This window comes from Mesocricetus auratus, unplaced genomic scaffold, assembly GCF_017639785.1.
Source record: "Mesocricetus auratus isolate SY011 unplaced genomic scaffold, BCM_Maur_2.0 Super-Scaffold_100024, whole genome shotgun sequence".
NCBI lineage: Eukaryota > Metazoa > Chordata > Mammalia > Rodentia > Cricetidae > Mesocricetus > Mesocricetus auratus.
The window spans coordinates 5,623,734-5,695,822 of NW_024429205.1; the positions used below are offsets into that span (position 1 = coordinate 5,623,734).

General features: G+C 49.3%; 4 long non-coding RNA genes across 4 annotated transcripts; 2 read left to right on the forward strand and 2 right to left on the reverse strand.

Moving 5' to 3' along the window:
* Positions 1-19,193: 19,193 nt before the first annotated feature.
* Positions 19,194-22,906, reverse strand: LOC110343094. The gene is made up of 2 exons (XR_005870881.1): positions 22,043-22,906; positions 19,194-21,566 (listed from the first exon to the last, which is right to left on the reverse strand). It is a non-coding gene; the product is annotated as an uncharacterized LOC110343094 (long non-coding RNA).
* A 4,183-nt stretch (positions 22,907-27,089) lies between these two features.
* Positions 27,090-28,687, forward strand: LOC110343089. The gene is made up of 2 exons (XR_002385290.2): positions 27,090-27,517; positions 28,551-28,687. It is a non-coding gene; the product is annotated as an uncharacterized LOC110343089 (long non-coding RNA).
* Positions 28,688-29,329: 642 nt separating this feature from the next.
* Positions 29,330-45,043, reverse strand: LOC110343090. Its single transcript, XR_002385291.2, has 2 exons — positions 44,910-45,043; positions 29,330-32,800 (listed from the first exon to the last, which is right to left on the reverse strand). It is a non-coding gene; the product is annotated as an uncharacterized LOC110343090 (long non-coding RNA).
* A 21,079-nt stretch (positions 45,044-66,122) lies between these two features.
* On the forward strand, positions 66,123-68,847 carry LOC121133841. Its single transcript, XR_005870851.1, has 2 exons — positions 66,123-66,774; positions 67,564-68,847. It is a non-coding gene; the product is annotated as an uncharacterized LOC121133841 (long non-coding RNA).
* The last annotated feature ends 3,242 nt before the right edge of the window (positions 68,848-72,089 follow it).

The following is a 72,089-nucleotide window of genomic DNA, read 5'->3' on the forward strand; positions in this document are numbered from 1 at the left end:
TATCTGTGGATTTTAGCCACCAAGATGGGTGATTTATCAAGACAGCAATGGGAACTAAACACATCTTTTTTTTTTTAAAGACAAGATCTCATGTAGCCCAGGCTGTCTTCAAATTTTCTAAGTAGTGGAGGATGACCACGACCACCTCATCGGCCAGCTTCTCTACTACCTCCCAGTCGCTATAATCACCACCAAGTTTTTGTGGTGCTTAACATTGACACTATGACAATGGTTCTCAACCTGTGGGCCACAACCCCTTTGGGAGTCGAAAGACTCTTTCACAGGGGTCCCCTAAGACCATTGGAAAACATAGACACTTACATTATGATTCATAACAGTATCAAAATTACAGTTATGAGTTAGCAATGAAAATAATTATATGATTGGGGGTCACCACAACATCAGGAACTTACTAAAGAGTCTAAGTGTTAGGAAGGTTGAGAAGCCCTGCTGACCAAGCCCCATGCAGCTGTAACAGGCTATAGGTACCTGCTCTCATGAGCAACAACACACATGCAGCCGCTTTCACCATTGGATCAATGACATTGACACCAAAACAGACTGCTTCCTCAGGCAACGAAAGACTGTGGTTCTTATGGGGGAGTCAATCAAGTTAGAATAAAATCCCAGTCTAATGGGAGAGAGTTAGGGAAACTTTCCCACCATGCCTCAGTGCTATAGCAGCAGAGGTCATCTACACCTGTTTTCACTCATGTTCTTTTAACTGTCTGTTCTTTAGGCGTTGGGCTTTTTTTTTTTTTTTGTCTTGTTTTTGTTTTTTGAGTTTGCAACAGAGCCCCAAACGTGCATCCAACATCACACACTAAGGTGTGAGCCTACCATCCCTTCTATGGGTCAAACCCTATGGGTAGGCTTGGCTAGGCTTGGTCATTACTTTCCAAGGATGGAAATCAAGCTTGTCTGTTTCTTAGAATGGGAAAACTTAATTAAATGAATGTGCTCAAAGGGAAATCTGCAGGAGGCACAGGGAAAAGAAGCAAAAGCTTCAGACATTCTCTGGTCATTGTAAACTGTAAGGCCAGACAGTTACTCCCAGGGAGGCCCTTCTTAATAACACTTCTGTTGTTGTTGTTGTCATTTTAAAATTTAGCCCTAAAGTACTGTTTACAAACATCAATCCCGACCCTAGGAACCTGGAGGACCTACAATGTGACATCTAGACACAGAACCAAGGTTGAAGAAAAAGCGAAGGATAAGACCCAGCCCCCACAGTGGCGAGGCCAAAGTGAGTGGAAACAGGAGTTCCAGATCCAGTGAGCACTTTTAAAAGGGGCCAGCCAGACCGTCTTCCAAACTTGCATGTCAGCTGCCTAATTAACTATGGAAGTGCCACTGTTCAGGAACAAAAGAGCGGGAGTGTAGATGTGGAAATTGAAGATTGTGAGTGTGAAAGTTTCAGGCAAACAAAAGATTAATTACTATATGCATCGACTTCTGCATAGAAACAGCTCCCAGGCCTGCCTGCTTCTCTCAGATTTCCTGCAGAAGGGCTAAGCTAAAAGCTTGAGTTTTCCATAGTGAAGTATTTTTTTAAGTGAAGAAACATATGCAGTTGGTAATATTTCATACCCATGATGCATCACCAGGTGGCATGCTGGAAACTACCTCGACACAGGAACATGTATCAGAATATAAATTCATGTTTGGTTCATTGACACTCTACTTGTTCAACTGCACACTTTAAAATACTGACTAGTGTCCTTAAAAATTGATGTAAATGGGCGTGTCATGCGTGACACAAGGATATTTTAATGATGGCCCACATACCCCATGGTGGGCCCATGAGATTAGACAATCTATGACCTCATAGGGCAGCAGTTCTCAACCTTCCTAATGCTCCTACCCTTTAATACAGTTCCTCATGTGTGGTGACCCCCAACCATAAAATTATTTTCACTGTTAATTCATAACTGTAATTTTGCTAGTATTATGAATCATGTTTTCGATGGTCTTGGGCGACCCCTGTGCAAGGGTTGTTCAAACCCCCAAAGGGGTCATGACCCACCAGTTGAGAACCACTGTCATAGGGTCTTAGTTTACAAGAGTGTACTCTTTGATGCTTTCAAAGCAAAACAGTTATCTTGGATGCACATCTCAGAACAAGCACCCGGGTCCTTGAAGAACGACCATCTTCCACATCTGCAGGGAGACCCCTGAAGAAACCTAGAGGTACAGAGAGGCTGAGTGACAGGGCACACTAGGAAGTCCCAGCCTCTGCAAGGCAACTCCACACTAAACAGACCAAATAGCCCCTTCCCAATCGTGCTTCCCAAACTAAAGCCTGCTGGGGGTGGGGATCAACAAATACTGAGGAAAAGAAAATAAGGAAGGGAGGGAAGGAGGGAGAAAATAAAGGAAAAGAGGAATTTGGAAAGAAAGAAGGGATGAGGAGAAAGTGAAAGAGGGTAAGGGAAGAAGAGAGGGAGGGAGGGAGGGAAGGAGGGAGGGAGGAAAGGAGGGAGGGAGGAAGGGAGAGGGTAGTATGGATGGTATGGGATGAGACAGAGTATAGGATATTTTGTTAGGATGTGAAAACATTGCCCAACAGCCCAGTGGTTAGTAATGTGGCTTTATTCCTTAATTTGTTGTGAGAAATAAAGGATTATATGATTTATAAAGCATCTTGCGGGGGAGGATATCAATTTCTAAGAACCAGGGGCACTATACCACTTAGCAGATATGAGACTTCAAAGCCCACCCCCACAGTGACACACTTCCTCCAACAAAGCCACACCTCCTAATAGTGCCCCTCCCTATGAGCCTATGGGGACCAATTACATTCAGATGACCACACCTTCTCCTTGGAGGACACCTAGAAATTGCCATCTTGGTGGGACTGAAGGCAGGGCAATGCCAACAGAGGATCCGGAGCTGGTGTCGGTGCTGGAAACCCTCATCAGGTTGCAGAGGGCAGCTGCTAGCTCTCCCCGGTGGAGGAACAAACAGCCCAAACACAGAGAAGGAAACATACACACCAGTGAGAACAGGACCGGGAACACCAGCTAGGTGCTAGAAAGAGGTCACTCTAAGGACAGGGGAATTGCGAGGTTGCTGAGTGGGGCCATCTACTAGGCAAAGATAAGGAAAGACCAAGGGTTCCTGACCACCAAGTTAGGGTGAACAAATGTCGATTCCGGGCCTCCTACAAGGAGAGACACAGAGCAAGCTCCGAGGCCTGGCTGAGAAGAAGATGGAGCGGCACCCAGAACAGATGGGGCCTCCGAGGGCACTGGGTCAAGGGGCAACGATTGTAGGGTTGAAACAGGGAGACTAGATCAATACAGCCTCCTCTTCCGTGACACTGGGTCTTTAATTCTGACAAGGAACGGGGCAGTCGTGAAAGCAATGATGCCCAGCGGTAAGGTGGGAAACCAGGACTCCATCCAGATAACGGAAGAAGAGGGAAACACCTGGGCTCACAGCACTTCAGAGCAAATGTTCACTGTAGGTGGAAACCGCAGGCCAGAAAGCCAAGTGTGTTCTTTGTGTATGGGGATGCAGTGACTATGTGTGTGGAAGCCAGAGCTGGACCTCAGGTATCTCCCTTGATCACTCCACCTTATTTTTTGAGTTCAAGTTTCTCACTGAACCTGGAGCTCCCTCCCTTGGTTAGACCAGCCTGCCATCAAACTCCAGGGATTTCTAGCTGTCTTAGCTTGCCAGATGAAGGTTTCAAACACATCGAGACTGTAAAGCAAGACTATTTCTAGAGGAAGTGATGATAACCCCTGCAAGAATCTAAAGCAAAGGTGCTTGTCTTTTTGATGCTGTGGAAGGGACGTCTTATTTTTCTTTTCTTTTCTTTTTTTTTTTTTTGGTACCCTTCCTTGTTGCTCTTCCTTTAATGCATATTATTTTTTAAAACATCTTTTAAATCAGCATCAATTTTTCTGTTAGGGAAGAAACAGCTGAAGGATGGTGTTTATGGGAAATGTTCTAGAAGCCTATTAACAGATGTCAGTAACAAAGCACAGCTCTGGAAATAATGAACGCTTAAATTCTGAAATGCCTCGAAGTTTTCTCAATTTGCAAATCTCTCTTGAAAGTGTTCCTCCAAGTCCGACTTCTCAGACGCACTACTAACTTCAAATTATAAAAACCTTACCTGTAATTGGAGGCAGCTGCAACCTTTTTGACAAGGACTAATTGCCGATAATGATTTAAGTGCTGCGAATTCGCATGCCACAATTGTTTTAAATAGGGAACCCTCTTCGCGGCTTTCTCCGAAAAGAACTGCTAATCTTCGCTGCTGACTTATCAAATCCTTCAGTCAGCTGTTTGCCATCATTTTTCACGAGCCGATAACGAGTTTATTAGAGTCATAATGTGCAGGTGGGAGAAGAAAGGTCTCATTTGATGGCACTGGAATCTCATCTAACATTTTTCCACGGGAAAAGTTGGCACAGGCCCTGGGCTGGGCTGAGCTGAGGAAGACAACAGAGGGAGGCATGCTTTTTTGAGGGTGGCTTTTCTCTCCCCACAAGGGATACGGAAGTGAACATTCATTTAACATGACTAACTCTGAGTTATACAGCACAGACAGCCCCGAGTTGTTCTTTCTGCCTGCTACCTGTGTGTCAGGACCTCGGGAGCTGAGGACTGACTCGGGGCTGGCTGAGGCTTCAAGAGTGGAACCACCCTTCCTGACCTGCCTCCTCATACCCACCCACTCCCTACCCCGCCCCTCCACACCCTCAGCATACCTGGCTTTGATCCATGCTTCTACACGGTCTCACCTCCATTTATCTACACCCAGGGACACTGCTGTCCCAGCTTCTGGTTGCCAGAAGAGTGGTTTGATACCGTAAAGTTAGTGGGGTCCTCGACGTTACGATTCTGCCGCTGAGGATTTGATCCAGCAAAAAATAAATACAGACCACATGCAAGCCTGGACTCTAAACTGAGAACGTTCTGGGCTCGGCCACGGGTTGCAGCAGAATCCCTGGACATCTGGGTTCACTGCAGGGACAATGGCGTTCAAGGGTGTGATTCCCCAGCCATTTGCTTAAGTGATGTCAGTCTCAGACTCTGCATTTGAAAATGGGAATTCCAGGACGTACCTACCTCATCTGTTCAGCTGGGATTTCAGGACCTCCGCTCTAAACCACCTGGCCCGGTGCCCAGCAATCCGTAAATACTTGATAAATGATACATAGCAATAATAGTAATAACAATAATGACCACAGTCATTACTCTAAACCATAAAATTCAGGGTGAAGAGGGAGATGGACTTTATGGGGGGGGAAGAAACCATAACCTGTGGGAATTAAATGAGAAACAAAACAGAAGCCATCCCTGTTCTGTCTGGGCACTGCGTGCACCAGAGAAGTTTAGTTACTGAAGTTCAGCAGTAATGATGATTATTCCAAATGGCAAAAGGATGACTGTTTTCTTTCCCTTCTTTTTATAAAGATTTCTAAAACACAATGGGTATTCCTGAAAACCAGACTGCTCTGTTAGATTACGCCACTTCGCACAGCTCTCAAAACATGGAATATCTACCCTAACATTGTCATTCCACCAATAAAGAACAAATACCAAACCCTCCAAAAGGAGAGCTGTCCCCCAGTTCTAAACCCTACGCCCCATGCTTTTGCACTCCTCCACAGCTTGCAGAAAACCAGCATCAGAAATCAAGTTCCCTGAGTCTCACGGTGCAATTGTACCCAGGCATCTCCTAGAATAAGACCTACCCTGGCTCTCACCTACTCCAGATGCACAGCACAGTTCCTTGAGGATAGAAAGAACTCGACAAACGTTAGCCATCTATATAGCAGAAAAATTGGCATCTGCTCTCATGAGAGCTAGGGCAGTCATGAGGACGGTAGAGTCTCAGAGAATAATCCAACACAGTCTGCGAGAATAATCCAACACAGTCTGCGAGAATAATCCAACACAGTCTGCGAGAATAATCCAACACAGTCTGCGAGGCAGAACTGAATATGATTTGGGAAAGAGACTGTATCATTTTTGGCAAAGTCAAGAGTCTGAGTGACACGGCGTGAGAATTGAGGAAGAGGTAAGTGGCAATGATACCCATTCCTGACTTGTCCGTCAGTGCAAGAGGCCAGCTATGAGGACACAGTTAAAGATAAATGACTGAGAACTTTCAGTGGCTTAATGGGTCTCTCTTACCAGATGACACTTGCCTTTCTGTCACTGGGGCCTCCACCTGTGCCTCTCAGCTCTGGAGGAGCTGCAGACAACCCAGGTTGGCCATCAGGCAGGGTTCTCAGTCAGGGAGTGCCTCTAGGCCTCCATAAATCACCTTCCCTGACAGCGCACTTCCTCACCCACCCACATTTCACATTTAGCTAGGGAGACTGCAAAAGCTAACCCTACACTTCACCCCCAACCACACAACCCCCCCCAGCCTCACTCCCCCTCCAGCCCACGGCTGATGGGCTCTGAAGAGCGTTTTTACAATAGATTTCTTTAAAAATCCAATCACATCCTTTCCATCTGCTCTTCTATACCTCTCACAACTTAAGAGAGGCTCAAAGAAAAAAAAATACTATTGCTGATTTCCCAAGACTCAATTCTTCTCCACCAGCCTTGATCATAAGCGCTTAAGACGTGACACTTTGTACCGTGGGAGCCCATTATGTCCCTGGGAGATTCGATGTCTGTTTTGATAGGAGCAATTTATCACCCCGGTGAAATCATACTGCCGAACTGAAGGCAGGGCCAGGATTTATGAATCTCTGTTCACAGAGAATGAATTTAATTCCCAGAGTGGAAACGGTATTAAAAGATTTGGCCTGCCACACCTGTGGCATCTGACACGGTTTCGGGGTGAGTGGTACACCCACCTCCACACTACCTGCTGTAAAATCCATTGCCGTCCTGAGCACAGAAGGAACTCCAGCAGGGCGTGACATCCAACCTAGTAGGGTACAAAACACTGTGTTTCCTTAGTAATGAACAACAATAAGCCGGTCTAGAAGAACATTCTCTCCGGCCCACCCCTGTGTGTGTGTGTGTGTGTGTGTGAGCAGGTGTGTGAATGAGTGTGTGTGTGTTTGTGTGTGTGTGAGCATGTGTGTTTGTGTGTGTGTGTGAGAATGTGTGTGAATGAGTGTGTGTGTGTGAGTGTGTGTGCAGGTACACATACAGGAGTGCAATCAGAGACCCACATCAGATGTATTTTCTCAGACACCATCCACCTTACTTTGTAAGATTCTCTCTCTCTCTCTCTCTCTCTCTCTCTCTCTCTCTCTCTCTCCCTCCCTCCCTCCCTCCCTCTCTCTGGGATCTAGGGCTTGCCAACTAGGCTAGGCTAAACTGGCAAGCCCCCAATCCTTGGATTTAATCCCACCTGTGGACCATGACCCCTTTAGGACCATCTGAAAACACAGATTTTTACATTAAGATTCATAACAGTAGCAAAATGACAGGTATAAAATAGCAACAAAATAACATTATGGCGGGGGGGGGGGGGGCAGGTCAGCACAGCATGAAGAACCATGCCAAAGGGTGGCAGGAGCAGGAGGCTCAGAAGCACTGCATCACACACAAACCCCCATCGCCTGCGGTTCCATTGTTTCATTTGGTTGCTGGGGACCAAACCCAGATCCTCACCCTTACCTAGCAAACACTTCGCAGTGACCCACCTCCTCAGGTCACAGTTTTCACTCTGTTCTTAATGTGCATGAGTTTTAAAATTACTATTGACTGCTTTCTTTAAAAAAAAACATTTTTATAAAATACTGAGCTAAGTTCTTGTTACACAGGGTCTGGGGAAGAGGGAGGTTGAATTCCTTCTTGCAGTTCAGTATCCAATCCTCATGTTTCCCACCAAGGCAAGATGCCACAGATAAACACCGGAGTCTCCTGTAGACTCACTGGAACCATTGATGGGGGGTTCTTCCCCGAGGGAGACGCTGTTTGAGGCAATCTGAGCATCGGGAAGTTTTTAAGTCTCCCAGATGATTTTAATATCCAGCCGTGGCTTGGGAACCACTGCTCTATGATATCAGACACCTTTCTTGCAATCTGGCATCATTTTAAGTGAACCAACCCTGACTGCCCGGGCTATACCTCGGGCCTCTTTTCTTAGGTGGAGAATGCCTTCCACTTTCATAGACAAGAGGGGCGCCCCATAAAGAATTCCCTTTATTGTCTTCAGTTTGTGTGCAAGGCAACAATTCTAGATACGGGCAGTCGTTTCTTATTTCTTCATTCAGTGGCTGATGGAAGAAGAGGCAGACTCCCACGGCTAAGCACTGAGCTGAACTCAAGAAAGCTAGTAACAGAGAGGGAGGACTGATGACCAAAGGGATTAAGACTGGGCTGGTTTAACCCCCAGAAACAGCTGACCTGACAAGGGTTAGCTCTTGAATCCCAGGCTGATGCCTGGGAATCCAGCATGGGACTGATCAAGAACCCCTGAATGTGGGTATCAGTGAGGAGGCCTAGGTAATCTATTGGGCCTCGGGTAGTAGATCAGTATTTATCCCAAGTATACAAATGTACTTTGGACTCCCATCCAACTACCTGAGGTGCACTCTCACCCTGAACTCTTGGGGGAGGGTCTAGGCCCTGCCCTGGATGAAATGACAGACTGTGGACACCCCCATGGAGGGCCTCACCCTCCCTGGGGAAATGAGGGGATACTGGGGGGTTGGGGGGAAGGCACGGGAGGAGGGGAGGGAAACGGAGAGGGACCTGGAACTGACTTGTGAAGCAACCTTGTTTCTAATTTAAATTTAAATTTAAAAATAAATAATAAAAAAGAAAAAAAGATGATATTTTAATGATACATGGATTTTATCACGATAGAAGCATAATAATAAAAAATACTGTTGTATGGGTTCGTGTGTGTGTGTGTGTGTGTGTGTGTGTGTGTGTGTGTGTGTGTGTGTCAGGGGCGCCTGTGCAATGCTTAATGGTTAACATGTGGCCATCTGAGGCCAACTCTATGAAGTTGGTTTTTTTCTTCCCACTTTGCCGTTGGTTCCAGGCCTAGAACTCAGGTCCCCAGGCTGGCATGGCAAACACTTTGCCTGTGGAGCTGTATTGCCTGCTCCTATTACCAGTTCTCTTGCTCCGTGGATTATTTGGGACCACTCACTGGCCATCTTCCCTGTGCCGCTGACGTCACCTGCTGTTTCACGTTAGTCACTGAGCCAGATAGTGGCCACTCATTTCCTGCTGTGTGACTTCCACTGCTGCGACACAGACACCGGAAATTAGGACCGCTTCCCTGACACCAGGCAGGTTTCCATGGGAACCCATCTTGACTCTCCACACAAGGAGACAGAGCCCTGGGCACCCTCAGGTCTCTCTCCCTACTCTCTGGGTGACAGAGAACTTCAGGACTAGCTATGCTCCAGGCTCGAAGCCAAGACTCTCCATTGTTCTGCCCTTCATACTTCCCCAGGTCGTCCTCAACCTCACAGCTGTAAAATGTGGCAGGTCAAACATCATTCAACCTTACCAAGACCAAGAAAATCCCTCAGGGAGCTCATTACGTGCCTCCTTTTACTGTGGTATGTTCCATTGTCACCCTCAGCCCCAGACTGACTCAGACACAAATGCAAGTCCCAGAGGGAAATCTTGGCAAGCATAGAACACTGGCCACAAATGTCTGACAAGATGGGGGCAGTCATGTAACACCAGGACTTAGGAGGTAGAGACAGAATCAGGAGTTCAAGGTCATTCTTAAAGGTCTTTGAGACTGGGTTTCAAAAACACTGAATAGTAACAAGGACAGGAGCAGAGAATATGTCAGTGTTTTCTTCAACTCTTGAGCTGGAGCAGAATGACCTCTCTGAAAGGTTCAGGCATTACGCTGGCCTGCCCTGTTACCTGGCAGGATGCACTCAGGCAGCACTCTGGCCAGCCCAGAGTTCTGTGAGAACCATGCAGTGCAAAGGACCCCTTTAAAGGACTGACCCCTGCCCGCTTACGGTCTCTTTTACTCTTGTCTTACTCTCATATCTCTTCCTCTCTTACTCTCATCTTTCTAACTCATCTTCTCTCTCTGTCAAGCCTGTCTCCCCCCCTTTCGGTCTCGCTATAATAAACTATGGTTAATATACAATCCATGGCTTGTGCTCCATCCATCGCCCCGGTCCTTACTCTGTATTTAACAACACTCTCCCCTCACAGTAGGCTCTTATCGCCATGGGACAACAGCATCTGTTCCAACAGGTTGCTATGATGATGGAGGACAAGAAGAGGAAGCCCTTCCAAGGGACCCGGTCTAATTGTCATGGCATAAATAGCAACTACTCTTTGGATGACTCTCCTTTGTATCACTGTCAAATGCCCCCCGCAAAGATTTGCAAGACACCCCCTGACCTCCTGAGGCTGCCAGCCCTCACGCTTGCACACTGTCAGAGAGGAGGCAAGAGTCAAGAATGTGATGGCCACATGGGTTCTACGGAGAGGGAGGGGCTAAGAAAGGCTGGCATTTATAAATGTGTCTAGGAAATACAAGTGGTTGCTAACAAAGCCATCTGGTGAGAGTTTGAATGACTCAGCAGGTGCGGCTTCCATCTCTCAACAAATGCCCCCAGACCACTTCATCTCCCCTGGACCTAGTCTGCAGCACAGTTGCAGTGAGTTATAGCTGGAGACAGAGCGCGCTACGCGAACCAGGGCTCTGCGTGGCACTCCCTGTCCAGTCACGACACGGAGTCAGCGTGCAACCTCAAGCCCACTCCCTAGAGCTCTCCGTTCAGAAGACCGGTCAGGGGGCTTCGTGGGAAGGAATTCCAGAAAGGATCTGATACTTTTGACCGCAGGAAGTGTTCCAAGGGCGAGCAGGTGCAGCTTCGTGGGGCTGCTCACGCATTTCCTGCTGGCTGCATCCCAGCCTGACTTGCCAGCCAGCACCCAGGACGGTCAGAGCATTCCACAACCTTTGTGCAGCCCTGGCTTCAGCTCTATGTTCTAGAGGTTTCCCTTTGAGTCATGCCTCTTTTAGATACTCAGACCGAGCAAACAGACATGAGTTTTCTTCTTATTTTTCAATATTCCTGGGTGTTCAGGAGTAGTTCAAAAGAATAATCTGAAATTGCATTTTATATAAAGTTGAAGCAAGAAATAAACTCCAACCCATGCCTTCAATAGAGCTTATGCCAGAGTAAAGCTTGACGGTAGTCCTGTGCCAAGCCAGTCTCCCCCAGACCTCAGTCTCACCATGCCGCACTGTCTGAAAGCAGCTGGTCATTCTGGTGTGAATCTAGCTAAGGAATTGGGAAACGTGGAGCCCACATTAGCCAATGACTTCCCTTTGGGTTAGCAGGAAAGTAAATTAATTATATTCTCCTTCCCTCGGCCTCTTCTCACTGTCCCTCCCCCTCTTTCTCAGTCTTCCCATCTCAAAAACAAAACAAAACAAACGAAATGGAAAAAAAAACTCTTAGCCACACACACATCAATAACTGGAGTAGGATCGATGGGTCAACCAAATGCCCCAACCTTAAGATGAGAAGCCAGGAGCCCCCAGTTCCACACCGACTGCTACCAGACTCTGTTCTGAAGAGATGTACTGATTCATTTCTCCCTTGAGCGGATTCTGTGTGGCTGATTCTCCTATTCACCCCACTTGGCAAAGGAGGGAAACTCAAGGCACAAGAAGAATTCAATCACAGGACATTGCGGTCCCTGAGGTTTGTGATTCAGTCTTTGCCTCGTTCAATACTGCACCGTGCCAGGCACATGCAACAAGTTCAAGTGGTGCTCCCTCTTGAGATGACCAAGGATTGCAATATGTCTTTATCCAGAGCCATTGGGGCTATGACAAAGGAATCAGAGCACTTCCTTTATGGAAACCACAGGAATTAATGGCTCTTATGCCCCCCCCCAGGGACATTCCCAGTGAAGGGCCCCCTGGAGCCCAGTGTCATCTTTTAAGAATTCCAGGATGAAGCAAGCCTGCTGAGTCCAACAGCAGGGTTGCAGCAGGGGTGCATCTCCAGGCCAGTGCCTAAGGGGGAAAGGCCACTGGCTAAAGTCTGGACATACCTTGCTGCAAGCCAGTGAGAGGGAACCACACACCCCACCCCCACCCACACCCCCCACACCCCACCCACACCCACGTGCCTCATTCATACCAAACTGGACAAACAGCACATCCCCAGTCACCACCTCCTGTCTGAAAACACACCAAGAGGGGTTACCAAGACAGAAAATGAGAAATCCTTTCAAGGTCTGCCCATTAACAGCAGTCAAGATTTCATAAGGTTGATGGGAAAAATCCACCCTCTCCACCCATCCTCAGTTTAACACTTGCACTTATACCCACTCCTAACAGAGACAACGGGACACACTCAATTCTAGCAGTCACTGCAAGGAACAGCGCTCAGGCTGCTGACGGTTAGCTGGGGCTTGACTTCCTGGCTTCTAAACGAGACAGACCCTCTGATTCATGAACACGGTGATGTCAGGAGGCGTTCAGGGCTTGGATATCTGCATCCCACATCACTGGATCTCTCTGGAGAAGCATATGGTCTTTTGTGGTTTGGGGCAGAGCTGAGTAACCCAAGGGCGTCTAAAAGTGTGCCTTCCTAGAGCTCAGTGCACCTGCTGTCAGGACAAAGAACCGCGATTCAAAGATTTCTGAGCAGGAAATGTCGAAGAATGAGGTATCTTGAAGGTAACCAAGAGAATGAAAGCGAAGCGAAGCGCCGGCGCCGGCGTGCTGCCAGGGGCTCGGGGCCCTCACTCCTCCAACCCGCCCAGCCCCAAGCCCTTCAAAGGTTCGCGGAGGCCTGAGCAGGGACCGGCAAGTGGGTGGCGTCCTCTTGACTCTGCCTTTCACAGGCAACCCACCATCCACAGGACACCCAGAAGGAACAGAGAGTGCTGAGGGGGCGGGTGGGTGGGGAACACAGTTGTGAGAAGCAGGCCCCTGAGACAGCGGCTCAAATAGCTAAACTTCAACCTAGAAGTCCAAACTCCGGCCCAGTTCCCTTGCTCGCTTGGGAGATCTGGCTGGGAAACGGGTATTGCACAAGTTGCCTGCCAGGGCCAAAGAGGGCATGAGGGAGCTCGAAACTCCTACGTGCTTAGACGCATTGTGGACACTGTCCAGCAGTACTGAAGACGGTGCCCAGGCAAGGACACCTGTTACCCCGCGATGTATTCTCCAGGTGCTGCCTGCAGCAGTGTGACCCACTGTGTGATTGTGCCGTTCGGCACTGAGGGCCTCCGATCCGTCCAGAGCTTAAAGCCAGCATTAACGAAACCCTAGAATGTGGGCTCTGAATTAACAGGACTCTTAGAGCCGGTCACCTGTGTCAACAGCTCTTGGCGCAGTGCTGGCGTCGTGGGGGAGTGGAAGGGTCCACCCAGCTCTTGTCCAGGCGCAGCCCTGGCACACCCTTCAGGAGTGGAAACCGCTCCTGGGGAGGTGGCCAAAGCTCAGTGATAGAGGGAAGGGAGTAGGGAAATGGGGTTAAGGGGCCTTGGTGAGGCATGCAAGGCTGTCTTCTGGCTGCACCCACGCCTCTGGTGACAGCAGCACCTGCCTTGCAGCTGGGCGCCCTCCCCTCCCCCGCCCTTCCCCTAGATACCCTGCGTCCTGCCAGCCGCGCCTGGCTCCCGCCTACACCCATCTGTGCAGCGGTGGGACCTAGGACAGGACCTGCTCCTGCCGGATGCGGAGGTGGGGACTGGTGGGTTGGGGGATGTGGGGGCAGGGCAAGCAGGGAGAGGCTAAACACACAGCACAATCCTACGCAGCCACCAAACATTCTGCAGACAAGGAAGAGAGTATACAGGAGTATACCTACCTTATAGGTATGCGAGGAAGTCGGTGGTTCTTTTATTTTTAGAGTATGTTTGTTTGTTTAATTAGCTTGCAAGTAACAGGCTCTCTGGTGGCTTTTGCAAACATGCTTTTTGGCAGTTGATTCCCATCCCTCTCCCTCCCATTTCCCTGTCCCTCGCTCCAGTGACCCCAAGATTGTCGTTCCTACCACTTTCTTTAAAGTTCCCCGCCCCTTCCATCTCAAGGATCCCTTTCCAGTTTCCTGGCCTTTCTCCGCTTTTACTCCCACCTAGATACACTGTAACAATGAGAAAGAAGATCCAAGATTCCCACGAAAGAGAGAACACCAGGTATCTGCCATTCTGTGCCTTGCTTGCTTGAGTTCAATCCTTTCAGAAAGCAAGAGAATGCATTGAGAAATGAGCAAGGTCACCTGGGTGTATCTCAATGTAGTAAGTGACTGAAAAGCTGTCCTGTGTGCACCCATAGCTCAGGTTTGAGCAGTCTCTGCAGACTGCCAGAAAGTGAAATAAAGGTTGCAAAGCTGAGTGGAGAGCCTGCCCACAAAACTGCTGGCTCCTACGCTGGAGGTGTGTATAAACAAGAACCTGCTATTGCATTCTTCAGAGGTTAGCTAAGAGATGCAGGTGCAGCCTACGTGGTACTTATCTTCTTGGCTTTTCCACACTAGAAATATTTATTCTTTAGTGCCTACTGTGTTGCCTACTCTATGTAGGAGCCTATTGAGTTTCCAGCCCTTTCTGATGGTTGTTTTAAGTTAGCTTTTTATTTGTTTGTTTGTTTATTCTTCCTTATTACCTCCTTGATCTAAAGCAGCAGTTTGAAAGTCCACTGAAGTCTGTGAACCATCCCAACTCACCCTATCTCACTGTCTGCCCTTGGAACAGGTCAAATCAACTTTCCAGGTGTTTAATAGCATTGAATAATAAGTTTGTAATCACCATAAAAGTTTAGTGCCGTGGTCCAAGGCAGGGAAAAATCCTTGTGTTTGCTGGCACTTTCTGCAATGTTTCTTTGAACTCTCAGGGATCCTGCCCCTCTGACAGCACATCTGTCACATTGTTTTTTGTTTTGTTTTTTTTTTTTGGTGTATTTACCTAAAACTCTTAATTTCCAACTGAGGGCATGAATTGCATTTTAAAAGTGCTGTGTGAGCGTTTGGAAGGACACACAGGGCAAACTTTCTCCCTTCTCTGCTTTTGCATTTATTCCTCCACGTGGGAAGGGCAGCTACTCTAGTGGGGTCACATTGCAGGTTAAGTAGCCATTGACTTGCCTGCCTGCATCTCTGGCCTCCCAGGGTCTTTTTGAGTGCATGGAGTATTTCATACTAAAATAAGGCTTATTACCTTACTCGTGCCATGACAGCACACACCCTGGTGTGGGGGGGCAGGACGTGGGTCTACGGGACTCCTGTGCTTTCAGGTGCCTAGCACAGGGACGGCAAAAAGCCAGCCCCAGCTTTACACCTACACCAGCTCTTCTGCTTGGCTGCAGGCCTGCCTGCAACCAGCGTGGCCTCCGTAAGCTGGCGTTAACGGAGCACCGGCTGAAATAATGTCAAGATTCAAACCCAAGCCTCCAGGCATGAGACGTTTGTTATGAAATCCCACCCACCTCAGCCCTGAGCCCACGTTGCAAAACACACCAACAGAGCCAGACAGCACTTTGAGGCGTGGGCCATCAGCTATGCCGTGCCTACAGATTGACTTCACAAAAGCCACAGTGCATCCAAGACATTTCTCTAGCTCTCCTAATGGCATGTGCCCCTTCTCTGTTAGAAACATCACTACCTGCTCCTCTGGGTCACCTGGTACTCCTGGGTGCAGATGTCTTGCCACACCTGCAGGTACTTGGGCGTCTGGAACACCAGATTCACCTGTGAGTCCCACGGCACTTCGAAATAAGGAGCTGTGACTTTGGGCCACTTCTCAACTTCATCTGGCCCTTATTTTGATGAAATGTTGTCAACCTTTAGTCACTTGGGCTCTGTCTGTCCACAGTGCACCGCTCATGTTTGGAGTAACCATTCCTCTGACCACAGGCACGTACAGGTTCTACTCTGACTGTCCCTATAGTTCCTCAGTGTGGAGGGCCTAAACTGGGAGGTTGGCTTAAGTTTCTGGTTTTCTCATGTCACACACCTTTGCATATCCTAGAAAAGTTCCTCAGGCCTCTGATAAACAGAAAGGCACCTCCCAGAGGGCACTGACCCAGAGTCCGCTGACTAACACAAGGGATCAGGAATAGCCAGGCCTTAACAGTTTTCCTGGCCCAGACTGAGTAAGAAGTACTCATTCCAGGGTCTGGAAGTATCAGCTGTGTGAATGAAAACCTAAGCAGAAAGAATCAACAGGGATATTGTCAATTATCTCCTTTCCTGACTGTCCTTTATTTTTTGTCTGTGTTCCTAGGCTAACTACTGTGGAACCTTTAAACTTTGTGAGTTAATTTTTTTTAAAGTCACAGGAATTCTACTGTCTTAGTCATGGTTTCTGTTGCTGTGATGAGACGCCATGACCAAAATGCAAGTTGAGGAGGAAAGGGTTTGTGTGACTCACACTTCCACATGGCTGTTCATCACTGAAGGCAGTCAGGACCGGAACTCAAACAGGGCAGGAACCCAAAGGCAGGAGCTGATGCAGAGACCATACATGGGTGCTGCTTACTGACTTGCTCCCCGTGGCTTGATCAACCTGCTTTCTTATAGAGCCCAGGACCAACAGCCCAGGGGTGACACCACCCACCATGGGCTGGAACCTCTTCCATCAATCACTAATTAAGAAAATGCCCTACAGCCAGACCTTATGGAGGCATCTTCTCAACTGAGGCTCCCTTCTTTGCAATGACTCTAGTTTGTGTCAAGTTGACGTAAGACTAGCCAGTACATCCATCTTTAATTTTTGTCAAGGAAAGCTGAACAGCTGTCATTGTCATCTCATCAAAGGATGACAGGCACTGCAGGGGCAGGACACTTGTTTGAGGGAAAAAAATTACCTGTTTATGAATTTTCTTCTTCCAGTGGGACCCCTGAGAACTTTTACAAGAATGGACACTGGCTTGGGCAGCGCCCACAGGGACGTAGTCCATTCGGTCACATGCGCTGCTGCGACCTTGCTGCCCACCCTCCGCTGTTCCACACGCCATTCCCTGGCTGTCGTCCATTTCTTCTCTGGCTGACTCCTCTCCTTGAAGCCCAGAAAAAAGTCCCTCATCCAATAACCTAGACCTGCTCCTGCCTGAGGTTTCCTGCCACACAGGTGGACCCAGCCCTCGCTGTTGAGAAGCCACCAAACCCACCCATGTCTTTCTCAACAGTAGATCCTCATTGCTTCCCTCCATAGTGTCGCCCCCAGCAGAAGGCCAGTGAGCAGTTGTGTTATTGACCTGCAGAACCTTTTCCATTAAATACACACATACACACACACACAGGCACGCACGCACGCACGCACGCACGCACGCATGTGTGCCTGCATACACACGCAAAGAAGAAAAAGAAAAACAAAACCTCCAACCTAATTGTTTTCCAAAGAGGATTTCTGGTAACCACCGTTACCAGTTTTGGACTCTTGGTAAATATCTAGTCCCTTTTGGCAGCCAAGGAGCTTGCCTACCATGACATCGCAGGCCCCGACACGGTGCCACAGAGAAGCTCTTAAACAAGACTCAGGCAGCTCGGGACTGACATCCCCTGGCCTAATGTGCCCTTGCCTTCCTCCAATTCCTGCCCATCCTATAAGACTTCCATCAGGTGCCACCTTCTCCAAAGAGCCCTCGTCACCTCTCCAAGTCATCTTCAATTTCTTCTTCTTTGGATTCCTCACTCCTAGACCTCCAAATTAGCATTTAGTTATAAGCCTTTCTTGACTGTTCCCATGGTTGCATGTGGGTTATTCTGGTCTCCCTAAGTTGATGGTAGTGGCCAGGGACAACTCCTTCATGTCTTTCTCTTTCCTGGGTCCTGCCCAAGGGGACCAGGTGCAGTGCTAGGCACGTGGAGGAGCACTAAGTCCCCACCAGCTGGTGGCTTTAGCTCCTTCTACCACTGTTGGTCTCTCTGGCAGGTCCTTTGTGAGCAGAGAGAGGAAGCTTCGGCCGAGTGCGACATTGTCCCTAGCTGGCAGGGGTTTACTCTACCCTCCTTACAGCAGTGTGGCAGGGAGTCCCACCTTCCCACAGGATGCTTGTTGGGAAGCTCAAGGAGAGGAAAAGTAGGCAAAGCTGTGTTGTAATGTGTTATACCATCTTCCTAAATATATTGGACAGGGTGTAAGCCACAGCCCTGAAGAGAAACCCAGTGCCTAAGGGCGCAGAAGGAAAAGGAAATGCTTTCTCAAAGAGGCCCTACACAGTGTCCTCAGAGGCAGTCTAAAGAGTAGATTCAGTCATGCTGGATGGATTCCTCCCAACAGCAGGACACTAGCGCTGGTGTCCTCCATAACTCAAGGTGTCATACAGGTCATGGGCATCACCAGGGACATTTACACCACCAGCTGCTTCCAGCAGGTAATGTGGACCCACCGGGACTCTGTTTTTGAAGCTTTCTGAGATAGTCTCCATGCACTCTGGATCAGTGAGTGAGTTCTAGATGGTGCTAGCTTTACGCCAGGCATCATGTCTTATGATATTCAGAGCCTTCCATTCTCTGTCAAGGAATGACCCTTGTCCTTGTGACTCACCTACCATCTGGTCCATAGTGGAACAAAGGCAGTGGTTCATTCGTGCCGTCCCCTAACCAGAAGAGCTGGTCTAAGGGTGGCCAGGACAGGTTCAATCACCCTAGAAAGTTGATTTTGTCTTTTTCAAGGTGAAAATGAAAGAGGATGTTGGGGCACTGACTGCTTTGTGCCGCCCTACAGAGGAACCATGGAGACTAAACCCACTGGGCACTATTTTCACACTTTCCACACTGAGACACACATCTGTTAAACTGATATCCTTGATCTGCTGCCTGCATCTCAGCCACTGAGGTAGACTGGCCAGTGTCTGTCACCCTAGTTAAACTAGGAGCAAGTGACGAGCCTGAAGATTGACTGCATGCTTCAGCCTGGGCCTCCAGATATGCCATGATGTCAGTGGGCCCGCCACATCTCACAACAGACATGCAGCAAAGCTACAAGCCACACACACACACACACACACACACACACACACACACATACACACACACACATACACACACACATACACACACATACACACACACATACACACACACATACACACATACACACACACATACACACACATACACACACATACACACACATACACACACACACACATACACACACATACACACACACACATACACACACACACATACACACACACACACACACATCCTTTCCACACATCTATCCCATCCCTCCTTTCCATTAACACTCACCTACCCCTTGCCCACAAGAAAAGTATTGCAGCAGCAAGATTCAAACAGAATGTTTTTTCTTTCCAGCACTTGCAACTAAGGACTGCCATGCCCACTCAGCCTGGTGGGAAACCCAGTCTTGTCCACTTCAGTACAGGTTTCTGGGTCTCTAAGGCAGGGAAAGTTGATGGAGTTATACTGTCTTTCAGGTGAATCCGGCTTCAGCTCCCACAGTTGCACTAAAGAGGTTCCCAGTGCACATGGAGTCAAGAAGCATCTCAGTTGAGTAGGTGACCCTGTTAATGTCCACCCTGGAGCAGAGAATGTAGGTTTACACTATAGTCTGAAATATTGGACAGCGGCCGAAGATAGCAGAATAGCTTTAGATCCTGCAAACAGAGTCCACTGAGTGCTTCAAGATTTCCCATTGAACCTCAATCAGTCCTTCACTTTGTGGTCCATGAAGCCCGTGTACGTGACAGGTCCGTGTTTGGGTATAGCCATTGCCACCATCCACCTCTTCTCAAACTGAAACTCTGCCCCAGCTAAACACTAACTCCGCATTCCTCCCAACCCCTGCCCGTGAAGAAGCAAGCTTTCTTTACCAAGCATTGTGCTTGAAAGATCTGTCCACAGGAACACCAACCACATATAGGACATTTTAACTGCTGCATAGTAATCTACTTAGTGATGTAACAATTTGTTTATCCTTCATCCTAGCACTGGATGGCTTCAAATTTTCCTCAGTAAGAAGAGCAGTGCAGCAGTGTTTTTGTGCATAATTTCACCACAGGTGTGAGAAATTCCCTAGGGTTTGTCCCTGGAAGGAGACGCTGATACAGAGGTGTGCCATTCTCTGCCATCTGCCAGATATTGCCAAATTGTCCTCAAAGAGTCTGTAGGGAGTTTTTTTCTTCACACATCACCCATGACATATGACAGATCTTATTGCTTCACTGCCATCTCCAGGCATTAGGAGACTTGGGTTTTTGCAATATGATACGTGTGAGATACGATCTCATTATTGCTTTGCTGTGTATCTATCTCCCTGGGGTGAGCATGTTCTTCCATCTTGACTGGTCTTTCTGGTTTTCCTCTCCACGAATTGCACTAGAAGTAGATTCATGCAACGTTTCTTCTTGTGATGGCGTGTCTTCAAGGTTCACCCATGCTGGAGCATGGGCCAGAATGCCCCTTTGCCAGAAGGCTGACTCATAAACTGTTGAATCCATGTCCCATTTTGCCTGCTCATTCATCTGGGCTGTTTTCAGTGTTTGGTTCTTGTGAATAACACTGCTGTGAGCACTGAAATTAAAAAAAAATCTACCCAAGCCCCTGCTTTCTGTACTTTAGGTGTGTTCCCAGAGAAATCGCATCACAGACTGAATGTCATTGACATTCTTAATGCTTGGCCTTCACTTTTTGTATTTGTTATACATACATACACACATACATACATACATACATACACGTGTGTATGTGTGTGTTTATGTTTAAAAATTGCAATGCTAGCAAAGTTCAGTAACTTGGTATATCTTGCTTAGATTACTTCCCTCACCCAGTGTTAGAAGACACTCTCCTGTGTCTTTCCTTTATTTCTTCATCTAAATTGATGCTGTGTGTGCTGTAAGGTGGGGATCTGATTTAATTATTTTTTCTGATATGACAAACAGATAACTAGAGAAAAAAATCCCTGTATTTTCCAGTGGCTCACAATTGTACGTCTAAGGTCAACTACCCTAATGGGTTATATCCAGGCACCCAAGTCTATAGTCAATCCATTTTGAAACTCTTGGCCCAGTGTTGAGTTGTCTTCACTCAACTCATGACACATGACAGTTTTTTCATAAGTTTTATTCTTCATAGGACAAATTCCATGCCGCACTTTTCCTTTCAAAGTATCTAGTTTGTACTTGACCCTTTAGTCCTGCATGCAAATTCAAGTTCCATGATGTCAGGGCCTTCCCACTACCTCCTTTGTTTTATGGTTGCATGACCACACAGAAACAAGTTCCAGGCCTAGACTGCTCAGTATAGTACCCCTTTTATCAACTTCAGAGACCCGAGTCTTTCCCCGGTAGCTTCTGTCGCCTTCCCCTGAATGTCCAGGCATCAGCTCATCTATTCTTTTGGTGAACATGAGTCAAGGCCAGTGGGTCCCTTGGCTCTGGTTGTTGGTATATTTCCTTCTCCTAGGACAGAACTTTGTGGCCTGAAACATATGCCTGAGCAATTAAGATCACCGGATGCTCTTGCAGAGGACCGGGAGTCAGTTTCCAGCACTCACATGCCGACTCACAATCATCTGTGACTCCATCCAGATACCCCCTTCTGGCTAGGGAGCATATGGGTGAGGGCCATGCTGACTCCAGCTAACCAACCCAAAGGAGAGCAAAGCGCAGGAGCCAGACAGACCATCAATTTAACGGGTTCCTGCCAAGACAAAATACAATGGCCAAGTCCATTTCCAATGGCCAAATATCCTCTCTATGAAGGCAAACTGTGGACTAACCAGAGAGCTGAGTTATGGTTGGCTTTTGCTGGGTGACTTCAGAGTGAGAACAGAGAGACTTGTGTTTGAGCTAAATGTGTCCTGACACCAGGTGGCCTTGAGCTGCTAACAGAGCTTTGTGGACAGCCGGAGGGGACCAGGTCAGGAAACTCCTTTTCAGTGTTCACCTGTGAGTGCCTTCCTGCTACTTCCAAGACCGTCTCCTCCCATGCCCCTTCTGCAACCTCAAACAGCTGTAATTGACACATGTTTAGAAGACAGCTGTGTGCTTTAGGTTCTCCAATGTAAATTATAACTCTTTATACAAGCAAGTTCCAATTTAGGGGGCACACGAAGGCCAATTTGAGAGGTTCAGCAGCAAGGGTACAGAGGCCTACAGAGGATAAAGGACTCTTACCTGAGGCCTCCTAGTTAGTGGTTGCCTGGATTCATTGCAAGGATGGTGGTCGTCTGAGAAGGGGAGTCATCAAGAGCCAGTTGGCTGAGTTTGGCCTGTAACCACATGTCACTGAGGTAAAGACCCCTGAAAGTGAGATACTGACTCCTGCTCTTATAATGTCCATAGTAACCAACCTTAGTCTGTCACAGCATGTCTGGGGACAGGGAGGGCAGGGATATACCACAGGACATAGACCACCTCATCTCTTTCTGATGCTGGAGTTACTGTCTCCCTCCAGGGCCTGCTTTCTGCATTCTAGCCCTACTTCCTCTGAGTCTCTGCCTCCTGCCAACCCCAAGAAGCGCCTCCTCATAGTCCTCACAGTCTCCATTTCTGTTCCTGTTGCTGTGACAAAACACCCTAACAAAAGCAACTGAAGGGAGAAAGGGTTTATTCTGGCTTGCCTCTCAGAGGTACAGAGCAGTCACATGGCAGGGGCTTGAAGCAACTGGTCACTCAGCACACACAGCCAGGAAGCAGAGAAATGAATGCACGCTACCACCCTGCCTCCATTCACAGACTCCAGCATGCCACAGGGAATGGTGCCACCCATGGTAGGTGTGTCTTCTCACTTCCGTCATCTTAACCAAGATATCCCCCTACAGTCACACACAGGTCTCCCAGGTGATTCTTGAATCTATCAAGTTGACAACACTGACCACCACAGTTATTGTAGACACTTACTTCTGGTCCATCCCCAGAGGCAGAGATCCAACCTACCTATGTGTCCTGAACCAGAGCTTCTGTGCTATCAAAGTCTCCATGCCTGGCCACTAGATAAAGGTGTCCTGCCTTCCAGGGCCTGGGAGCACAAGGGAAAATATGTGTAATACACTTAGCACATAAACATTGAGTCCCACAGGGCAGATATATCCCTATGAACTGTGTCCTTGATTAAACATCAAGACACCAACTCTACTGTGCACTGAACTACTGAACAGACACAGCCTTGAAGCTATTGGGTAACTTCACTCTGATCCCATTTCCCTATTGTAAAGAGGGGTATATGACCTCTGAACCCCCTTTTATTTTGATAGCCTATGGTTTCTCTGCAAGGACATTTTTAAGTACTGCTGGAGATTAGGATAATATCATTAATAAACTTAGTAGAAACAGGGAAAACCTTATTCCGGTGAGATATAAGCTCTCTTAAAGTTGCTATGATATTGGACAATGCTTCTAAGTAAGTCCTTGAAAGTCAGCCCTCTGAGGTTTCAACATTCCATTTTAATCGTCAACTTGATTAGAGGCCATTGATGGGACATGTTACAAGTTACATTTCACCTGAGGGGTGGTCTCTGTGAAGATGCCCTGAGAGTTGTCTGAGAATCTCCATATACAGATGTCCAGTCTCAAGGCTCTAACACCTTCCCCGGGAACCCCTCACCAGAAGGAAAATGGCCTCTGCGTTGGCCCCAGACCTTCGCTTTGCTGGTGGTCTGCCTACCTTTGCCAACAAAGCCACTTCCTTGTCCCGGGATTCCACTTCTTCTCCCTTTCTGACTTTCATTTCTCAGACCTTGCTTTGAGCCACATCCTTTGTGTTAGCAACAGTTCCCACTTCCTGTGGGCCCAGCACCTCCACAGTACTTCCTCTGCACACAGCGCTATCTGCAGTTTTGACGAGTCTTGGGGAGCTTTCCATACACTGCTGTGCAGCCTGACTGGGAAACTAGCAATGTCAGTGGGTTCTCTATAAAACAGTGTGCTGGGGACAGAGGGCCTGTCCTGACCCCAGGGCCAGTGTGAGATGGTACACAGATCCTCCCTCAAACATAAAAAGAAGACTCCTCAAGTGGGGGGTGGGGGACACTAAAACTGCCACCTGACACTATTTTTCCCATTTCCCCAGGATATAGGGGCATGGGTCACTGTTTGAATCTCAGCTTCTTGTCTTCAGTCTTTGACCTCTGTCAGCCTCCATTCAATCGTCAAACGAGAGCCTTCTCTATTACAAGGTGGGTCATAGATTCTGTGGCCAGACAAGCAAAGTGCTACCGAGACACAGAGAGAGACAGCTACTTCCTGGGTGAGGAAGGAAATACCAAAGCTGAACCCACCCCGTTCCCAGGAGCTCAGGGGGTCCTGGAGCAGTGGATGGGAAGAGCTAAGAGCAGCTGTATAGCAACAGTAGTGATGTCAGTGGAGTATCTGCTTTGTGGGAGCGCCGCGAGGCGCAGTGATCTTCATCCTGGGAGTGTGGGCAATGTCACTCCCCATTTTGTCAGACTTAAAGAATGAGACAGCTCTCAGACCTCAGCAGAGAGGTTACTTCGTGCAGTAGACAAGAGTTAATGTAGGAACTCAGAAGTAGACAAACCGCAGGGAGTAAATGTCCGTGGGGAGCACAGATCCATTTATTGAATCCCCCCTCTGTCTCTGTCTCTGTCTCTGTCTCTCACTCACACACACACTCACTCATTCATATTCACACACTAGGGTAAAAGAGGGAGCAGAAACATCCTAGGAGCCAGAGGTCAGGAAGGACCACCTGGCTTCTGGTCATGACGGACTGCTGCAGTCGAGAAACCACAGCAGCTGTGGCTGCCTGCACGAGACCCGTACAAGACCCAGCCAGCTGGCGGTCCCGCACGGGTCACAGGTGTGAGACATTGACGGTCCCGCACGGGTCACAGGTGTGAGACATTGACGGTCCCGCACGGGTCACAGGTGTGAGACATTGACGGTCCCGCACGGGTCACAGGTGTGAGACATTCTACACTGCTCGTGAGCCCCTGCCGATAGCTGAGGAACTACTGGCAGTTGGTGGCTGCTAGTAGAGGGAGTCGGTGTTTTTTTAAGGGCGTGACCTCTGCTAAACCAAACTCACTCTAGTAGAATACGTCCATGAGTATATGGGAGCACAAACTGGAAACTCTCAAGGTGGGGCGGGGTGGGGTGTGGGCGTGAAGTTGGAACATGTATAAAATTCTTAAAGAATTGATAAAAATTAATGCCTTTCTTTTCTTTTCTTTTTTTTTTTGAAAAGACTGAGGCTGAGGTGTAAATGTTCTTTCCATTCCCACTCCGGGAGAGCCAGGGCTGTCTGGCTCATTGCCATTCTACAGCTGTCTCCCAACAGTGTCTGTCCTTTGTGACTCTGTAAGAAAGAGCCTGCTTTTCAAGACTCCTTTGCCGAGGCCATGGGTATTGCCAAGAGGCCCTGGCTTTGCCTCCTTCTGTCATGAGACAATTCTTAGAAGTAGGACTGGCTCTAAACCTGTCAGTGGACCTTCCCTTTGGAGCAAAGGGATCTAAGCTCAGTCAGCAGTGACCATGGTGGCCATCATCCCTCCCTCAGGACTGTGGATGCTGCTCCCAAACGCACTGAAGTAACCAGGCCTGCTTTTCCATATTCAGAATCGACAGCATTCAGAAAAGCAACCCAAGTGCCCGCTTTGTCCTACACAAGACATTCCGCAGCGCCAGGGCCTCACAGTCCAGGCCAGCTCTTCCCCAAACCCCAGGTTCAGTTGGCTAATCACACGGACTTGGCCCTTGGCAGTGCCCAGGTGGCCAACACCTGAGCTTCCTGACCAGGTGTTTCTAGGTGAAACGGGCCTGGCTGGTCCCTTTAAGGAAGTGGCTATGTAGCAAGAGACAAAAGCTCCAGAGAATTGGGACAAGGAGTGGACATGGCCAGCCCCAAGGAACCATGGGAGCTGCTGCGGAAACAAAACTGGGTGCCCACCCGGGAGGGGCGGGGTCCTTCGGTGTGCCTCTGGGCACGTGCTATGGCAGAAGGGCAGAGATGATTGACACCCTGACAGCTGTAAGCTCCATGACCTTGAACTGCGGGTCTCCCTTCTGGGAATGAGAGTAATAATGCTGCCCTCCTAAAGGCCCCATAACTCGGGAGATGGACTAGGCAAAGCTTTTCATGATTGTACCGGATGCTTCTCTCGGTGCAGCTTAAGGAAGGAAAGGTTTCCTCTGGCTCCTGGTGTGCAGCAGAGAAAGCCCTGCAACAGGCGCTTGGGCCACAGGGCATCTGCAGTTGGGAAATGCAGCTGGGGCTCCTCTCCGACTCGTCTTTTATTCAGTCTGGGACCTCAGCCTGTGGGATGACGGTACCAGCCACAGGTTGGGTGGATCTTCTCACCTCTATTCATCTGCAAACTCTCTCATGATAGAGGTTTGCCCCCACGGTTATTTAAGACTATCAAGTGGATAATCAATACTGATCATCACAGCAGTGTATAATGGGGAGCCGCTGTGATCGCCATCATGGCAAGGTCCACTAACAGGAGGGAGTGGCTAGAAATTCTGAGGGCAGGGTTCTCAGGGCAAGTCGGTGGTTGGGCCTCACAGACTGAATATGGCAAGAGGCACCTTCCCCTTCCTGAGCACCCACAAAATCACCCTTGGGTTCCGTGGGCCCCTGAAGAATTTCGAGAGAACCAGAAGCACGAATTCGGCGCATTTCCTAAGAGAAGTCACAACGCTTAGCTTCCCTTTTGTTTTCAGGGCCCAAGTAGCCACCAAGAAAGACCAGGGCCAGCCGGGTTCCAGGCTGTGTACACCAGGTGCCAAGAAATCGGTAAAAGGCAGATGACAGGCTCAGGGTTTCTCACCTCCCACCCCTCCCAGAAGGTTTCCTCAGATGATTGACAATCTCCATGGCAACCTGGAAGTCCTGATCACCTGAATCCCCCTCCACACACTAACCAGTCTAGGATAGTCCCCTCCGCACTCAGCCGCCAGAAGTCCCTGAGCAAAGGTGATTTTGCAATGGCTTGCAGGGCTGCGAGGCGAGAACTTTGTTCCTGAAACCAGGTGCTGAGATGACAAATACTTACTTCCCCTTAACGGTTGGGGTTTTATCAAGCAGGGAATCAGGTCTGATGAACGCTAGAAAAATCAGCCGGATTGAAGCAGGGGCATTAACAGGCCAGAAAAGCAGGCCATGGCCTGTGGGTAGTTTCCAGAGCACCGTGAGCCAAAATGGCCACTACCCTCAGCCAGTCTATAAGAGCTTCACCTGAGAACACAGCAACTTCTCATCCTGGCTTAAAGGAGAGAGAGAGGGAGGGGGAGGGAGAGAGAATGAGAACTACCTGAGCCTCAGCAGGGTCCAGCTGTCACCTGCTAGCTGTTAGGCCATGTGAAGAGCTTTTTCCCACACTCTCAGTGGTCATTCCAAGTGCGTTTAGGCAGGAAAAGCAATGCAGGACGTCATCAACGCTGTCTGGAGCGAGGAGTTGAGGTCGGGGATCACCAGGCTTTCCCGACCCCGCCAAACAAAGAACAATGGCAGGGACTAGAAGTAAAGGACAAAGACACAAGCCCGTCTCACTTAACTTCAGGGGCGGGTTCTTCAGGTTGGCCAGCATCGTTTGCCAACCCCTCACCTAAGCTTCTCCCCAGGGGAAGGGCAGACATCTTTGAAGAACCCATAAGTCATCTTTTGAAGTCGGCCTGACCTTTCACAAGGTGAGAGACCCAGCCTTATCTTCGGGAGGGAGGAGAATGGTGGGACACGGGGCTGGAAATACACCACCAGGACCAACAAACTAAATGAGTAGCTTCCCCAGGAGCCTGGTCTGCTCTACATTCATCTACCTAGGATTGGCTAAATAAACTCTTCCCTCCCTGGCCCTGTGGGAGCTTGCGGGAATTAACACTGTGACTCTGGTCTGCACTCCGGGGGCGCAGTTACAGAGGAAGATGGACACCAGCAGAGAGATGATTGTAACTTGGACTATCTCCCCAGCAGAGGTGGAACAAGGAGAAGGGGAGCTACTCTTTCAGGTTCAAGGCCAAGGCCATGGGGATTTTACCACAGTGAAAAGGGGGAGAAATAGGGTTAGGGAGGGAGATGTCGAAAGTACAGCGGTGAGAATTCTAGCTTCTCACATCCCTGGGCCGCATCAAAATGCCTGCCACTGAAGTCATGGTCCATGGGTAAAGGGTTTACTTGTCCACACGTGAGGCCTGAGTCAGAGACCCCAGAGCCCACTTAGAGCTGGAATGGAAGCATACGCCTGTCATTATATGCTTCTATGGTGAGGTGGAAGGAGAATCCCTAGCAGCTGTCAGGGACTCACACACACAACATGCGTCACATTCACATCACACATACCACACCACACACATGCATACACACTACACACATGCACATACCACACACACAAGTATAGACATCTCACACCACACACATGCAAACATACTACATAAATACACATCCCACACATACACCACACACAAACACACATATATCTCACAACACACACACACAGATTAGAATATCTGCTGTCCAATAATATAGGCACACCACACACACACATCATACATGCACATGTAGATATGTATGTATGTATATATATGATATATGTATATATCAACACACACAGATTAGAATGCCTGTTATCCAATAATATAGACCCAAAGGTGAAGCCCAGGAGAAGGAACACTCGTCCATCATGAGAATTTTTAAGAAAAATAATTAAGGCCATTACCTTTGCAGGCTATTTCATTTCGACTCTCTCTGCTTTTGGCCTGAACCAACATGCCTCTATCTAGGACCATTTCTGCTGCTGATTAAAATCGATGACTACTTTGAAAAAAATAAATAACCAAAGTACGCACTTCCTTCAAGATCTTCAGATAGATTTCCGTGTTGTAATCAATTAAGGAGTATTTACCGAGTTCCTCCCAGGTGCCATATCCTGCCTGACATCTGTAAATAAATCAGTAGGACTGCAACTAAGGAAGAGATGATGGGTAACATCGATGTCCGCATTTCCTTCCCATTTCTGTCAGTTTGGAGCCCAGGAAATAAGTTCCTTGGGAAGAGGCTAACCAGGCACACTTATCTGGGGCATTATTTTCTGTGCAACAAGGCTGACTGCAGGAGAAATCAGTGCAACATCGTGTGATAAAAAGCAGCAAATTATTCCAATAGGGACTAGGTTTTCTCCATTTCCAACAAATAGGGGTACATTTCTGAGCTAGGGTGTGAATTCCACATACAAAGTTTCCCCAGTCATGACAGATTTGGGAGGACAGGTTGGTGCATGGAACCAATAAGAACTGGACGATCTGCCCCCAACCACTCAGGCTCAGCACCCAACAGGACATGCCCTGGGACTCTGTGTTCCTGAACTACTGAGCCTTCCGGGAACGAGTACCAGCTTCCCAGGGTGGCCTGTCTCCCATCTGGCCTTAGCTATGTATGTACTTTTCCTTTAAGGGGACAAAGGGGTAAGTATGCCAAGACTACTAGTATATTGAATGGTTGAGAAATGTTTGCCATTGAAAGCTGTTTCACTTCCTGCCCGATGCCTCAAAGCATCTCTCTAATTAAGTTAGCCTGTGCTGTTGTTAATGCCACTGTGTGGCTGCCTCACTCTGCCCAATTTTCATTTTCAGAACTGGGTTATGATAATGCAACACTTGGTTTCTATTGCTTGCAATTATATTTTAAGGCAGTCTAACTAGGGGGAAGAGTCGGCGACAGAGCGAGTAGTTCGGAATGAGGGGGCCAGCCCCTGGGGACAGAGCCAGCAGACAGCAACAATCTTTCTCCATGCTCAGCAGAGGCCTGGCTTTCATGGGCTGACCTTGGTCTGTGGGAAACTGAGCCATTAGACTTTCCGTGGACCCACCCCAAGGACAAGGTGGCCTCATTTGACATGTGACTGTGTTCACTAAACCCTAGGGTCAGCATATGACTTTCCTGTGACAGACAAAACAAAACAAAACAAACGCAACAACAAAAACCACCACCCAGGACAGATAGCTTTGCATTCTCCAAACACTGTCAAAATCCTGTCCCTGGGAGCTGCTGGGGACTGAAAGATCCTGTTACTACTAAAATATGAGTCCTCCTCATCGCTCACAAGGATCTAGCTTAAAATACAGACAGCTGCTGTGTCTTCCATGCTCGGTGTGTGCCAGGTACATGATATACAATGTACACCTGCTCATTTAATCTTCCCATGACATCCTGAGAGATTGTGGACACCAAGGGGCTAGGGGACTTGACCTGGGTCAGCTGCTAACACAGCTATACCTGAGTGGTATGTGACTATAAGCCTGAGTCCCAGCATGCCACTCCAGGGCTTTCTGGTCTGCTGCTGCCATTTTGTTTAAGAAAACCCCTTGCCAGCAGTGTGGATGCATTCGTTCATTCCGTGAATAGCTCGTGAAGGGTCTCTCACGTTGTAGGCCTTGGAGACAAGAGGTGAAGTATGTAGTCTCCTCCAGAGCAGATTAGGCACCTCCAGGACAGCGTGATCTGATTTTATTTGCATGGGAAGGATTCCAGGTTCTTATCCCCTCTCCTTGAACTCCCAGGAAAGAGTCAAAATCCTACCTGCCTGTTACAAATCACCGCCTCATCCCAAACTATTTGCAAATTGTGGCGTGCAGCATTTACCTACATGATGACCTCTGCTCTGCTCCCTTGCTCCTTGCTGGAAGAATCCCTTTTGGACCAGAGCAGTCATGGACTAAGCCCCAAGTGCCAGGAGTAAAAAAAAAACAAATCACCCAACTTTAACCAAAAAAACAAAGACCCAGGGTGAGTGAATAGAAAACTTTGTTTTCTGAACCGAAAAAGATCAAGTGGGTCTCAGAACGTCTCCCCATTCTCCCCCATGCCCTTAATCTTGCTTTTGACAGCAAGGACTGTAGTAGTCATGGGCAGTCCATGAGACTACCCAGGCCAGCAGTGAAGTGGAGCCCCAGACAGAAAGGCTTCTGGTAGACGACATTATGTCCTCCTTTTCTCACTCCCCCAGTGGCCACGCCCCACGCCACCTGTTTTCCTACAGCATCCTCCTTCCTCCGTGGCTCCCTGAGGTCAGCCGCCACATCACAGGCCTGAGCGCACGTGGGCACTCTGCATGACTGAAGGTCTCACAGAACGGAATCCATTCCAAGTGCTCAGAGTGACAATTTCACAGGGGAAGGAGAGCCCGCAGACTGCAGGTTTGATGTGGCTTTGACAAAAGGCAGCTCCCAACCCGTTGAGCAAATCAGGCTCGATTTGTGGCCTGCTTTCCTTGACGGCATCTCCTAAAAGCACAGCTTAACGACTCCATGAACAGTTGTGCTTTTATTGGATAAGCGTAGTAAAAGTGCACAAAATAACTCTCTGCTGAAATGGAGAATTCTTTGGCAGCACCTGAACCAAGCTCATTTGTGCATTTTAAAACAATTTGCACTTGGCCTTGCGCTGTGCTGGTCTCGCCCACATTGCCCCGATGGTGCCAGTGCAAGATTACTCTGCAATGGCACACACACTCCTTGCCAGGGCAGCCCCATCACCCATATGCCCTCCTCCCTGGCCAAGTCACCTAATGGCAACGGTGGTGGTCTCTAGAAAGGGGCACTGAAAGCTTCCAAGTACTTGGGGCGCAAGAGCAAGAACCAGGGGGAAGGGAAGATGTGGACCACACCAACCTCCACTAGCTGTCACCTGATTGTCATGTTTTGATGGTGACGATGACGCTTGATGAAGCTGGAGAGATACTGCTGGTGGTGATGAGGATGGTTGTCACGACCATGCTGATAGTGTCGTTCCCTTCAAGGTCATCTGTCTCTTACTGGGGGCAGGGAGATTATCTTTTGCAATTGTTTACTGCCTTTCCTGCTGATAAAGTGCACCTCGGGTGAGGTCTATGGAATCTACTGAAAGTAGATTCAGGCCCTAGAAGATGGCTCAGTGGGTAAAGGGCTTGCTGTACCAATATGAGAACCTGCGTTTGGATCCCCAGAACCCACATGAAGCCAGGCATGATAACAGTCATCTACAACCCTAGCACTTCTACGGTGAGATGGGGGATGGAATCAGGGAGATGGTGGAAGCTGGTGAGCGTGGTGTACACAGCAACAAACAATAACAGACCTGTCTCACGTGAAGTAGAAGGCCAGGACCAATCTTCACTGGAGGTTGTCCTCTGACCTCCACACGTGCACTGTGGTAGACACTCACACATCACACGCCACAGACAGAAAAGAAAGAGAATCCAGAAAACACCGAAACTGTCCACCAGGCTCTTCTGCATTTGCTGTGAAGAGAGAAGAGCAGAAGCAGCCCTGTCCACACAGAACCAAGAGACTCCTATAAACCTCTCCTGGTACAGGGCCAGCAGGTTGTAAAATAGAACTCATAAATTCATCCAAAGCTTTCAGAAGAGCATGCTAAAACCCATCATGGATCCTTTATCAGAAGAGAGACCACACACACACACACACACACACACACACACACACACACACACACACACACACACGAGGAATGCATGCCCACACCAACTCCAGGCTGGTGGCTGTGTGGGTATAGTACTAAGCTCTTACCCCTCCTCTCATTTAGGATTCTATGAGTGGAATTATCCACAAATTTATAGAAGAGGCAAGGCCGTAGTAGGTAAAGAGACTGTGTAATGGCACTGGGATGCCAGCTTAGACTTGGCTAAATCCACAATGTAGTCTTCTCTGTCCAGGGAAGGAGGCAGAGGTTAAAATGTGGCCACATCTTCCTTCTGGCCCCAGATGTCAGGGAGTGGTGGCTTTGGGGCCCACCTCTGCCCTTTGTCAAAGTCAGCATCACCAGGGTGAGGGGCCCAGCTCCAGAGGTTTCTGTGAAGGCGATCTGGAATGACACGTGTCATTCTCAGTGGCTGAGTCATTTCTGTTAGTTGAATCATTTTGAAATATTTTCTAGGTCAGACATGATCATTATAGAAAATTCGAGGAAAGCAGAGCACTCTGGGAAAGGAAAAGGAGATCAGTTTCAATCATCTCTTAGCTAGGAAGAACAGTTTTTCATGTCTTGGTGTATTCTTAGACACACACAAACACATGCACACATATGCACACATACATACACAAACACATCCATACACACACATACACAAACACATGCATATAAACATATACAAGCATATGCACACACATACACAAACAAATGCTCACATACACACACCCAAACACATGCATGTATTAATGAAGGAGATTCATCCTAAGAAATGCACTTTACACAATTTTGTCTTTGTGTAAACTCCCCAGAGTATACTTACACCAACACTGCAGGCCTCAGCTGCATGGCACAGCCCATTTCTCCTAGACTGTACACCCATGCAGCGTGGTGCCACACGGGATGCTCTAGGCAGCTGTAGTACAATGTTAAGTATTCATGTATGCAGCCAAGTTTGTGATGACACATGCATTGCTAAGCATCGGGCTGAACTACAGAGAATATGACCATGCTACTGGCTGATAGGAATTTTCTAGCTCCACATTTACCCTATGGCCCAGTGGTCACTAGCAAAAACTTTATGTGAGTCTCTCCCCCCCCCTCTCTCCCTCTCCATCTTCCCCATCTCTTCTTTTCATAAATGCATATATATGCCATGTCTACACACATATTTGTTTTTACATGTTACATTAGATTTAATAGTTTAATCTAAAATTATAACATTAACATTGGCCCTTATTTTTTCCTGCTCTTTAAACTGATTTAACTTTTTTGTTTTTGTGCACATGCATACACATGCATGCAGGTGTGCATAGAGGTCAGAGGTCAATGTTAGGTGTCTTTCTCAATCATTTTCTACATTATTTTTCGAGACAGGGTCTATCACTGAATTTATGCTCACTGATTGGCTAGATTGGCTGCCCATCAAGCTCTAGCTATCTGTCTGCTCTGCCCCCAACCCTCATCCCCAGCTCTAGAGTTATAGACATGCACCACCATGCTCAGCTTATGCATTTGTGCTGGGGAATTCAAATGCATGTCTTCAAGCTCACATACCAAGTCTATATTTACCAGGTGAGTGATCTCCCAAGTCACTAACTGAGTTTTAATGACTTTAAAAGATTTTACATATGTAAATAGCAGAATTTATTGGTGATGCCTCTATTTTAGATATATAACATGTTCATGCCCCATACATTTAAGAATGAAAATCAGTGCTTGCAGACCTGCCCTGTTCTTGACACAAATATCTGGGAGTTAAAGTTCTGGGATAGGAACATTTTTTAAGTCCATGATCAACATTGTCAACTTGCTCTTTGGGAAGACATTACTAAGTCACACTGTCTTTGTCCCTTGTTGGCTTGGATGGAAAGTACTGTAGAGTTCACATAGGCAACAGGGGATTTTGACTAGATCTGAGATCCAGATGGCCACTCCCTCCCAAAGGGAGTCAATATTTGGAATGAAGATGCGGGGGTGGGGGGCTATTTAGTACATGGGGCCAGGAGGACAGAGGGGTGACCAGTGGTGTCTTTGATGGTTAACTGGAGAAAAACAGGCGCAGGCTTGCTCAATAGAGTCAGAGGCTCTGGGCAGCAGACCTGCTTCATCACTGGAGTACCCTGACAAGGCCATCATCCTACCACTGTGAGAAGCCAAGCCACTCTGTCCCATTACAATAGGAAGTATGGGAAGCCCACAGGTGATGTCTGTCACATAAGTGATGGTGGACAAGGGCAGCTTGTTCCTTTGTAGATAGCAGCCTTTAGCAAGGAGGCAGATGATGGCTTGATTCAGGGGGTACTCCAGGCTGGAGGCAAGTGGGAGCCCCAGGGTGGGGGCTATACTATCCCTTAGGTGGCGGCTCAGACCCGAGAGTTTTGAACTATGGACAACAGGATCTGTTTTCCTAGGTTTCCCCAAAGGTTTTAAGCATCTCATTATGTTTCTATAGGTGGATCTGACATCCATCCAACCTTACATGCAACTGGCAGCCATGTGGACAGTGCTTCCTTTCCGTTGTTACTCATGGGCCTCGGTAGGGGACAGAAGATGGGACTGCAAAGGCATCAGCTGTCATAGCTCACTCACTCCTCATCCACAGACTCTCTGGAGTCTGCAGGCATCTGAGGGCTGAGCATGCCATCACTTAAAGCTACAAGAGCCTGTGAGCCACAGAGTACACCAAACACCAAGGGCACGGGGATATTAGCTCCCAGAGGCTGAGAAAGGGGCCTCGGTTTACACTTCCTAAACATGTCATTTAAGAAAGATTTGGCCTCCTTGCCTGAAGTTAGCTAATGAAAATGTGTATTGAGTTTTTAAGTGAATTGGAAATATATAAATCTACTTTTCCCCCTAAAAGAGATTACATCTCATCAACACTTAGATTCATGATGGTCAGAAATGAGAACATGAGACATTTCCATAAAGCGCAAGACTGAAAGAGTGGGTTAGAGGTCGCAGAGATGGCTCAGTAGATAAAGCACTTTCCACACAAGCACCAAGATCTGAGTTCGAGTCCCCAGGACCCCACAAAAGATGGCTACCACGGCACAACTGTAATTCCAGCAGTCCCAGGGAGAGACAGGAGGCAGAGTCAGGAGAGTCCCCGGAAGCTCATAGGTCAGCTAGCACGTGCAACAAGAAAAACAATGAAGAGACCCTGTCTCAAATAAGATGGAAGGGGAGGGACTGAATCCTAAGGCTGCCCTCTGACCTCAGCATGGGTCACAAGACATGATGGGGCATTGCTCTTTAAAGGGAGTGAAGAAGAAGTTCAAATAACCCTGGTGAATTCATCATTGCCTGGCTGAGTCTTCCTCTTTAAACTCCTATACAGTCACCTCCCAGCAAGCATCGATAACGCACCAAACACTTGGCACGCTGTCTTAGAGTGTGCAACTTCTGTGATGTGGGTAACATTGTTTTTCCCATGCAGATGGCTTTTTTTTATTGTGGTAAAAACGTTTGATATGAGATTGTCTGTGCTAACAAACATGTAAGAAATTACTGTTGACCATAGGTTCAATGTCTGTAGTTTATCCACCCTGCTTCCGGGGAAACTTTTGCTCCCTTCTCTCAACACTGCCTGGTAAACAGCTACCAGTCCACTCTTGGAGTCCATAATGTGGCTATTTTTCCAGATGCTGCAAGTTCATGAAATCATGCAGTGTTTGTTTTCTGTGACTGGCTTATTTTACTTAGTATAATGTCCTCAAGACATACCAGTGCTATTAAATCTGTTGTAGAATTTCCTCCTTCTTGAGGGCTGAGTAACAGATTCACTGTTTGCAGATGCCCTGTCTCCTTTGTGCATCTGTCTGTCAATTGATATTTATTTGAGCCCTTTCTGAATCTTTCCTATTGTGGTCATTATGATTACACCCATTTAACAGATAAGTTGACTGAGAGTCAAGAGAAGTCAAGAAACCCTCAAATTCAAGCAACCTCCTCAGACCAGGTCTTAACTAGCTCTCAACCTCACCTCCACCTTATGTCCCTCAGCATTTGCAGCTGTGTGTGGGCCACGCCAGAATTCCTTTTCCCTCTGTGTCACATGCAGCCTGCAGATCTTGTCACACGCAGCCTGCAGGCAGTAAATGCAGAGGGAGGCAAGCCAGGCTAAGCCATCCTACTCCAAAGGCCTGCTTCTACTATTCCACACTGTCCTCCTCCAATTAAAACTCACAAAGTGTGGCTATCTAAAATTCTGGTTCCTGTAGGATGGGCTGTCGCCTGGCGTCTTTTGTACCTATGGGTCAGTATCCTCAGGCCCTCTGCCTTTCTGGGACTGAAGGTGCTCTGGAGGTTGCTGGGTCCCAGGGATGCCCTGGCAGAGAGAGCAGAGCAGTGAGAGAGAAAACACAGCCAATTAGAAAGGTTTTTGACTGACAGGAGTCCCAGGAGGGAAATCTGGGCCATCCCTGTGGAGCAGAGATGGAGATAACCTGGGAAAGATTCACTCAGAAGGAGGTGTAATTGCAGAGTTCAGAACAGACAGGAGAAAAGAAGAAGACACCGGTGGCTGGGCTGGGCGTCTTTGCATCTCTGTGGGCTGGGTGGGCTGAGGTAGTGTGAGTCACCTTGATGCCCCACAGCAGTTCCTCCTGCCAGGGATGCTGAGATGGGAGCACTTGAGATGGGGAGCACTTGAAATGGGAGCACTTGCACCAATCCAGATGTAGCAACCAGCTGCCAACCTCATGGGAACCCAGTTCAATGATACTCGGGGAGTCCAATTTTCACCTCAGCTCTAAAACTCAAAACAAGGACTTGGGTGAGGAACCCTTTGGGACTTCACCTTTTATCTACTTGGGAAATACACCCAGTAAGGTTGGAGGGGTCTGAATAAAAACTAGGTAGTAACGAGGTGGCCTTTGCTGTCTCCTTCCTTAGGAAGATTAGCAGGAAGTCCCCTTTACCCAGACCACTTCCCAGCATCAGAAAGCAGAACATCCTGTCCCCACCGCTCTGCAAGGTCAAATCAATCAGTGGCATCTCTGTCCCCTTTATTCATCAGAGGCCAGCATGACTCCCCTCATCAGCATTCTGCCGGCTGGGCGTCGAGGCTACAGGAATTGAGAAGTAGGTCACCCCACAGGCTGGGAAGGCTGCTGTGTGGTTTCAGCTAACTAGGTTGCTGGAAAGCCCCCCTGCCCACAGTTATCCCCTGAGTCACCACATCACGGTGAGGCAGCAGACTGCTTCTGTCTGCAGCTCGCTTTGGTAAAGAAAGCTGTGCTGTGTGGAGTTCAGAGAAGGGCTGGACGTTGCCTCTGAAACCAAGTCCAGCAGCATTTCCCCCATTCACTGCCGACCTTCAAGCACCTTCCAGAAGTCAGGCCTGGTGGGTGAGCAGCTGGGAGCACAGCTGAGGACGACTCAGCCCCTGTCCTAGATTCCTAGTGCTCTCACCAAGACAAGCACGTGAGCCCTGGGAGCTGGAAGCAGAGGTAGCTCAAAGGCCTGGGAGGCTACAGGTGGCACAGGTGGAGATGTACAGAGAGGTGAGGCTGGGCCAGATGACATCAGGGCAAGAGTCACCCGTGTCCCGCCACCCAACTGTTTAGCTCCCCACATGGAGTCAGAGCAAGGGAAAAGGACAACACAATATTGATCTTCTTCAGGTCCATGTGTTTTGCTACTAAGGTGGCATTTTACTCCGAAGATGCTAGAGACGGTCTGGGTTTTTCGGATGGAAACCTATGATCAGGTATCTATTTCAGAAAGATGCCTCTGGGGCTGGGGAATCAATCAGGAAAGTACTTGCAAGACCTGAATTCAATCTTCAGAACCCAAATCAAACAAAAACATACTTTAACTGTTCACATTCATAATCCCCAGCCTGGTAGACAGAGACTGGCAGATCCCTGGGGCTTACTGGTCAACCAGGCTAGCCTACTTGAAGAGTTCCATGGCAGTGAGAGAACCCTCTTTCAAGAAGAGCAGAGGACAGCACCTGAGGAGTGGTGTTCAAGTTGTTTCATTGTTGGGAACAAACATCTATAAACACACACACACACACACACACACACACACACACACACACACACTCACCCAGTAGGTGACAGTAGGGAGAAGCAGAACTTGTGATGAGTTGAGAGTGACTCCCTCTGTCCTTATGTAATACCTGCTGTGTGTCCCTGGGCACGTTACCTGCATCATCTTGCCTAATCTCCACAGTTCCCTGATATGGGTCCTGGGCTTCTCCACATTTTGAAAAAAGCAAAAAACAAAAAACCGAGACCCAAAAGGCATCAGAGCACTGAGCTTGGAAATGTTGTTTGAGGGTACCCCCAGAATCTCTTGTTCACCCCAGCATGGAACACCCAGCTTCGAGTGTGAACACCCAGCTTCGAGTGTGAACACCCAGCTTCGAGTGTGAACACCCAGCTTCGAGTGTGAACACCCAGCTTCAAGATTTGGGTGGGTGGCATGGCTAGGCACAGACAAGGGGTTGTCAGAAAGAAAACAGACAATACCCAGAGAACATCCAGATCATCGATACTCTGTACATTTTTCTGTGATATGTTCTAGAATGTTCCATATTTCTGTATTGTCTAAGACAATGCCTAAATGTACTTACTATTGCTGTGGGTACTTGAAATACGACTACTGGGAATTTAACTTTTATTGCATGCTCACTAACTCAAACTCGAGCCAGTTCATGCAGGGCTAGATGTGGCAGGGAATGCTGATAATCCCAACAGGAGGCTCCCTGGCCAACCAGTCTAGGGCCAAATTGACATACTCCAAGCCGTGTGGGAGATCCTGCCTTGAGAAAAACAAAAGCAGCAAAGTGGATGGCACTTGAGAGGACATTTGAGGTTGATCTTTGACCTTTACACAAAACCCACACTCGCATGCATGGGCACATGTGTGCATTTATGTGTCCACACAGTCACACCACACACACACACACACACACACACACACACACAGACTCCTAAATGGTTTTCACAAGTTCCTATGGAATCCTAAAAGAGTGAGTGGTCCCATTGTTGTTCCTAATGGGGAGTAACTCAAGCTGTGGACTAGAAGCATCCAGAGGCTTCCATTTGCTAGTTCCCTTCAACTGTGTCACCTGCCAGGGGTGAGCACATCTGTAATCACCTTCAAGGCTCGTGGCATGCCACATGTCATCTGCCAAGCCCAGCCCCTTCTAGTCCATTCTGCTTCTCAGCTGTGAATTGAGTCTTTTCATAAAAACCAAAGGAAGTCAAAAGAAAGTTTCCAAAAACAGAGAGAGAGAGAGAGAGAGAGAGAGAGAGAGAGAGAGAGAGAGAGAGACTGGGGCTCACAGATAAATGGTATCATTGCCCCGAACTCATTGTTTCAAACACACAATTTTATTTGGAGAGGGGAGAAAAAAGTGTAATTATGTCAGAGTGGATTGCTAAATTCTTTGACTTCAAACCCAATACTTTCTGCAAGATTTCACCTGTGAAATCTGCAGCCCTTAATTACTGCCTTGCATGTTAAAAAAGAGATGCCTTCTTTCTGAATGGCTAATAACTTTATTAGCAGAGGTAATTATAGATCTGAAGGCGGTGGCCAAAAACACAGAAGCATGCGGATGGCAACATTCTGGGTTTTGAACCTTGGACACGGTGCACAAGGGGGCACTTCATCCTCCACACTCTGAATTTGTTGGGTTTTCTTATCTCCCCTGACACCACTTCTTTTTACCCGGTAGGGAGAGAAAACATTTAGAAATCGGTCCATTCCTGGATGAATTTCTTCCCTTCCCAGAAAGTGGGGGAAGAAAAAAAAAACAATCGTCTCCTGTAATTGGACAGTTTGATTGGAGGCAGGTGGTGCTGAGCTACGGCGAGCAGAACCACAAAGCCAGTTTTGGCTTCTAGCGCTCATCCCAGCTCTGAGTTTCAGCAGCACAACATGGAAACTGGCTCCCCAAACGCCAACAATAAATTTAGTCCCTGTTTCTCTAACAAGCACTTTATCAGTGAGGACGATTTTCGGCAAACTGGACAGCGCACAGACACAGAGCTGGCCGGGGATGCCCTACCCCCACCCCTAGCCTTAATTTCTCAGGGCTTATTCTTCCTGCCACAAAACTGGATGCAGTCGCTCACTATCATCTGAAAACGTGGTGATATTCTTCTTTTTCCGGGTAAACTGGCCTCTGTGCTGCTCATGTTGCATTATCCTGAGCTAATATTTGCTTGCAATATTTTTGAGTAACAAGCCAAGCCTGCGTGGCATTGCAGATTACAAACGTCAGTCCTGAGAAGGAGCCAGAATGAGCAGCCAAGGGAGTAAGTAGAAGCTGCAGCCTACTTTTCTACTGCCTTCAGGCAAAGTCCTTGAGATCTTGACTTCTTTTCTCAAGGGCCAGCTCGTTCATCTTAGCCATGCCCTACAGATCAGCCAACAACAGTATTCACCTTTTGTGCAAATAAAATGGTGGAGGGCCTGAGCCCCAGAGGTTAATTGCTTTGACCAACATCACACAGTAAGCCAGCAGAGAAGACACAGAGGCAGGCACTAACTCCCCAGACCCTGACTCAAACTGTGTGTCTGTTAGCTTCCTCTCTCTAGAGCAAATGTATCATTTGAAAATGCCATTTATAAAGATCTTAGAAGTAAAGGAGAATGGGCCTGTAGTTCAGTTTGTAGGATGCTTGCCCAACGTACATGAGGCCTGGGCCTTGAGACCCAGCACCGCAGAAAACAGGCACACGGCCACAGCTAGCCCCAGCACTCAGGTGGAGGCAGGGGAGTCACAGTCTGAGGTAATCCTCAGCCTCAGCTGCATAGTGAGTTGGAGGACTGTGTGGGAAGACAGAATGAAGAGCTCAATTGAACTGTTGACCTTCGTACACTGTGTCAACTCAGTCACTTCATGTATCTCTCCAAAGACACGTACAACTTTCCAGACCCCCTTCCAGGAAGGAACTGAAGCCCAGATAAGGATGGGTCAATGGCAGAGGGACCACACCCTGGTGGGACTGCTTAACTCTCCCCTTACCGTCTATTTGAGCTTTGTCCTCATCTAAGGACCTCCAAGATGAACTTGGGGAAGCATCAGTCACTGGTCTCTTTGTCCCTCTTCCCAAATGGCCAAACAAATAAATCTCCTTTTTCTACTACTGCTGCTGCTACTACTACTAATAATAATAATAGTAATAATAATAATGATAAATATCAGTTACTTCCGGGTTTGGCATGTTTTCTTATTCGTTTCTGTCCATGCTTGGACTCTTCTGGATTAGTTTTGAGCTTTCAGTTCATTTGCAGAACTTGACAATAACCTTCTCTGACCTCAAATGGATTCAGGTAGAGACAATCCCCTCAGCTGCATCTTCTAACAGTTGGATATCTGTATCAAATTATTCTGTGAAAACAAGTTGGAGAGTTTGCTCAGAGCCTCTGGATTGCTACACTCTTGGTTTGCCCTTCGGGAGCCTGAGGCTCACAAACTTGACCTTGCTCATGGGAGTCTCAGAGCCTAAGGTTCTGGAGAAGACACTGGGTTCCCTGAGTGGCCAGGGCACTTCTCCAAATCTTACTGGCAGACAATCTTCCCTGAAAGCTAGCTAGCTGTTGCAAGGCGCCAAGGGTGAGGTTCCCTCAGCCCCTTAGACGAAGAACTCTTCTGTCCTATGAACAGCTTCATGTGGCTTGCTACCCGTGACTGATGGTGACAGGCAAGCAAGGAGAGAAGAGGGGACTAGCCGCACTAGGGACATTGTCTCAGAAGGACTGCTCACTGATTAAACCTGTCTGGAGGCAGACTGCATTTGTACAAGGAGTGCTGGCTGGGAGATAACTCAGAAATCCTGGCAATACTACAGAAACAATATTTTTGCAGAGGTGACACCACCTCAAACAATGTCCCCAGTGTGCAGGCTACAAGCGGCCCTCTATTCACAGCCAGGAAGGGTGACTGTCCTTTCCACCTGTTCTAAGCAAAGAGGCTCAGGGGAGGGGGCCGGGAAATGGGGTAGGGAGTGGGCACGTTAGGGACACAGCAATGGGAAAGCCATTTCAGGGCTCTCCTTGTATAAGAAAGCCACCCCTGTCAACCTGCACCAAAGCTGGCTTCCCAAGGTAGAGACAGACCGAAGCGATGGCATCTCAAAGGGCAGACAGATAATCTGCTGTGTGTGTTTCTCCAAGTCTGTGTGGGAGCGGCGTAGTACACAGCACGCTGCAGTTCCTCGTCCTGTGTCCCACAGCCCTAGCACCTCACAGACAGGTGTGAGGGCACTGCACTGTGTGACACAGCCTCCTCCCTCTTTGGCCTGGGCGCTTTCTCTGGAGAATTGCCACCTGTCCCTGACCATTACAGCAACCTCCTTCTTCCTAGAATTATCTATCATTCCTTCCCAAAGCTGTATCATTTCCCAGAAGAAGAAGAAAAAAAAGATCCCCAGGACCTGCCAACCCAATCCACAGTGTTGTCTAAGCTGGGTGGCCCAGCTGGGGTGACACAGAAGTGTCCCACAGTCTCCTGATGTGCAAACCCCAGGTGGGTAGAGAACCGGAAAGTGGCCCAGGCTGTATCATGGGGGCCTCTGCTGACGCTGAAGGCCAGGAGACATGGTCGGGGGACAGTGGCACCTGTTCATCTATCCACTGCATTTGTTTGCTGAGCCAGCATAAGCGAAGGCCATGAACCGGGGTGACTTGCACAACAGACATAAACTCTCTGATGGTTCCGGAGGCCAGAGCCCATAATCAAGGTGTGCTGTGAGTTCCCTCTAGGGACACCTTGGGACCCTCATTCACCTTATCATAAGGTTAGCCTGACTTCTTCTTCTTCGACACGGAACCACGAGCCACATTTTGACAAATTGTATGATGTCCCTTCTCTTTCCACATAGATAACATGTATTCTGGAATATTTGTTATTATTTCAGAAGACTCCAGGTCTTCCTTTACCAGCAGTGTGACAAGTTGGTTAAAATCCTGACACAGTTCTCCTGCCCCTAACCATCATTCACAGCCAGGGCCTGTCACATGGTTAGCACCCAGTGTCCTGTAGCTACTGATAGTCTCCATGCACACACATTTTTACAAAGCATCAGACGTAGGTCTTAAAGCTCAGGAGAAGCTAAAACCAGCTGTGTCCCCACGGCAGACAGTGGGGACTCCAACCATGCACTCCTTTTCATTATTCCTGGTGGCGGAATCCTCGCATCAGACCACACACTAACTTGGGAAAGCAATGTCCCTGTCACGTGTCAGGGAAAAAGGACGCATTTGAGCAACAAGGCAGAAATGCCTTCTAGAAATTACAACATGCTGACTTCCTCAGCACAGCCACAAGAAGCCTGGATGTCCTTGAGGTCTGGGAGCTGGGAGAGAGGTTACCCTGAGCCTTGGTGATCCTGACAGCTTCAGCCTCAAGGAGCACAGCCTGGTGCTGCAGGACCTGCCCTTGGGCGAGGCAGCATCCTGCTTCCCTGAGGCATCCTCTCCTCCCCTTGCCTGAGAGCCTACCTGCCTCCACACAGTAGCCTCAGGAGCCAGATCCTGCCTCCTCCACAGTCAGTCCTGTGTGAAGGCCCTGACTCAGAAGGGCAGCCATACTCTTGTCTCTCACCTCAGGTCCCCGTTAGGACATCGGAATGTCTCCTCTCACCCTTCAGCAACCTCCACCCATCACACAACTGCACTGCTGCGGTACCATCTTCATTTAGTGTGGCCTTAGGTGTGCATACCCTAAGACCTGAGAGCACACAGAATACAGATTCTCAGCGAGAAACAGAAGCTGGGGAAACTAACCAAACTGTCAAGGCAGGGAAGGGAAGGAGGGAAGGGAGTGGACAAGAACAAAAGCTTCCTGGGGGTATAGCAGCCCTAACCACTGGGCTCTCGATGCCTCACCACCCACACCTAGCCCAGCCCTTAGGATTCTTTGTTTTCCTCTGTGGTGACCGGTCAGGATGGTTTGGACTTCAGTATGTCTAACCAGAGACTTGCTTGAGGGGTCAAGCTGGCCTCAGCTGCTCAAGTGCCGGCAGGACAGGCATGCACACCCATGCGCAGTTCCTGAGTTCTCTTTGGCTCTCTCGTTTGGCAGCGTGTGGGAAGCCTTGCAGGCAGGCTGGAGCACAGACTTGGAATGGAGTCCTTGGAACCACAGCTCTAGAGAGGCAGAGGCTCTAGGGTGGAGGAGATGGGTAGACCAGCCTGTGCAAGCGAGACTGGGGCTACATGTCTGAGTCCCAGGTCTACCGATGTCTGTGGGTGCTGTGTACTTGTGCTCCTGAGAGTTACACATCCATCCCAGGTATCACACACCTGTGTTCTAGGTATGTACACCTGTGTCCCTGGGAGACACGTTCCCAAATCTCACACACCTGTCCCGGATACTGCACACCTGTGTCCCTGAGTGCTGCACACCTGCATTCCTGAGTCCCACCCATCTGTACCACATATCACACATATGTGTCCCTGGGTTCCTGTAGTACTGGGGGCTTGGTGTTTGCCTGACAGCCATTCCCTTGATAAGTGAATACATATACATTCTCCTTGAAACCCATTACAAACCCCACTCATTCGATTCTTACCGTAATTCTGTGCGACATAGCCATCATACCCATTTTCATCTGAGGAAAGAGGGACCGTGGAAGTTATGTCACTTACCGATCACCTGGAAGGAGGAGGCAAAGCCAGTACCAGGCCAGGCCTTAGTTCCAGACCACATGTTCTGATGTGGGATAATGCTCTTGTTCACTGTAAAGATTTGTCACTCGTATTGGCAGGGCAACCAGATGAGGAGGATTCTGGGAAGAGGAAAGACAGAGACACAGTCATCAGCCAGACACAGAGAAAGCAAGACGAAAATGCCTTACTGAGAAAAGGTACCAAGCCACATGGCTAAACACAGATGAAAATTATGGGTTAATTTAAGATGTAAGAAGCCTGAGCCATCAGACAAACAATTTATAATTAATATAATCCTCTGTGTGTTTATTTGGGACTGAACGGCTGCAGGACAGGGTGGGACAGAAACTTCCATCTATAATGCCCTGCCTGCCTGAGCGCCACTTACTCTCCTAGTGGAAGAAGTCGCCACATGTCTGGAAGAAATGTTTGTAGCCATCCTTCACGGAAGCATTTGAAGTGACTATATCCCACCCTTTGACCCACTAAGTACCTTCTGGGAAGCCACCCAAGGGAAACATCCCAGAATATGAGAAAAACCATTATGTGCAAAGATGTCCATTGCTTTATTATTTATTGAGCACACGCTACATCCCCAAATCCTGGGAGACATATAAATCTCCACACACAGGCAGACAGTGCGGCACATAAGAATATTAAGCTATGTGTTCACTCAAGGGACGCTAGACAAAGAGGGTGAGAACATGGAGCTGGGTGTCAGAGCTCTACACGAGGACAGGGGACACAACGCCTGGGTGTTCTGTCTCCTTCTTACCAGTCCCCCTAGAGTGCAGCTGCATGGGAACCATACAGGGTTATCAGGAAGAAAGCAGAAAATGAGAACAACCGAGGTTTTGTCTGCTGAACCCACAATCAATGGCTAATTACAACACTCGAGAAGGCTGATGGGTAGGGGAAACAGAACAAGAAGGAACGCATTAGTGAGTACCAGAAGCCAGTTTCTGGAGAACTTAGAGGTAACTGTTTTTCTCCTGGTGCCTTGCCTTTTGCATTTTGAGTTTTTCAGTGGTGAGCATCGCAGGGTTGGGTTGGTTTAGTTTGTTAGTAAAACATAGACTTCAGTTTTTGGAGACGGTTTTCCTCTATGGCTTCCCTTCAGTTCCATGCATGCAGGGTTCTGGGGGATATTTGATGACAGACTGTGGGAGTCTCTTGAAGTCTCTATCATACAGCCCAGGGCCTGAAGGCCATAGAACCAAGTAAGTGTCCCTATAACAGAGACAGTGTGGCCATATAAAAGGACCCCTCTTAGTTCCAGGACAGATGTGATTGTGGACCCCAGCTCTACTCCTTTCTGGCTGTGTGACCCTGGGGCACACTAGTCCCTAAGTCCCATACACATGTCATAGACAGTATGGGAAGGTGACAAAACTTCACAACTGCTGTAAGTAACATAGGTTCAATAACTAGTGGCACGCAATGACCTTCAGCAATTGGGTATCCTGTAAGAGAACTCTGCATGCTTGACGGGTGATAGTATGCGGCTTAAGAGCTTATCGAGAGACATCATATGGACGGCAGCATCTCTCCAGAGACAGACCCAGAAGAGTGCTTCACTGACAAGACCTGGGGATGGGAGAGCCTGGCTGATGTTCTCAGCTCTGGGAACAAGCGCCACGCCAGACAAGGCTGATATTCCCGGGGGAGGGGGGGGGGGGGACGGGACACAGCCATGCTCCAGCCTTGCTTCCAGGTTGCTTACTTCACAGGGTGGCCAAAAAGAAAGCCAAGAGTAAACGATGCATGTGACAAGGACATTAACAGACGGCTGAGGTAAGTGCGTAACACACACACACACACACACACACACACACACACACAGTGACTGTTGCTGCCATGAATAGTGCCTCCGGGCAATGACAGAAAAGGCCCAAACTCACTGCTGCCGTAGCAAGGGAGGAGTCCATCAGAATCTGAAGAGAGTCTGGCCCTTGTATACCTCCCAAGTGAGACTGATCTCCTGGACAAATATCTAAAGGTGGGGGGTCTAGCCTGAGCTCCACCTGGGGGGAGAGGCCTTGTTCTTGTCTGGCCCCATGTCCCCGTCCTAGATCACCCTCATGACCCTGCCATCAAGTGTGGGGATGGGGACGACGCCCACTCCCACTCCATCTCGCCAGCTTCCCTCCTTGCCTTGTCACGAAGCTTCATGACCTTTTGTCCCGCCGTATTTACCTGCTCATCAGACAGAACCTGCCAGAATAAGGAGGCCCCGGGACAGAAAAGCCACCACCACCCTCAGAAGGCGTTTGAGAGGAGAGTGCAGCTGTGAGGACGAGAAGGACCAGGGTGTGTCTCCCCAGTGGACAAAAGTCAATTCCAAGATCCAGGATGGCCCCGCAGCCGACTGTGAGTTATGGGGAGTTCGCATGACCTCATCAGCCACCAGCAGGGGCTGTGCTCACCGGCGTTTCACATGGTGGAAGCCCCGTGATAGAATGATCACATTTCTGGTAGTCTGCTGGGACTGCCCTAAGGAAGACCTACACCAGAGGGTTTTGCAACTACAACTCCAAGTCCAAAAGCAAGCTTCCTCCTGGAGCCTCTCTGCCTGGCTGTCTCCCTTCTCTCATGGACTTACACTACCTTTCTGTGTGCCTCTATCCTAATCTCCTCATAGTAGGACGACAGTCAGACCCAATGAGGGACACCCCAGAGACTCATTTGGACAGCATTTCTTTAAGGCTTGTACATCTAAACACAGTCACGTTCTGGGGTTAAAACTCCAGGCTATGGTTTGAAGTAGAGGGCACAACTCAGGTCCCTTAGATGAACAAGGGAGATCAAAGGTCAGGGACCTTTCCTGGGATTTAGATAACTTGGTGTCAGAGGCAATGGTAGAGCACTGAGCTGCTGACCCACAGCCTCTGCCTGTCCTGTGATCCTGGAAACCACACACAGCTCTAGGCAACATGTGAGTGCAATCCACCCTGGGGAAAGTGAAGCTGGCTGCCGTGCAGGAGAGCACTGTGTTTAAAGATGAGAAGTTCATGGGCGTGACACGTGGCCATCTCTGTGGCTGCTGGCAGCTCATCCTACGCTCCAGAAGCCTGGATCTTCACATCTGTGAGGTAGAAGGGTTAATCTGAAACTCACGAAGGGTGTCTGTGTTGGGATGTACCATGGGGTGAGGTTGGGGTGGGGGGCCCCATCACGTAAAAGCAGGGACAAGGACACCAGATGAAAAGCACTTCCTACACACCCTGGAAGCTTATTATATCATGGTACGGCAACTTCCCCTCAGGTCCCCTTATCACTCTCCTGGAGATCAGAGAGGTGGCAGCCCACTCTTCTCTGAGGCAGTTTGGGGACGCTGAGATATGAGTAGGACCTCTGAGCATTAACCAATGACCGAGCATTGTAACTGTTCCAAGAGTGAACTCTTGCGTTGACAACAAAAGATCGTACAGCAACTTTAACCCAATGAGACTGCTCAGTTCAGTATGGGACGGGGCATCAAGCTGGCAGGAGTGAGTGTCCACCAGGTGCTTTTGTGAAGCTGGGGGAGAAGGTCTGTCCAAGCTGAGCCTGCAGTGCATGTCTCGGTGTCCCGTCTGTCCTTTTAGGCGGGATGCCCAGGCCAGGCCTGCTCAGCTTCAGCAAGATTCTCCTTCAGTGTGCACTTAGACTGTGTATCTTGGCCATAGCATCCTGAACACACCTCATATCCTCTGAGAGTGCATCATGATGATGAGCAAGTGTGTCTGCTGAGTCCCTTGTCTCAGCCAGTGCCTTGTCTCATTCAATACTCAGACAGGCAGAAGCGAAGCCAGCTGGTTTGATGTCCTTGCCCTGGGCCTTCTGAGTCTAAATCTGGGTGGCTTTCGACAGTGAACAGAACCTCTGACATTTCCCTTGTTTGACATACATGCACAGTGGCCTGAGCTCATGAGAGCTGCAATGGCATTCTAGAACAGGACAGTGAACTCGCCATTGGCATTGACCTTCGGGTGACCTGGTAACTGCTTGACTGACTAGTCTGCCCAGTTTACTTAGTTACAGACATTCTACGATGGTGCTCATTCCCTGATCCTACACTAAATAAAGGGATGGGGAGAAGGGTTGGATGAAGTTGCTGTGTTTTTAAATACATATAGAGATATGAAAGATATATCACAGTGTGATTTATGTGATAAATGGGGAGATAAAATAACATAAAATATTTGTACCTTGCTTGATATCCTATTTCTAAAAAAATATTGCAGGTCAGGTGTAGGGGTACACACTTTCAATCCCAGCACTGGGTAGGCAGAGTCAGGTGGATTTATGTGAGTTTGAGGCCAGACTGGTCAACATAGTGAGTTCCAGGACAGCCAAGGCTATGTAGAGAGACCCTGTCTCAAAACTCAAAGATTATTACATTGACTTATGTCTGTTGGAGAGAAAACTTCTTCAGATGGCACAATGAATAAAATGGGGCCAGGGGACAACTCTGTTCTCCTTACTGTATAGACAGAGTGACTGAACTCAGACTTACAGGTCTTCTTGGGGGGAACCCATTACTTCTTTTATCTGTGAGCAGCCAACATAAAATCTAACTGCCCCCCAAGTTTCCATCACCTTTCCCACTGAGGGTGAGGAAGTACCAGGCGTAAGATCTGTGCTCCGGGTGGCATGGGAGCTGGCTGCAGGCCTTCCTGGCTGGCATTCTGCAGTGTCATCCAGGCTAAGTGAGCCATAGTTCTCTCCTGGCCCTGAAACGTGCAAAGCACACAATGCTTATGTGGCCTTTTCCTCCTTTTGAAGTCCTTGATCACATGGATTCGAGCTCAGACAGGAGCCCTCCCTCACTTCACGCACATCCTCTCTGAATGTTAGGATCCTGGCGCCTCTTACACCCTGCCAGCCATGCCCCAACCTCCCAAAATTTAGCAGCTTGGCTCCATCGGGGTGTGCTCCAAAGTTCAGCGTTTGCATCTCAAAGACTAAATTCAGTAATAACACTACCACAATCTCATCAAAAAGCATTATAGTGATTATTGAGTTACATCAGGAGTTTGTTTAAGATAACATCTTATTTGTACAATGCAGCTCAAATAGCTGGTTAGTGCAACTGTGCAATTGTTAGGCTCCTTCCATGCATTAGCATAGCTGTCCTGGAAGTGCCTTGATGCTTTTAAATATACGCACAGCTAAAACCGAAAGCATAAATATATGTCTCTTAAGGTGGCGGCGAAGGGAGAATGAGAGGGTTTAGGTTTGCATGTAAGCAGGAATTTACTTGTCTCTGGTGTAGTAAGGTGGGATGTGGGAATCCCTTGGAGTCTGCTTTTTTAAGGATGCTAGAGTTACTACCTGAGCAGCTGCACTCCGTGACAAACTTTCTGTTTCTCTGGTCACTGTGGACCCTCGCCATGCTACACATCTGACCTGCCTATCTCAGATGTCCTATTCCTCCCTGTATGTGACAGGGTCCAGTGGTGAAAGGAATTCTCTGGGGTCACATGGCTTGTAACAGAATTCACATCTGCAAAACTCCAGGGTCAGACGTAATCATCAAATGTGGAGGAGGAGATTCCAGGGGAAACCAAACAAGCTTCAAACCAGGAGGGCAATCAGGGTCAGCGCTCCAAAAGATTTGCTCTCTACAAGACAGGCTGGTAGAGTCTCCTGCCAAGGGACATGCAGGACACTGTCCCTTCCTGGCCTTTGAATTCTCACGACTCTGCCTCCCTCTCCCAGTGATTGACAGAGCACTCAGCACGAGTGGGGTATGGTGTAACCTCCTAATATCTCTAGTCCTCAACCCACCATCACCCACCAGGCTCATGCCCTGTAAACCCAAGCTACCCTTCAGTGCTAAAGGCTACCCTTGCCTCTCTCTGCCCTGGAAGCTGGCCTTCTGTGTTGGATTTTTCATCCTCGCCAAACAATGAATGTGACTCTCTTCCCAGGAAAATGCTCAACCCAAGAGACCTAAGCTACTCTGGAGGAACATTCCCATATGCTCATGAAGCCAGCACCCCATCCAGATCTCAGATGGGAGCATCCAGACCTTCCAGACCTCACAGATGGTCGCACCAGTGTGAACTATCCCAGTGTCAAGGCTCAGCTGAACCTCCTCCCTATAACAGTGGCTACCTTCTCCTCTGCTGACTGGTGATCTGTTCAACATGGACCCCGACCACCAGGCAAGAATACCATAGCTCTAGAAATTAAGTCAGGTGCCGGTAGCACATAGTCTGTTTCATCCACACTATGGATTCATGAGAGTATTGAAAGTATGCTGCATAGGACCAGTACATCAACTGGGGTTCTTTTAAAAAGATGCTCTTTCAATGCACTGAGAATTCCACAGCCAAGTCACCATGACCTCTTCAGGGATGCCACCAAGGAGGTCTCCAATTGGCCCCTAGGATGGCAGCTCTCTCCCCCCTGAACACTGAGGACATAACCCTGTGGGCACATACAGGATGAGATGGACACCAAGTCAGTCAATAATGTGGCAACTTTAACCTAAGCCAGGTAATGTAGGCCACACTGTTTCCCAATGCCTGGGGAACGCGAAGATTGGGCCACCCAAGCTGGGGAAGGTGTCCTTTGTGAGTTCCTTTCTTTCTTTTAGAAGCTGGACTGTGCCCTCCCCAAAGCTAGCAACCTACTTCCACTAGCTTCCAGTATGACCTTATTTGGGAAGAGGAATGACTTAAACAAGACATAACTGGTGTTCTTTTAAAGCAGGGAAATGTGAGGCTGGGCGGATGACTCTGACGGCAAAGCACTTGCAGGCATGAGGACATGAGCTCACCCCAGCACAGAATCCACTTCCTAAAAGCCAGGTGTGTTGGTGCATGCTTGTAATCTCCTCATTGGAGAAGCAGAGACAATCAGATCCCTGGGGCTCACTAGGCAGCCCAGTTAGCCTGTGTGGGGAGATTCAGACAGTTGAGAGACCCTATCTCAAGAATATAAGGTGATAGCTCCTGAGGAACATCGAAGGCATCTGACCTCTGTGAGCATACACATATCTGTTCATACACATGAACACATACACACGCACACGAACACCAAAAGAAAAGAGAGAGACATTTAGACTCAGAAATGGACACATAAGATGACATAAACAGACTGCAGGAGAAGCCATGTAAAGAGTGGGTTGAAAGGGCATATTTGCCAACAAGAACATGCAAAGCTGCCAGAACGGGACACGGGAGCACGTCCCTCCTGGAAGAACGACCTACCCACACCTGGACTGCAGACTTCTGGGGTCCAGCAGAGGCTCTTGCTTTACAGCAGTCAGGACACAAACAAGCCCCAGGCACTCTCACTTCCTCCGAGCGTCCCTTCCTGGCATCATCTCCCCAGTGCATTTCACAAAACCCTGTACCCACTTCTGGGGGCACCCAAACTTCAGCCATACGAGAAAATCCAGAAATTGGCTCTCCGTGAGCTGGGAGCCATGTTCAGGACTGGAACTTATCTGTATAGCTGCCCTTGTAGCTCCAGATGAGCAGGCAGGCTCACTGAGTGTCGAGCCTCATCCCAAACCAGGGACATGGCAGGGTGACAAATGGTGGAAAATGAGAGAGTGAGTCTTGGAGGACAGCCACAGTCTTCAAGGACAGGAAAGTAACATTTAGCTGGGGACCCTCCTACATCACTCCCTGTGGACGGGAAGACAGAACACACGACCTTCAAGAAACAGCCCCATATCGTGAGCCCCATTCCCTATGGAGGATTCAAATTCCTCCCTGAGGAAATGAATTCCTAGAAACCCACTCGCTTTAGCTGGTCTCACACCAAAAGGAAAGAGGTGACAATGATTGTGCTAGAAACGGGAAGGTTCCCGACAAAGCTGGATCTACTTCCTGCTCTGCCAGAATCCCTGACATCAGGCCAATTTCCCCTTTAGCCAAATGGTGAAAAATCAGAAAACCCCAAACACCCCACCAATTCATTCAGGGAACAACCACGACCCTGATAACACCCACAGACTGAGAATCCTTCCACAAAGCAGCATCTGTTTTCCGGGATGCATGCCCCCTGCAGGGATGTGATTTGTACATCAGCCAGGGGAAAACTGAATTGCCACAGCCTAGGAAAGTGGCATCCAGCAAAAGAAGACCAACCACCCAACCTCTTCTGCTCTTTCCACAAGCCTCCAAGGCTGAACTCAAAGGCAGGGTGTGGTGGGGTATTTAACTATGGAAGGATGTGTTACATGTGTTTATGCTGTGGATATTACTTTAACTGTGTAAAGGTGTGTTACTTTTGTTTCTGCCACCTTTGTTCACTACGTAAAGATGTGTTACATTTGTCTGTGCTGCATTTGTTTAATTATGTAAAGATGTGTTGCTGTTTCACCTTGCCTGCCTAAGGCACCTGATTGGTCTAATAAAAAGCTGAACGGCCAATAGCTAGGCAGAAGAGGGGTGGGTGGGGCTGGTGGACAGAGAGAATAAATAGGAGGAGAAATCTAGAGAGAAGGGAAAAGAAGACAAAAGAAGAGAATGAGGGAGAAAGAGAGGGACATGCCCAGGGCCAGAACCAGGTAGCTTCCAGTCAGCCATGGAGCCAGCAGGAAAGTTAGACAGAAAGAAAAGAAAGACAGATAGACAGACAGACAGACAGACAGAAAGAAAGGCAGGAAGGAAGAAAAGAAAGCTAAAAAGCCCCAAGGCAAAACATAGATGAAGAGAAACAGGTTAAGTTCTAAGAGCTAGCAAGAAACAAGAGCTAAGATAAGGCCAAGTATTCATAACTAATATTAAGTCTCAGTGTCATGATTTGGGAGCTGGTTGGTTGGTGTCATTAAAGAGAAAGCCTGGTATAGCAGGACAGGGCTATAATCTTCCCGCTGTGCCCACCATCTGCCTAACTAGCCTTCTCTTTTGTACTGAGGAAAAAACCCAGGTCCTGAGACTTCACCAAACACAGGACTCTGGCTCCTCTGGCTCCTAGTTTCTGGGCTGCTGGGGACCACAGTAGGTGCAGGAGGCAATGTGGCTTCTGAGGTTTGCCACCAAGGCAGCAGCTGCTGTGGAGCGCACAGGCCTCAATGCCTCTCAATACTGTCAGAAATGATCACCAAGGACAGCGGGGGAAGCCCAGCTTTGTCCCCAAGCAGGTGCAGCCAGAGAGTCCTCCGGAGAGGAAATGGTAGCGGCAAGCTGGGTCTGCCAGTGGCCTTGACCCACAGAAGGACTGTTTTTTAGATGTCTGTCTTACCCCAGTCACTGGGAGGCAATCACAAATGCTGGAGGTGAAGTCGCCTCTGTCCACCTGAGCAGGCTAGGCCAAAAAGGACCGAGGGGGGAGGATCTAGATAAGTCAGAGTGACAGGTGACCTTTAGCTGTGTGTACTCAACCCAAACGCAGCCTGGAACCTTCCTATCTCCTCATCAGCCACCGAGCGAAGCTGCCTAGCCCAGCGCTGCAAACGGGGGTGTCATATGACATACCGATCGCTTGTAGCTCACAGGCCGATGAGTGTGTGGTGAGGACATGCTCCCTGCCTCACAGACACATGTCTTCTCATAAAGTCTCACTGCCTGTGTGTAGAGCAGCAGAGACGCGGTGGGAAGAGAGGCTGCAGTCCCTCACTCTCTCCTCATCGGCATGATTTCTACCCCACTCCAGCAACCCCTTTACAGCCTCACTGCATTTTAATCACTCCCTTGGAGGCCTAAATACAGTCACACTGACTGTGAGGATTCAAGCATGGGAGTCAGGGTAGGGGGATTCAGCATACCTCGGATGTAGGCCAGATCATGCTGACGTTCTGAAGCAAGCGAAACCAACACAGACCTCAAACCAGAGCCTGGGTTCTTACTAAGACTGTGTCCTTTGCCTCCATGCTTGGCCTGCTGTCATGCCCCCTGAACACCAGCTCCAGGCCAGACTGCAAACGGCCCTCCCGTGCATCTGCCTGCCTGGTCACAGCAACTCCAGGGACAGGTGGATGATCCCCACTTCCTAGAGTGAAAACCGAGGCAGGGAGGGGTGGCTGCGGTGCCTGGCTGCAAATGGGCAGGATCGGGATTTGATCTGAACCGACGTCACTTTTTCGTTCCAGCGACACACTTCCAGTGTGAAGTGTGTGACAGACAGAGGAGACAAAACAGGCTCATCTCAGTGAGAGGCTCCAAGCAAGGATGGAAGAGAGGTGGGGGTGCACATGGAGGGTTGTGGGGCTTGGGAAGAAAGCATCCTGGGGGATGCAGCGGGTCCTGGGATAAGAGCAGGAGTTGGCAGCGCAGCACAGAGGAAGACAGGGCAGGATGTGGGCACTTGGCAGGGTGGCAGGAACTGGTCCCAGTTTGAGCAGTGATCCACGAAGAACCCTGCAATGCCGGAGCCCAAAGCAAAGGTCCAGGGTCTTGCCAGGGGAGGCCAGAGAAGCAGGCAGGACCTTCTGTGTGCCATGGTGGTAAGAGACATGAGCTTTGTCCTGAGAATACCACAGAGGCATCACTGACAGCTACAGAGTGTGGATGTCAAAGGGAACTGACCAGAAAGTTTCCGAGATGATCAGGAGACAAGACTTGGACCAATAAGGGACACTGGGAAGATCAGGCTTAGGGACCGAGAAGGAGCCTTGAAGGAGGAGACATGCAGAGATTTGGTCACAGAGAGACCAAAGGACCTAGGGTGTTCCCTCACTACTGGTTATGAGCCCTAGGGGTTTCCCCAGAGCAGGGAGGCAGGGCCAACTTCAGGCCATGCAGATGCCTCCTCCAGTCCCAGACTTGACTAACAGCCTTGGGCAACATCTCAGTCCTGTCCCTGTGCTAGAGACAGAGCTGTGAGGAAGCCTCAAAGAGAGATCACATAAAGCAGTGTGTACAATGTCTGGCACCCACTGATGCTGGGGTGACAGACGTCGCTATTTATATCAGACACATAGACGAGTTTCTTCCTTGGGATGTAACACCTCCTTTAGGGCCCATCCTGAGAGAATGTCCCCACCCTGAGCCCTACCTATAACATGCCTGATCCCTCTAACTCTGCTGCATGTTGAGGGACCTCTTGGCTTTCAACAGGAGACTCTGGGCTCACAGAGCATTCCCAAGCTTCTCTGGGTGAGTCAGGAGCCCCAGTCCTATCCCCAGCTACTGCTTCACGTGGGACCACTTATGTTTATGCCTCTCCAAGACAGAGGTCCTCCAACCCAGGAGCATCGCCGCTCCCTCGATGGTTGCCACAACAGGGCTAGCATAGAGAGCTTGGCAAGCGTGTGTTCACTAAGCGCAAGTTGCCAAGTTTGCCCGGGGCTGATGACTTGGGTTCCAAGTTTCAGTTTATTCCTCCAGTAGTCAACCAAAGGTGGATTTTCAAACTGATAAACACACCTGTGTTTAGCACAGAAGGGGAATTTGCCCAGATCCCTAATGCTGGCTCTGCAACAGTCTGATGGGCAAAAAGAACATATTTATTGACTTCTCCCAGGGAGTAGATTCTGCTCGTGTGGAAGGCACACTGTCCCATTCAGCCCTTCACCCCAGGAGGTAGGTGGTATTCTCCCCATTTTACACATAAGCAAACTGACACTCCTAAGTCCAGTCTGCCGAGTGTCTGTCTATCTGCCTTTGAGTCCAGGAAATCGACAGATGTTTATCCTTAGCAACTAGGAAGGTTGGTGTGACGGGACAGTTAAAAATAGGCCTGTGCGTGTTCCCATCCTTAAAACAGGCATGAGGGCAAAGACAACAGGAACAGAGAGGGAGAAAGGGAGAGAAATGGGGAGGCAGAGGACGCAAGCAAGACCCTGCGCCAGACGCATTTCCTCCCCGCGCAGCCTGCAGCCCCGGTGGATTTGGGGGTGCTGAGCAGCCTGCTGTAGAATTCAGGGCAACCTGGAGAGCTGCGTCCAGTCTTCGAAATACACTCTTGTTCTGACAGTATGTCACCCACCTCGTCACACTGCAGGGGAGGGCCACCCAAGGGAAGCTAGACTTCTGCTCAAGCGTTACCCAGGACTGAGTAGGGCTCCGGCTACCCCACCACCACCACCGCCTCCTAGCTCCTCCCCTCACTCTCCTGGGGCCCCATGTTTCCCTCCTCCTATCCTACCCCCTACTCTCTTCTTCCTCCCCTTCCTCCAGGTCACCCCAGGCAAATGTTATCAGAGGAAACACTTGAGAAGAAGTAGCAAACACAAGTCACCTACACCTGCTGTCACCCTGTTTCCTGGGCCCCCAACCTCCATCCAGGTGTCCCCATGGGAAGAAAGGACCCATTCAGGACTGTGGCTGCTATTTTTCCAGCCAGGTTCCTCAGGTATGGCAGAGAGGAAGGACGGACAGGAGGAGTGAACAGAGCCCTCCCAGGTGTCCCGGGCCCAGAGCAGGCTGCCTGATGTCCCTCAGGAAGCAGGGTGCTCTGCAGTTTATGGGATCATGTGAGCCCCGTGTCGCTGACACTACAACGGCCTCCCAGGACTCCTTGAGGGCAGATGTGAGCTGTTGCCCAAGTCATGGGCACAGTGTACGGCTCTGCAGAGCGGGGAAAGCTCCGGAGCCCGCTAAGTCCCACAAGTTCACTTAGTCCAGCGATTTTCTATTGCCATGGCACCCTCCCCTCAGCACACCGACCCACACACGGCATTCCAGACGACCCTGATCCAGCAGGCTTCTTCACGTCTCTTTCCCTGGGACATCAGCCGAACACCTGTCCGCCCACACGCAGGCATAGCACCTGGCCACCTGGCCTGCAGAAAGCCTCCAGGGCCTTTTCCCACGGCGTCTGACCAACCCCTGCCCCCATGTCACCCTGCCTCGTCATGCTTGGGCATCATCCCTTAAGGGTCATGTTCCCCCTCCCCCAAAGACTTCAAGTTCTCTCAGACCCACAGCCCGGTTATCTGTGCATGTCAGCATCAGCCGACTCTTCCACCCAAGCAGGAGCCAGGTACAAAGGGGATGCTTGCCTGACACTCACTGAGCAGAACCCTTAAACACAGTCCATCCTACTACTACAGACCGGTGCCCCGGGAAGCTGTCTTCAAGACGCCCAGAACTTGCATTTGGAATCCCAGTTCTGACTCCCCGTCACAGTCCTCTGCCAGGTAGTGGATACACCCTGGGCTCAGTCAGGACAACAGCTGCTCAAGTGTGCAGTGGACTGTGGAGCTCGCGGATGGGAATCTGAGACAGCCTACATTAAAAGGACACACTGGATGCCGTGGTGTGTTCACCCCCCCCCCCGTGTCTATCATCTGCACGGGACTCATCTGGGACATATGACAGGGAGGCAGGATGGTAGGGACAAACAGGACCACAAGAACACCTGAGGAAGCTGGGCGTTCAGAGCCCAACAAAGAGCACGTGTTCACTGGCTTCTAAGCATGCCAGTGTCTGTTCCCAATGCAAACGGCTAAACATGAAGCCGGAGCGTACAGATAGGGTTGGTCACCAGTTGTGTGACCCCCCCCCACAAGATTCTGAAGTCCCTGGGGGTTAGGTAGCAAGTCCTTAGTGACCCCTGCTAAAATATACATCGAACCATTTGAACATAGTCAGCATATAGGATCCTCCTCCCTCGGGGTGGTGGGGCAGGGAGAATGACTCTGTCCCCCTTGCAAGCCCCTTGCCCTGGGTCCTGGGTCCGGTCAGACCACATGAGTGACAGGCTGGAGCCTGCCCTCATTGTGCAGCTAATGCTCAGTGTGAGCAGACCTGTCACACAAGACCCTCACGAGGCACCGCAATAACCATGGGAGAATGTTCGCAGCACAGAGAGGGGACATGCTGACAAGCATGGCTTTTTATTTCGGGGGCAGAGGAGGTATCTGTAGTTAACCATTCACCACATTCCGCAGCAGCCGTGGGTAATCAGGCAGAACCATCCCATCCTCCACTTGCCCTGCCCCTCCCTTCCCTCCTCTTAGCACCAGGAAGTCCTGTGAGGGACCTGGAGAGTCCCAGGTAGACATGTTCTAGTGATGGCTGCAGGCCAGAGCCTGGTCATGTCTGGGGTCTCTAAGCAGCACTCCTAACCTTGTCACATCTATTGATACTTTGTGTGTGCGTGTGTGTGTGTGTGTGTGTGTGTGTGTGTGTGTGTCTGTGTCTGTGTGTGTGTCTGTGTGTGTGTGTCTGTGTGGGTGTCTGTGTGTATGGGTATATATGTATGTACATGTGTAAGTGTGAGTTTGTATGTGTGTGTGTCTGTGTATGGGTGTATATATGTGTGTCTGTGTGTGTGTCTGTGGGTGTGAGTGTGTGTGTCTGTGTGTCTGTCTATGAGCATATATATATGTATGTGTCTGTGTGTCTGTGTATGGGTGTATATATGTGTATCTGTGTGTACATATGTATATACAGGTATGTGTATGTGAGTGTAGGTATCTGTTTAGGAGTGTGGGTGTGTATGTATATGTGTCTATGTGTATGTATTTGTTTGGGTGTGTGTGTATGTGTGTATGAGTATTGATGTGTATGAGTGTAGGTGTGTATGTATGTGTATCTGTGTATGTATAAGTGTGTATGTATGTGTATCTGTGTATATGTATGTGTATAGGTATGTACATGTGGTGTGTGTATGTATGTGTGTGTGTGTGTGAGAGAGAGAGAGAGAGAGAGAGAGAGCCAGAGAGAGAGAGAGAGAGAGAGAGAGAGAGAGAGAGAAAGTGTGGGTGTCCGTACATGAGTATGGGTGTGTATATATGGGTGTGTGTGTGTGTGTGTGTGTGTGTGTGTGTGTGTGTGTGTGGGCTAGAGGCTTTTCAGATGTCTTCCTCCTTTGCCCTCTACCTTATTTTTTGAGGTAGAGTATATCACCAAACCTGTAGCCCACAAATTGACTATCCAGTATGCCCCAGGGAACCTCTTACCTCTCTGCCTCCCTAGTGCTGGGATTACAGAGGGCCACACTGCTGCTCTTCACAGTGGCCCTGGGGATCTGAACTTCGGTCCTCATGCTTGTTTGACAGGCACCTCACTGACTGAGCCGTCTTCCTTGTCCCTGTGTATTAACTCTTGCACCTAAACAAAAACCTAGCACAGAGAAGGTACCTAGCTACACTCCATCCTGCTTACACACAGGACACCAAGGCTGGGAGGGGCCATAGCCTATGAGATGTCACATAGCTTATAAGTGGCCGGTCGTCCCTAGAAGCTAGGTGGTATTTCGCTGAAGTTCCAGGTTCTACCCTCCTCGGTCAATGGTCATACCTGGGGACAGTCAAGGCAATAGAAGGTCTGAGTCTCAGAGCCCCCTATTAATAGAAACAGCTATGTCAGAGCTTTGGGTTAGGAGCGCGGCACACACCGGACACAGCTGTTTGGGCAACAACCCCCACTTACCCTTGTGCTCACCAGGCTCCCTGTGTTTTCCTTCCTCCTAACTCCCTTTGATCCATATGAGCTCTCAGAGAAATTGCCCAAGTGAAGGGTGCTTGAGGCCTGGCAAGTCCAGGAACAAAGAACTACTCTTCAGAGAAGTGCTTCTGAGACCTTCCCGGCTACATCTAAGTATTAGAAGTTGCCCTGGAACCGGAGATTCCCCCTGGCTTATCGCACATCCTTATCCCACAATTGGGCAACTGGAGTTTTTTAAAGCCACTTATCTGAGGGCCATAGAGACGAGGCTAAAAGCTTCTAGTATCAAATTTGAAACTGGAGAGTAGGATCACTTTCCATCGTGGGCCCACCCAAAGGAGAATGCATCCCTCAGCCAAATTTCTCTTGAAGAACTACTATTGCACAAATCCACTTTAGTCATCGGCCACCTATTGTTGTCCCATGTTCTGGGTTCCCTGGAACAACCCGCTTGTCTCTTTCCTCATTGGATAGAAGAGTAGAAAGACATTTCCCAAGTTTCCTTCCAGAAAAGATTTTGGATAAAAATTAGTTTTCACAAAATAAATGTCTAAATAAGACAGTGGTCAGGAGGAGGCCCTCTATCCCTGATGCCTAACAGAGCTCTCACACACAGTACCCATCCTCAGGGCCTGGAGGGCCACGTAGGTATCAGTTCTCTGGAGACAAGGATTCAATGCCAACTTCTTCCTCCCAATAACCTCAGGGTTATAATCAGTTGTCCCAATGGCCAGACTTAGATCCTCCGAGGCACAACGGTTCCCAAGGCCTGGGCTAGAGCCTGCTCCTTCCGTCCCTCCATGGTTTTTGTAGGTAAATTCACTGTAGTGAAGACTTGCTGATGAACATGCCTGGGGTGCTTGTCTTTTCTTCCTTAGTGAGCTCTGACGGCTGCATCTACTCTTAGGTCATCAGATCTAGACAATTTGCTACATGAGAAACCTGCGTGTCTCCTTATTCAAATTCCTCCCTAGACTCCTCAATCAGTTCTCATCCATAACAGGGGCGCTGGTGCTCTCTCCTGCTTTGGCTTTTCATTGGTGAGCACCAGGAGCCTGGCTGTGCTGAGATGCCTCTTACACAAAGTAAATTAATCCAATTCACGATGCTACAGTTTGATCCTCTATGGAGGACCATCTTAGGGCCTACTAACTAACATATATCCCAGTGCCATTCTCCCTCTACAAAATCATGTGATGTAACTTCAAAGCCTGGACAAGGCCAGAGACTTCTGTCCCTGATCAGCAGAACAAGTCCGAGAGTCTAGCCAGGACAATTCCCTCCTACAAGGTCATTACAGGTCACTTGAGTGAGGAAAAGTATAGAAATGGTGCTGACCAGGACTAGTAAAGACCCGGAACCTCTTTGAATGATGCTATCCTCACGTGCAGGGTACACACACCTCCTCACCCTGGCCTGCCTTACACAGTGAGATCACCCTCAGGGAAAACACAACAGACACAATTACGAGTCGCTTGACTCTTCTGATTTCATCCTGTCATCTGACTCAGGGGCTAATTTCAGAACATCTTCCCATTTCTGCCTCACGCTGTGTCGTCAGAGACACATGTCTGGTCAGCTGGCAGAATTAGAAGCGTATGTTCACCTCAATCATGGAACACATGGGGTTTTCCTGAAGACTTCATTTCAACACTACTTTCTAGGTGAGGCAGCATGAGAGCGGTGACTGCTCAGGGAGCAAACCTTTAAGAGACGCCTCCCTCCCTGCACCCCTCTCCTCTCACCAGGATGACCTCCACAAGCCACGTTCACATACTCAACCCTGCCACAGGCTCTAGAGCAAGGAAGAGGTCCCCTCAACTCCAGGAGCACCCAGAATTGTCCCTGCTTGCAGCCCACACACCACAAGCTTGGCCACAAGACCTCCTAGACAGCTTTTCTCCCTGCACAAGATCGCGGGACTTCCCTAGAGACCTCTTCTCCTGAGGCTACTCAGAATGTCACATGTCCCTCACCTTGGCATGCCGAAGTCTGTGTGTTTTTCTTTAACTAACTTTTCTTTTTCATTGAAAGAATCAGATCACTACACAGTAACAGAAAATATCAGTGCACAAAGGTTATATAATAAAAACAGAAGCTACTGTTCCTCCTCAGAGCCCCACATCCTATGCAACAGTTACCCAGAATCCCCAGGTCCCCTGGCCAGAAAATCCTCTACATATGCAAGCTAAGGACTGGCTAACTAAACCACTTTTTACAAATCAATCTCCACCCCACCCCCCCCACGTGTGTGTGTGTGTGTGTGTGTGTGTGTGTGTGTGTGTGTGTGTGTGTGTGTGTGTGTGGAGGGGGGGTGTTGCGGGGAGAGGCTGGCCAAGCCTGCCTCTCTCCTTATACTTGGGTGTGATTGTGTGATTCTGTGGCTACAGCAGTCACTTTAGGACAATGAGGAGAAAATAAAATGTTTCTCGGAGGTATGACAGAAGAGCCGGAATCTTTGAAGATCTTGTTAAACAGCAAACCGATGTCCTGCCTGCCTCCCTCCAGACGGTACTGCATGAGGACAAACTAACCCTCATGTTTTCTTTCAATCAATGACCATTGGGTTTTCCGTTAGCCTACAGGATGGCTTCAGTGGCTTGGGTGAGACGGTCTCCCACTGGCTCGGGTATTTGAACACTTGATCCGCAGCTGGCGGTACAGTTTGGGAAGGCTTAGGAGGCATGGCGCCCTTGGAGGAGTGTGTCAGTGCAGGCTGCCTTTAAGGGTTTAGAGACTCGTGCCATTTTCAGGTCCTCCCCCTGCTTTGTGTCTGTGGCTCTCAGCTTCCTGCCTTAGCCGCCGTGCCTGCCGTTCCCCTGTCATGCTGGACTCCAGCCCTCTGGAGCCACAAGCCCAAATAAACTCTTTCTTCTGTCCATTGCTTTGGCCATGGCGTTTTATCACAGCAATAGAATAGTAGCTAAGACAGTGACCCACCCTAAGTGAGACAGTGCATAATACAATATACCTGTGTGGATTCCCCTCCTTAATGGCCACCGGTGTGACCTTGCAACGTCTCCTACATGAACCTACCCAACATAGTGTCTTTTTTGTTTGTTTTTTTTGTTTTTTGTTTTTTTTTGTTTTTGTTTTTTTTTTTTTAATGAGACAGGGTTTCTCTGTTTTGGAGGCTGTCGGTCTAGCCTGGCCTCGAACGCACAGAGATCTGCCTGCCTCTGCCTCCCGAGTGCTGGGATTAAGGGCATGCGCCACCACCGCCCGGCTCAACATAGTGTCTTTCCATGCTCAGAGTATCCCACTACACAGATATCCATCCTAGAGCAGGCAGGCATCATTACTGGTTGCTTGCAGTATTATCCTACCACAGGGCAACAGATTTCTTGGTGCCCATCTCTTCTTGCTTGAGCACGCTGCCTAGAACGGGGGGGGGGGGCCAGGACCTCATCCTTTTGTCTGTCCATACCCCTTACTGTTACTTACTGGACATGCTGACCCCTCCCTGGCTGTCCTGGGAGGAACGCATCTAGGGCTGGTGATCTGAGTCCCCCTCTCTCCTCACTCCCCTGCCTGCCTGAGCCCGGGGCCGCCTCTGCTTCTGCCAGAGGCATGCCACGGGATTTCCTACCCCCGGATCGCGGCTGGTCTGAGTGTCTCTTAGCTTTCTTCTCCAGGACAGAAATACGTGCTTGCTCTGTCCTGGCCTCTGTTAGCCCACCCCATCTCAGCATCCAGGCCCGTTCCCCGGCCATGCCCCATCACACCATTTCCAGAAGCTGCCCCTTCCCGCGCCAGAGGACCTGCTTGTGGTTCCAGAGAGAGATCAGGACTGTGACAACTCCCACAGGACACAGTATGCCACACCCCACTGTCAGTCAGGCTCTGGCCTCTGGTTTCAGTACCTGTAACCAAGCTGGAAAATACACAACAGATAACCAACCTCACACCCTAACCAAAACCCCACTTGGCGACAGAAGTTGACGCACCACTGCTGGGAGGAGCTCATGAGAGACAGATATCTAATAGCAATGGGACAAACGTGTGGACTTGCCTATCCACAAAGGTAAGGGAATTAGCGTACCATCGGATCAGCCCGGCTTCTCCCCGCTACCACCAGCCTGTGCTTGGTCAAGCTGGTTATGCAAAGAGCCCAGTCACCCCGCAAAGGACTTAGCCACCGAAGGTCACAGTTTCAGAGTACAAGTCCTCCCTCCTAGGGAAAAGAGATGTCTTTCCTACTTGCAGAACTACAAAGCTGATTCTAGCCTGTGGCTCCTCCCCAGCGGTCTCTGTTCCTCACCCAGGCCTCCAGGTACCCGTACCTGGGCCTGATGGAACATCAGGAAAGAGGGACACTTCAAAGCCCATCTGGTCTAATCTAGGTCACGAAAGGTCAAAGAGTTACTTAATCTCAGGACCAGAGACAGGTGGACCTTGAGGCTGGACAGCCAGCCTAGCCCACTGAATGAGTTCCAGACTATGTTGAAAGCAAACCTGTTTTTAAAAGCTAGACAGGTGGCTCCTGAGAAATGACACTGAAGGCTGACCTCTGACCTCTACTCATGCACATCAGAGTCTAAGGAACCTGTTCCCAAATGCACAGCTGGTAAGGGACAGGTCCCCCATGACACACACTGCTGTTAAGACCAGAGTGAAAACTGTGGGTCTGAGAGGAAGAGAGAGGTGTTTGGGGGAAGGGATGGGTAAAACTGAAAATGCAAATGAAAGACCCAAGCAGGTGTTCAGCAAAAGCGCCTTTCCCTTGAGTGAGGAAGTGCTCAGAAAGAGAAAGGACTGAGTCACCAGCAGGACCCAGAACGGGGACAATTAGAGCAATGGAGTGACAGGGTAATGACAGGACGCTAGCCCGGATATAAAATAAACAACCAGGAATCCATCCATGCCCACCGGTGTAAACTACTGAGTTCGTGCATGGCAGGGGGCGGGGCAGAGACCGTCTGAGTGTCCAGAGGAGACAGCCCCGAGGGGTAGAGACTGGCGCCCCCTCCCCAGGCTTGGCATCATTTGACCTCTAAGAGCAGGTGGAAGGAGAGTCGTACTGTACGGGAGCTCTTGACGGTGAAGGAACCCGACCGGACACCACCCGCAGCAAGCATGCGGAGGCCAGCACCAGCAGAGATAGGTCACACTCAGACTGTAAGAAAGATGCTCCCCCAAACTTGTGCTGCCGTGCCAGACAGGGAGAGCCTGAGAAACTGTCACAGGCCAGAGGACAGGTGATGATCCGGCCCTCAAAGGGGATCCTGGGACAGAAGAAACACTTAGGGGGAATTAAAGATGTTGAAACCAACTGTCGAATGTAGTTGTGGGTTCCCCGGTGTCAAACGCTCCTCAGTAACGGCACTGGAATGGCACAGGGCTCTTGCCACTGTCTGCACACTCATTCTGTAGCTATGTAGCTATTTTGAGAAAGGTTTTGTAGTAAATAAACATTCAGGATAACAAGGTCTCGCTCTCACCAGGAGAATGGCTGTCTAATTCCTGGACGGGAGGCCCCGGGCTATGGCATACCCTGGGCCTGAGTACAGAATGGGGCAAGGATTCTGAATGAGCCTGTGTGCACCTGAACTTGAGGCCAGGAGCCTAAGTCAGGACATCTGTGGAGTCAAAGGGAATCCAGGAGAACTCTAGAAGTCTCAGTAGGAAGCCAGAGAGCCGATCTGAACAGCCCACTGACTCCCTGGTCTCTATCCTCCCAGGAAGACTTCATTGTTAGGTCTTGGCATCTCCATCTAGCCACGGGTGTGATCAGGTGGACCAGGGGTTCAAATTTCCACCGGGTGCGAAAATGCAAAATGACCTGGGCCAGCAGGTGTCCTCTTTCATCCAGCTGGGGTCACTGTCCCCTAAGAGGCCCCAGGCAGGCAGGCCCTTCTGGTCACATGAAGCCTGCAAACCTGGACCTGAATGCATTCCAAGAGGCTGACCTAGCAGCCCCAGAGCTCCAGCTGAAGGCCTGGCAGTCCCGGCGGCACCACATGGCTGAGCGGAGGACACAAGGCATTTCCAAGGCAGCTTGGCCTCCTGCCAGTGGGTCCCCAGATGCCATGCAAGACACACCTGAGCGAGGCAAGAGAATAGGTGTGTGTAAACAGTGTTTGAAAAAGAAAATAGCTGTACAAATACAGCGCTTGTTAACACAGGTGTTTACAGGCGGAATTATTTTTCCTGGGCTGCTATCTCCCAAGCTGCTTTGTGTGGCTCGGCACACCTGCAGCGACTTCCCCAAACGGGGAAGGTCCGAGGGGGATGTGGCTGGTCCGGATCGATTGTACCACACAGGAGGTCAGCGATCAGCCTTGGGCCAGGCTAGCGTGCAGCTTCCCTGACAGACATTTCTGCACCCCCCCTCTCCCCACACCCCCCGACGTGCTGGAACAGGACCCAGTCTGTTCACCACTTCCTGCTCAGCCAACGCAGCTGTTCTGCCAGCCCCGGGGCAGTGGCAGTGGCAGTAAGAGGCCCATTTCCGGGGGTAAGAGCCAGCCACTCTCTGGGCACAACAGTCTGAGAGGGGAGAGGAGTGATTTGCATTTTATAGACAGAAACTGAAGACGCTCACCCCAGATCGCGGAGCATGAGTAAGTGGAGAACGCTGGAAGGGAAGCCCTACCCCGGCCTGGAGTTGGAGAGAGTTCTGAAGTGGCCCCGAGGGGACGCTCGCTCGGGAGCGGCGGTGTTCTCTGTGGGACGCCCAGAAGTGCAGACACTTTGGATGTGAACTAGGGAGAAGGAAGCACCCTGGGCGGGGGTGGGGGGACACGTAGCATAAAACATGCTATGGAAAAGAAGCATAGAGGCCCAGACAAAGCACTTACAAAGGGTTACAATGGGAACCTTGGTTGTGTCTATTTTGTCGCTACTTTAACTCTTCTGATTAAAAAAGAAAATTGTGCCCGGAGGTGGTGGCCCATGCCTTTAATCCCAGGACTCAGGAGGTAGAGCGAGTTCCAGGACAGGTTCCAAAGCTACACAGAGAAATCCCGTCTCGAAAAGCAAAAAGAAACAAATAACTAATTGATTTTAAAAAACATATATATTGCACAGAAGGCAGGCTGGGCGTGAGCAGAAGCCAGACGGGCCAACACAGTGAATTCTAAGACAAGCCAGGTTACATAGTGAGATCCTGGAGAGAGCGAAACAGAAACACCAAACCGAGAGCATTGTACTCTATATAAGGACCCAGCATAAAGCTGGTTGTTTCTGCCATAATTAGATGGCTGTGGTCAACACCCCAGTCGTTGCATTCTGAAGCAGTGAGTCCTCGGGGACGCCTGTGGGGCAGTTGTGAGAGTTTCCCCCGTTGCATGGGGCAGCCTGAAAGGTGAGCTGCCCCACAGGCATATTGTGTGTTGAGTCTCTAATTCAAGTCCACAGGGAGAAACTGCAGCAAGAGACGCACCCCACCCCGACCCCAGAACTCTCTGGAGGGAGCATCAGAGGATCCAGAGCATCTAGGAGGTGCAGGCTAGCTTCCTCTCGTGCCTCAATAAAGCCATGGAACTCAGCAACTTGAGATGCAATGAGCGATTCTGTCCCACCTGGAGAAAGCTAGCCAGAAAGAACAAAGAGAACACAGGCCGAGACTGGGAGTCCTCGGCCCAAGAGGGCCACAGAGCCCTGCAGGAGCACCAGGGCAAGGGAAGAAATACCCTAAATGCTGACAGCTTTGACACCACTGCACCCATGAACCAGGAGAAAAGACCATTTCTTGACTGGGGCAGAAAACCGCTCTGGGCAAGATGAGGAACGTTAAGGCTTTCTGGAAACTTCCTGTGAGAACCTTTGCTCCAGTCCAGCCTCCCCCTCACTGACCAGCGTGACCCACTGCCTACTATGCAGGTGGGAAAGACAGATCTCGATCTCTCTCCAGCCTGCATCTATTACTTGGAGACTGTGTTGGGTTTTAATACAGGCATACTAACTCCTGGCATGTGCCTGGCTCTATGACACTATCAGAAAAAGAAGGGTCACTTTTTTTTCTGGAAGGAAGACCTGGCTACCCTCCAAATTCCTCCTCTCCCTTCCAGGAGGCCACCTCTATGCAATGAAGGACTCCAGGGCCAACCAGCATGGGACAGGACCAAGGGAGGGAAGGAGGGAGGAGAGGGGGAGGAACCGATTGAGAGTGAGATTTGAAAGCTCGCCAGTGAGAAGCCGAAAGGTTTTCTGTTTGAACTATGACAAGTCTCTAAAAGATGAGACCGTGTCTAATTAGACGTGCTCACATCTCTCTAATGAAGATAGTCTCATGTCATCATTGCAGATCCTCGGAAGTAGTCAGAAGACTCTGCTCTCCGGGCTCCGTGATGACCCCACCCACCTGCATGGCCCTCCACCCCACTTGCCCTCCAAAGCAAGGGTGCAACGCAGAGTTAAGGCCGAGCAGGGGGAGAGAAGCCCCACACACGTCCCTTCGGTGGGCATCTTTTCCCCAAGCTCTCAATCCCTTTGAGTCTCCACGGGATTAAGACAGCAACAGTGCTCTGACTTGAATGTGAAGTATGCTTCGCAGGACTGTGATTTGAATGCTTGCCTGTTCCCCAGAAAGGAGCCCCCTGTGGGAAGTATGTAGAGAGCCTTTTGTGAGGTAGGGCCTAGCCTGAACTCTGTGTGCCCTACCCGGCACCCCATGAACATGCCACCACTCATCACACCTTCCCCTCCATGACGGACTGTGTGCCCCGATACTGTGAGCCACGCAAACCCTTTCGCCCTTACGCCATTTTTATCAGGTATCTTGTCAGAGTGGTGAGAAAAAAAACAATACAAGCAGCACTGTGTAAAATGTCTCCCCTAGAGTAATATACACACACACACACACACACACACACACACACACACACACACAAAGAGCAGTTCAATGACAAGGCTCCTGCGTCCAGTGGTTTTTCTTTTTGGTGAGGTGAGTATGAGTCACATGCATGCATGTACGTTTAGACATGTGCTGGTGTATTTGTACATGCGTGTGTAGAGGCCAGAGGTCTCCATGAGGTGCCTTCCTCCACTGTTTCCCCACTTTATTTACCGAGGTGAGGTCTCTTGCTGGACCTGGAATTTGTCGATTTGACTAGTCTAGCTATCCTGTCCCAGGAATCTCCTGCCTCCAACCCCCATGTTCTGGACTACAGGCGGGCCTCCATGCTTGTGTGTGGGTATCGGAGAATCACTGAGCCTGCATTCCCAACCCCTCCTCTGCACCTACAGAAACATACTAGGTCTAGGCTTCTCATCCACACCTCTCTCTCCGGTGGATATCACCCGACATATCCTAGATCCGTGTGTGTGTGTGTGTGTGTGTGTGTGTGTGTGTGTGTGTGTGTGTGTGTGTGTGTAGCGTGTGGGTGTTGATTCAACTGTCAAAAACTAAAACACAGGGCAGGAGAGTATGTGGCCAAAGTGGCTCCAACCCTCATCCCAGTGACAATGTCCTTTGCTTGAGCACCTAGGCTAGGCATTGACTCCTCATCCTCTGTCCTGTAGCTTCACCTGAGTTCACTGCATATGCATTGTCTGCAACACAGCAGTCCACCCACAGCTCTCAGGCAGCCTAGTGGGCTGCCCAGCCGGTCTCCCACTAGGTGCTATCTGAATCTCCCTGCACTGACTTCTCATTCAGCAATAATCTGAGTATCCATGAATAATCATGAAATGGAGGGAGATAATTGATATTTAGCTCTGCCAGAGGGAAGCACGGGGGGGGTCATCCTTCAGCCAAGGGACTGATAACTCATTAGCTAGTGGCAGGCTGAATTAGATGCACTAGGCAGTTGGTGATAAGAGCTGAAGTCACTTCCATGGGATGCACAAATGCTCAGCCCCAAAGCCTGCTCACGGGGACACTGTTACCGCCTGCTCAAGTTTTGGTTAGGCTCTGGGGACTTGTGGTTGGTCAACTTCAGAGTCAAGAGGGTCCCAGGTTCTTTCTGTTTCTCTCTCCTTTCTCTGAGCTTAGGGTTACCTTCATACCAGGGTTCTATCAGCTGGATAGGACCATGTGGTCAATACCCTAAATGTTCCCATAAGACTCCATCTCAGTGGGGTTGTAATGAGTGCTTGCTTCCATACCTTTAGCTACAAGACAGTAGAAATGATTAAAACATTAGCACCCCAAGGCTTTCACTAAAAGTCCCTGTGTCCTCACATCCACCCCTTGCCTCTAACCTGTGGCCCATCCCCAAGGGGGAGGGTCTCAGTGCACACGAGCATCCTACCTAGAAGCCAGACCCCTTTGCATGCTCACCCTTACACTTAGGTTATCATGGCCTGAATGTTCCATCACCCCCATAGGCACCCGCTCCCTCCTGCCACCAGTGAATTCCTTCTGGCTTTCTGCAATGGCCTCCCTGTGCCCTGCCTATTGTCCTCACTATGCTTCTCTCCTCTGCCCCCAGATCCAACCTCCAGACGACCCTCCACAAGCACATTTGACCACACACCTTGCACAGCAAGCTCCCAGCATCTCACCCATGCCAACTGCACATGGCCGCATGCCCCATTGGCCCTGCAGGACAAATGGCCAGGGGCCTCAACATGAGGCCTCTGTGCGCCATCCTTGGCCCAGTCACCAGCTCCTTTAACACATACCCACTTGCCACTTAGTGCTAGCTACACACACATGTGCTGAGACAGAGAAAGGGCAAGAGAGAAATCTGTCGCTGTCTTTCTGTCTGCTGCCAATTGCTCTGTTCTTCAACAACCGTATCATTATCCAGCAACTAAAGTAATTTTTTTCCAAGACAGGGTTTCTCTGTTTAACAGCTCTCTGGCTGTCCTGGAACTATCTCCCTAGACTAGGCAGGCCTCGAACTCACCTCTGCCTCCCGAGTGCTGCTGGAATTAAAGGTATGCGCCACCACCACCTGGATATCCTGCAGCTCAGCAAAGTGACAGAGGCTCTCCTGAGACAAGTCAGGAGCCTGACTTTCCAGTCTCAGTTTGCCTCTAGGGGAGTAATGAGATCTCAATGGAAAAGCTATGTCCTTGGGACCCATGGCACATGCAAAGGGTTTGCCTTGAAAATTTGATGCTTTCCTCAAAAACTAGCCAGGGATATCGGTGGCAGATATGGCTTGGTAGTTAAGAGCACTTGTTGGTCTTGCAGAGGACCCAGGTTTGATCCCCAGCACCCACATGGCGGTTCACAATCATCTATAACTCCAGTTCCAAGGGATATGATGTCCCCCTCTTCAGGCACTGGGCATATACAAGTTGTATAGATATCATGCAGGCAAAACACCCATGCGCATTAAATAAAACTAAATTACAGTTTTAAAGAATAGCCAGGGCTGTGCCTTGTAGTCTAGGTTGCGGGGGGGGGGGCAGGAGATAAAGGGAAGAAAATTTGATGGAACAGATTGGGGACAGGGAGAGACCTCCAAAGAGCCCCGGGAGAAGTCGTCTCCAAGGACAGAATATATTGCAAAATCTCCCCAAGACTAACTCTCCTTCTGATAATTGGCCAAATGTTTCCATAGCAAGCATGCCCAAGACAATAATAAACTCTTTAGACCTACTTGTTCAACACAAGCATCAATTTCAAACTGCCTTAGAATGAGGAGGAAAAAAATAATGTTCTTCCTTTCCCACAACCCCATCATTGAAAAATGTATCCTAGAACAGCACACTCAGGGGAGTAGGTGCCCTGCAGGCACCCAAAGCACCTACAGAGATACTTTCTGGCTCTGAGGTATCCCGGGTTGATACCCAAAGGAAAAGGCTTTCTCCAGTGGGAAGGCTCCTTGTTAATAGGGGAAGTCCTACTGTATATTGCTTTCTTATTGGTTGATGAATAAAACACTGTGTGGGTAGTGGCCAATGGGGCAGAGAGATAGGCAGGTCTAGGAGATGAGGAAAATTCTGGAAAGTATGGTTGGAGACATAACACCATGCTGGG